At 32.8% G+C, this 58,644-nt stretch overlaps 3 protein-coding genes and 1 long non-coding RNA gene across 7 annotated transcripts; all 4 read right to left on the bottom strand.

Moving 5' to 3' along the window:
• Positions 1-11,073: 11,073 nt before the first annotated feature.
• Positions 11,074-16,678, bottom strand: LOC136270151 (uncharacterized). 2 transcript variants are annotated; one of them, XR_010707884.1, is made up of 4 exons: positions 16,007-16,678; positions 15,783-15,912; positions 15,457-15,518; positions 11,074-11,603 (listed from the first exon to the last, which is right to left on the bottom strand). It is a non-coding gene; the product is annotated as an uncharacterized lncRNA (long non-coding RNA). The 2 variants fall into 2 exon arrangements; XR_010707883.1 differs by having other exon boundaries at positions 15,783-16,678.
• A 12,042-nt stretch (positions 16,679-28,720) lies between these two features.
• LOC105338304 (doublesex- and mab-3-related transcription factor A2-like) lies at positions 28,721-30,816 on the bottom strand. Its single transcript, NM_001308905.1, is given in 2 exon segments — positions 28,721-29,745; positions 30,334-30,816. Coding segments are annotated over 2 exon segments (1,080 nt in total). The 5' UTR covers positions 30,710-30,816; the 3' UTR covers positions 28,721-29,041.
• A 14,312-nt stretch (positions 30,817-45,128) lies between these two features.
• On the bottom strand, positions 45,129-48,570 carry LOC136269937 (lipopolysaccharide-induced tumor necrosis factor-alpha factor homolog). The gene is made up of 3 exons (XM_066065842.1): positions 48,543-48,570; positions 46,976-47,246; positions 45,129-46,103 (listed from the first exon to the last, which is right to left on the bottom strand). Exons 1-3 carry the CDS (start codon positions 48,568-48,570, stop codon positions 45,965-45,967), a joined length of 438 nt encoding a protein of 145 aa, XP_065921914.1. The 3' UTR covers positions 45,129-45,964.
• Positions 48,183-51,090, bottom strand: LOC105324323 (small COPII coat GTPase SAR1). Of its 3 annotated transcripts, none has more exons than XM_011423389.4 (6): positions 51,071-51,090; positions 50,355-50,471; positions 49,893-49,958; positions 49,320-49,423; positions 49,042-49,170; positions 48,183-48,709 (listed from the first exon to the last, which is right to left on the bottom strand). In XM_011423389.4, the coding sequence occupies exons 2-6, from the start codon at positions 50,446-50,448 to the stop codon at positions 48,602-48,604; spliced, it is 501 nt and encodes a 166-aa protein (XP_011421691.3). In that variant the 5' UTR covers positions 50,449-50,471; positions 51,071-51,090; the 3' UTR covers positions 48,183-48,601. The 3 variants fall into 3 exon arrangements, with proteins under 3 accessions (XP_011421691.3, XP_011421690.3, XP_065922808.1); XM_011423388.4 differs by lacking the exon at positions 51,071-51,090 and adding an exon at positions 50,712-50,884; XM_066066736.1 differs by lacking the exon at positions 51,071-51,090 and adding an exon at positions 50,679-50,734.
• Positions 51,091-58,644: the final 7,554 nt, after the last annotated feature.

Here is a 58,644-nt window from a genome sequence, read left to right as displayed (position 1 = left end):
TTGAGATAGTTGCGTTGCACTTTTTAAGCTTTCCCCTATTTCATATTTCAGTCACTGTAGAAAGGTATCTTGATACCTCTTGCTACTACGTCATTGGTAGACCTTGATGCTCTCATTTATTCTTTTGAACCATCCCACGTATGTCGGAATAAATTAAAATATTTTCCCACAGAATAATTACAAAAAATATCATTTCTGATGATTACGTAAACAGCGGTGAGTTGTAATATTTTCCGCTGCAGCTGAGCGGGCGGAAATCGCTTAATCTTCTCACCTTAGCCAGCCCGATGGCGCAAACTGCAACAATTGACGAGATCATTTTAATGGCTAGCTCTATTACACAAAACACGTGTTAGCTATTATATTCTGTCTAGTGTCACTTTATCTGCACCTCACAGAGACTGAAAAAACCTCAGAAATCCTGGTTTCCATAGTAATCGTTGGCTGAAACAGATATTGGTAAAATTAGAATTTGAACATTTTCCCACGGGAGGCTCGGTTAGTTTTGTTTCTCTTGGTCTCTTAAGATATTTTACAGTTCTTCTTACAAAACGTCAGTGTTATGTCAGAACTGGAGTCGTTTTTGTGGGCGAATTGATTACCTGGTAACGTCGCTGTGAAAAACGTTTCTATTATTGTAATCCATTATGCTAATATAATATTTTAGGTGTGCGGTTGCGAGGGAAATAAAAGGCAACAAAATCTGTTCAAATGCAAAATGCATTTTCCGTTAATGAGTTTTAGAAATTCTTAATCATGATATCATATAAATTTCTGTTGAAAAATGACACGATTTTGTCTTTCATGGCGCGACTCAAGCCGTTGCTCTCTAGTTTTAAAAAGGCTCAATAATTAACTCTAAAACTGTTGTGGTAACTCTGCAGAAGCAATAAAGATAAACCCAATTGACTTTTTGTCATTGGTGACAATAAATGGACTTTTCGACCTTCGTGGTCACTTTGAATATCCATCACATCTGCGGTGCTTGTATGGGGTTTCTAAACATGTCTAATTATGATGACGCAACTATGTCTGTTTCACAACGTCAGTGATTAGTTAGGGTTTTTAACGTGGTGAATAATATTCGTTACAGTAATCTTTCATTTTTAAGTAAACAAGGATATGTTTTGCAAAGTAACTTTCGACAGCATCAAACTTATAAATTCAAATATTCATTAGCTACCAATGTCTCACTTTGATTTTATTTAATTTTATTAAACAAACAGTATATCTTTCAATGTCTTTGTAATAAAAAAACCAAACATTGCTGGGCTGATATTACATTTTCATCATCATTATGAAACTGAAAGTTTTCTAACAATTAGAAATTCTTCTTTTTACAAACATCTTACAATATAGTTTGAATGGAATTTTTTTGGTAACTTATTATCAATACTAGAGTAAAAGTCATACAGATTTTTTTTCCTGATTGTATCAACTACTTCTGATCTGTTGAAAATTGCAAATTTAAAAAAAAAACATTTTGGAATAAATGTTTTTTAATACGTTTTGTCCTTCAAGGATCATAACTTAATGATTTAAAAATGATGATTTTGTCTAAAATTCTCTAGTAAGAAACAGTCTAGTACAGCATGATGATTTTTTATTTCTGTGGTGTGTGAATTCTAATAAGACAAACTGAAAATGAATGAGTATATGACTATACTTAAGTTTAACCTGTGAAACGTTCTGTGATGTGAAAATTGGAAACATAATGAACCTTCTATTCTATACCTTGCAAAATTTAATGCTTTTATCATTTTAAAAGCCCAATGTTCTCTAAATACATGTATATTGTAAAAATAGAGTGATTTTAGTCTTTTTAAAAGAATTTTTCGAATTTATCACCTACAATGTATTCATTGAAATCAAGACCGATCAATTTCAATTTCTGATATACTATTCGGGTAGACATGCCAACACTATAAATCTAATAGGTGTTATCATTTCGGGTATAGTATCCACAAACAGTAACCTTGACAAATAGACTACAAGGATTAAGTCTAGATAGAAGGCTTGGGTCTGATTTTCACCACGACATATTGACCTGTTTCTTTTCAAGCGTTTTTCACACCAATGTGACTTAATTGTCTACCAAGTATGTGGTACATACTATAGTATTACTCCAGTGAAATCCGATGTGCGACAAGGAGTGATTTGGCAAAAACGGTGTAAACGGAAGATACGCTGTTTGTTGTGGCCCATTTTCTGGAGAAGAAAGCAAACCGGGCCCAGATAAGGGAATCCTTTGTTGCAAATTACCTCCAATTTATGCAAATTTGTCAATCCAAATATTTGATATATCAATGGTCCTTTTTTTCGGCGTCATTAGAAGTTGCTTTGGATAAGCTTGTCTTATTGTGAATACAAGCAAATGCTAATTTATTGTTCTTTTATGCTTTTTATAAACGATTCTTCTTTCATATAGAATTTTAAAATGATATGATAGAAGAATACAGTGTGACGCACAATGTCTTATAAATGTCCCTTTCCCGTTTTCGCTTGACTGCCAGAAACTGCACCCCACTGATTTCTGATGTTACTTTTTATTTCATAATTGATTTTCATAAGCCAAAATACATTCATATTTTCGCCAAAATTAACACTCTTAGCGACCTTTCAATGAGGGTATTCATAACCGATTAAATAAATTTTTGCCTAATTTATTCAGAACATAACACCTTAAAAATGCATTTCAAAAGAACCTGCTACAGCAAATGAATTTTAAGCTAAATGTTCCCAAGAGGTGAAATAGCGAGCTCGTTTTCGCTTTTCAATGTTATATATTTTATTACTAATGATTTATGGGTAATTTATTCTCTCACTAACCTCCACTCTGACGTTCAATTGGTTCAATTGCCAATGACGGTGAGATTATATTTGAGCCTCCCATCCGTTAGACAACGGCAGCCAAAAACCTTGAAATGTTTTTGTTCAAAATATCATTTGTCCAACCACCTGTAAGTATTGTGACATTTGTCAACATATAATATGAGAAAATGAGGTGTGAATTGAATTTCAGTTGACTTCCTCTGACCCCATTCATGGCCAGGGATGCAATAAACTTTTAATTAATTTCAAATAATTCCTATAATAGATAGACCCAAGCCAAAAACCAAAATCACTGGTATCATTTTTATTAGCAGATGCACATTTAGTAAAAACTATAAACTGTTAAACTGGAAAAACTCTAGGAAGTAAAAGATATAATTTCAAATGTAGTAGATTCAGGTTGTTTCTTGAGTTCTTAGCTCAGGTTGCGCAAAAATTGTTTCAATGCGTTTTGAAAATTAAAACTTAGAAATTTTAACAAAGAACCGTCTTGTTACTATAGCACATATTTCAGCTTGCCTGTACATATGTGCCATTATGAAAGCAAGTTTTCTTTTTTTCTTTTGATAATGGGGTTTAATAACACTTCACTGGTATGGTTATACTTTCTAATTTTGTATAAAACATCAAAATAAAGAATTGATCAGTGTATACTTATCAAGTTACTTCGTGAAATGATTTCACTTTTTTTAAATTCTTTAGTATGAGTAACGCCTGCATTACGAAAAAAGTATTTATATCTTATCACAGTTTGTTAGAGAGAACCTTCTCATTAAAATGGTATCTTTCTTTCTATAATTATTCAAGATATGGGCATTTTGAATAGGACGCATGTGCACTATTATTTCGAGTATTTTAAATACTTTTCTTACCAACCAAGAAATAAATGTGATATTTCCTAACAAAGAATGTATATGAACTTGTTCTGTAGATTCAAATTCCAAAAAAGATATTTGATTTGCATTGGGGCCACATGGACCCTACTATATGGAACCAATCTTAAAAATGTAGCGTAGTATACTCTTTAAAAATGAAGACATTTTAAGCATTTACTTGGATTTGTCCAATTCTAATTTTAAAAAAATTCTCAGATACGCAAGACTTATCTTTAAAAATCTTTTCTGACATCAAAAGAAATTACCTTTCTACCTATTTGAAAAAAAAAACCCACACACCATGCCGTAGTGTTCATCTAAATTCACTCTACAAAGAGATATTCAAATGTATAGTAATATACATTTCTTTCTACAAAGTATTAAATATATCACACGGCATGCTAGAATAGTTTAGTGCACAAATGGTGATGAAAAAAAAAAGAATGTACTTTATTTCTATTTATAGTTTGACACAGCATTCAAACATTTTATTGACCATGTTCATATCTGGACGAGACGGCAGCTGGTGCCGTGTTCTCTACATCTCCGATACAACACTATGAAATCGTTTTTCTATTAGGAAATTGTTTTATTTGTATAATTGGGAGGATCATATGTAGATTTTAGTAAAATGGATTGTCAAATAAAGCTCATATTTCATTAATGTTTCGTTTAATTCGCAAATAAGCGACATTTAAAAGCAATTTTGTGCAAATAAAACGTATTTCAGATTTGAATTTGACACTATGACAGGTAATAAGTCAAATGGCTGTATAATTATGAAATGTAAAAGTTAAAGAAAATAAATTGATATTTTACTACAATGTAAACATCAAAGATTTGCCATGCAAAACCTTGTTTGGCAGTTTTGTTATATGAAGATTAGCTTCTTGCCAAAATATGTTGTGTCATTGGGAAAATATGATTTGGTGCAAATATTTTAAAGTTTTTAACATTTTCAATGGTAAAAAGTTAGATTATAAGATTGTAGAAACAGCTTTTCGCGTTACAAATTGCTTGATTAGCGTCAAGTATGACGTAAGAATATTATGGTAACATAATATCTTTAAAAAAAATCTGCATTTATTGAAAAATCGAAATGAAATTTAATTATATCTGCGATAAATCTCACCCTACTAACCAAATGGACTGAAGATCATCTGTCAGATATTGTTAATCATTATAAACCCAATATACCATCAAACATAGCAGATATAATGACTTACCTTATATGTTTATTTATAATAACGACATGCAGGTAGCTGTTACAGTAGAAGGAAAAAATTAAATTGATTGATGTTTTCAATTTATTCAAAAGACAACTAACGTGCTTGTATTATTCTACATATATTCTTACAGTGTACAGTCGTTAAAAAAACATTAAAATTAACCAAATTGTACATTGTGTATATGTCTACATTAGTTTCTGAATCATATTAAGAATAAATGTAGATATATATTGTTCTTGTTGTGCATCTTTTTCTAACCCATATTATTTCTGCTTAAAAGAAAGAAAAAAACCCATTGTACTTGCACAAAGAAAAAAATGAATCACTGCAAATCATAAGTACAAGCTAGTTGTTAGATGTTTTTATAGCCGATGATAATCTTAAATATAGAAACTGAAGATTTTTCATATACCAATACAAAGGCCAAGGGTTGCAACTTTAAATTTGACATTTTATATAGTATTTCATAACATGAGATTATATAAATAAATTAGAATAATAAAATGATATAAATCAGAAATTCGGCAAAAGTATCGAATCCCCATTCATATATTAATCATATATAGACATTTATTTTAGTATTGAATTTTCGATGAGAGCTCAGTGGGGGTTTAGCACCAGAATACGAGTATTGTGCCAAAATGTTATCAATTTGCATTGATTCGAATCAATCTCTCCCCTCTTGCTACATTACGTATATGGAAGGTTTATTTTTCTTCCTTTTTTCTTTAAGTTTTATTTTCTCTAGAATGTCACACGAAATAAAGAAAATTTTTAGGGGTGTCTGTCACAACACGTTAGGTTTCGATTTCACAAAATTCAAATGAAACAGAAGTTTCATCTGTATAATATATTTTTAAAAAGTAATAAACAAAAATGGTGTAGTGTTAAACCACACATTTTTATGCAAGTAAAAGAAAATATAAGAAAAGAAATTTATGAATGATACCATCATCCCGTATTCTTGATCAATATAAAATCCGAATCTGTTTAAATGGACTTGCTTAAACACACTTACTTTGTTCAACAAAAGAGGGGGTAGCATCATATTTTGTATTAGAAAAAATTCGATATGGTATTATTAACACAAAACTTATTAAGAACCATGTCGATTTTTTATATAGATTCTACATCGAAATGCCTTGATACGATTCAAGGTCCAAGTTTTATATAAAAACGCACAGTCATGCTGAAACATATATATATATATATATATATATATATATATATATATATATATATACACACACGAGTATTTAAATATTTAGATATAGACTGAAAAAAAAACTTCTCGTAAAGTTCATCATAAAAACATTAAATCCAAATTAACAACTTTCGCTCCTTTTACATATGTGTCGTTTTGTGTTTTCTACAACGGCAGGGGGCATGGAACAGGACCGTCTCTTCAATTGAAAGCCATTAAATGCTCCCGGAGACTGAAATTCGAAGACCGAAAGAATAAAGAAAAGTCATAGTCTTATCACTATTGGCTATTTAGTATTTCAATTTTCTCAATAGAAAGTAATAGGAGAACTGGATCAGTTTCATTTCAACTGGCATATCAATAGAAAATAATTTCAATATTTGACAATTTATTTACGATACGATCTTCAGAAGTAAACAAATTAAATGTAAATGACATCCTTCAGGTTTCACGGTAAACGCATGTGAAGGTTTTATTCTAGAGTTTATTATGCTACATTCTTATTCAAGAATCTAAATCAATGTTAAAGTACATTGAAAATGTCACTTTTGTTAGCTGATTATGAAATTGAATACTAAAAGTTTAAAATTTCAATTTACTGGATGGAGAAATCTTTTCAATACAAAAAGTAACTGAATTATGCAATTATAAAACACTTACAGAACGAAAGAAATATTAAAGACAAGCCTTAGCTTGACTGGGATAAGTCTTGTCAGCATCAAGGGGTATTCTTTGTGGGAGAACATCTTCAAATCTTCGAATGTGTGTTTTGAATTGAAGAGTCCCATAGTCACCAGGACCTTTACAACTAGAGGATCTCCTCACCTACTTAAATAAAGACTCAAATGTAGAGCAACATTTAAAATTAGACAATTGTTGCATGAGATGCATAATAAAACTAATGTCTTAATAATCTATGAATATTATTTGTAGAACGACTTAACAAAACGCTCAATAATATCGTCCAGTTGATAAATTGCAATGTTCTGCTGAAAGAACATGTACTCAGAGAGGAAAGGAAGGTTGCCTTTAGTTACATTATGTAGCATTTAACAAATTGCAACATGTTTTTGTAAACAAATATCTTTGAAAAATCATTTTGAAATCATCAATTTTTTTTCTTCCAATTTTTGATATAGAGAATGATTCACGAGACTACTATTTTCAGAAGATTTTCATGATGCTTCATAAACACAAAAAGAGTAAAGGCTCGTAGATCCAAAGAATGTTAAATCCAAAGCAAGACGTCCAGATTTATCCAAATAAATATATACCCAAAATAAAACATATGAGCTAGAATCATTCTGAAAAATGATTTTAAAATACACTGTACTTCAGTGACTTCAAATGATATGAAGACACGATTTCACAACATTTGTATTCTTTTCAGACAAAAAAAATATTCTAGATCTAAATATTTTCTACACTCAGATACACAATAAAATTCATTTCCAAAATCTTATCAATAAATAAAAAAATGTAGATAATATGATTCATTGTTCAAAAGTACGCATCAGATCAGAGAGCAATGAGTTGGATAATTTCAATTTTCATGAATTATACGCATACTTAGTAGCCTTTTTTCACTGTTAATAGGGTTTTCCAACATAAAGATTATTCTGGGTAAATACACAAAACGCTTATTTTAAACTGTTCATAGAGATGTTTCTCCGTAGGAAAAAATCCATACTTGCGAATTTTTACTTTTTGCAACCCGATTGTAATTATTTTAAATCAAATAATTAGAAGTGTGGTACATGTTTCTATCTCAATAAAGCAATTGGCGGGAAATGTATTATTTGTTTTGCAGTATTCTCTTTGCTGTGCCAAAGCTCCGAATGGAATCATTTCTGTTGAGTTTATTGAGTGGGAGCGGACCAATAGAAAGTTACACACTTTTATATTCCTCATTGTTACTTGGGATCAGATACTGTAATTATCACCTGTAGGATAAAAATACGTTGCAGGAAAAACACCTAGGCTTACAAATGCAAAATGCACAGGAAATAAGGATCAGATTATCTCGATGTGTGTCATTTTCAGATCATAAATGTTTGCGATAGAAATTGAAAATCACATTTGCAAGATGTAATTTCAAGCCTTTTGATACTTAGCGTTGTATTAATGATACATTGCTAACGTTTTATTGGGAAAAAATAATTATTAACTAGAACCAATTGAATTAAGAACCGTGTTTACGTACACGCAATAATATGTTTGTTTCGTCATGTAATCTATATCCCTTTGCTTATGCAATTAAAAGCAATATATGTTTTGTCGGTTTCTACATGGGTTACTTTTAGAGGTATCATTTCTCTAAATATAATCATGGATTTAAAGTCAATTTTCTTGCAGTAAAATTTGCAAAAAAGGTTTCTCTTTGAAGTGTGATTGCCATAGCACTTTTTCCCATTGCAAATAAAATCTTAATTATATTGAAGAGAAGATACAAGGTGAATTCGATCAATTATGAAAAAAGACATACGATGTAATTAATCAAAACTACATCATATCACACTCATGGACTGTGTTGACTTAAAGCAATGATGAGAAATCAGTAGAGTTTAACTTAATTTTCTAGAGATGTAGCATTGCGGTTTCCTTGATAATGCATTTTTTTTAATACAACGACTACTTTTTAAAGAAAATTGGACCCACCCGTCAGCAAATTGCTCATCAATCGGTGGATTGAAAGTATAACGAGAGCGTAATATACTAAACGTTAAAGGCCTTTCAGATTACTTAATTTTTAAAAATTTAGCAAAATACGAGCCAGAAATTCAGTCTGTTGCGCTCATTGTCTTCTTGAAGATGTTATCACATCCTAATTGTTCAGAGAAGGCGCCATTTTGCATCGCTTTTAAATGACGTAAATAACGGACGACAACAAGGATAACCATCTTGAACACTTTCATACAAATGCTGATAGTCATTTACAAAAGGTATTCAAAAGTAATCATTTTTCAAGCTAACAGACGTCATTATTCAATATGATTTTAATATTTATCATTTTCCTCTTCAAGATAAGTATCTTCGTGATTAAGCAATTACTACCTATTGAAAGCCAACATGTACCGCGCAAAAATCCGCTACAATGCCAATTATTGTCAACACCACGTATGAAAACTGACATCTATTTTGTGAAGTGTATTTGATAATTTAATCTGTTGCAATTACAGCACATGTTTTAATCCCCCTTTAGAAACTGAATGATACCCGAGAGACAAGTGAAAGTAAGTTATTTTATGGTTTAATGAACTATTCTAGCGCGTTGAATTGACACTCAAGACTTGTTCAAGTCTGTACAAAGACAGGACTTGTTATCTTTCTATCTATCTACTATCGCCCACTTCCTTTAAAAGATAAAAAAGAAGGTGACCATTTGCAAATGAATCGAAAATAATAAACAAGATTTTAATTTCACATAAAAACTTAAATTTTACAATTTATTCATAATTTGGTATCATTTGATGAAATATCAAGATATATGACAAGTCTTATGACGTTTAATTTCGCGTCTAAACACTTATGATATACGCCTGACCAAGCGTCCCTTTTACACCGATGCAGCCTCGACTTCGATTGATCTTGTTCCCACTTGCTTGCTTCCAAAAGCTGCGGGGATTTGCGTGATGAATAGACAAGCGTTATACACTTGTCTCGTTTGTATACAATACGATTATTGTTGTTTTGTTGACTTTGAAGTGATGATAGCCATTCTCACCATATTTCATTTTTTATGACAGTTTTGTTTACCGGAATCTCATGTTACTTACATACAATCCTTGTTTAAAATTTAATCACCTTTCATTAAAATTTAATACAAATTAGGCAGAATTTATGATAAGAAAAGACTTAAATATTTAAGTATTCGAAAATGACTTTTATAATGAAACGGAACTCGGCCTTTGACCTCAAGTAAAACGCAGTCATGGCATAGCTAGATATTATTTCATCTTTATCTCAGTTTTTCACGAAATGAATTGAAAAGGTAAAGATGTAATTATTATAATAGGCTCATTATGATATTGAACTGAAACATTTTAGTACTTATGAGTGAAAGAGAATCAGCAACTGAAAGTCTTGAAATGCCATCATCACGTAAATGCATTGTACGCGCAACAATAGAAAGCTGAAATGCTATAGACTTTGCATTGAATATCAAATACAGGCCTTATATTGAGTATTGTAAGAGTTTTCCATTTGAATGAACATGCATTTGGTTGTAATGGGGGGTTAAATTTGATACGTTAATCGAAAATTAATAATGCAGTTATAATTGAACAATTTTAAGAAATACGTTGGTCCTCATTTTAGGATATCAAAAACATTCTTTTTATTTCAGTTTCATTCAATATTTTTGTTGGCAGTCACGGAGGTGATAGTAATCAAGTTGCCACACTATTTAGTTGCCAGATGTACAATTGAAAAATTCATATTAAATTAAACATGCAATGTGTCAGAGATGAATCTTAATTACACCATGTAGGATGGTGGTTCTAACTTCTTAAAAATAAAACTAGGAAATGCCGAATTCAAATGATATTCAAATGCATGTTGCTTTTTGTTCATGTAGAATTAAATATTGATTTGCTGGTACATCATACGCAGTTCACCTTTTATTCATAAAATAGATTCAAATCCGAACGACCCTTTTTTAATTATAACAACATATTCTTGTTTAAATTCCAAAGCCATATACTATTTGTTCCCTTTTCTAAACTATTAGACAATTGAAAATTGAAAAAAATTCTCCACCCTACAAAACCACACTTAATAAGTAATCAGAAACTTAAAAACAAACATTTAAAAAGTATTTTAAACTTTGAAACATGATTTATGATTAATCATCTATACATGTATTAAATTGATATTTGTTGCACTGTACAACAAGTTCTAGTTTCCGTAGCAAAAAAGTAACCCCAATGTATAATAAGACTATGAGGTGACCTTTTATTAATCACAAAAAATAAATGCCCGTGTGTTGAACATCTCTACTGATTACAAATCACCGTTCTTCTTGCAGGGGAAATTAAAGAAAGTAAATGTTATGAGAATGGAATGATGGATTTCACAACCTTGAAAACGCTCATTGTCAAAGATGTAATGTTTACCGCGAACAAAAGAAGCTGATGTTATCAACATGACAATCACATTCCTATTAACATCTGATTGTCAGAACAGTTGTAAAATTTAATTTAGTTCGAGATTTATAACGCAAATTGAATATCGGAGGCGGAAAATATTAACCCCTGATTCAATCATGTGTCCAAAATTGTACAATATTTCAAAAGGAGATCTATGAGTCGACATGGTTAATTCAGCGCGCCGGACATTGTCAATGAAGGACTGAACTTGGAAGAAACTGTACAATCTTTTGGTCCCTTCAACGTAATCATCTGTCAAAAGGCACAAGGTAATCTTCAAAGAGCCCTCTTTTGTCCGGTTCTATCATAAATTACCCTGAAATTGAAAATAATGTTCGATATTATCAAAATATCATTCATTTTAATTTTGACTGAAATTATCTTTTGATATTTAATAAAAAAAGATTATTTACCAATTTTTGCTCGACAACACTCAGGTGGGTTCAGACAAGATGCCGAATATTTAAACGAAGCATACATTAGTGCTTCGTTAGAATGATCAAATTGAAAAGAAAATGAGAAATGTATTTACTTTCTTTATTGATAAATTGTTTAGCCCTGTCCTTGGTGTTATTTGTGATTCTACCCATGACGAAGTCAAACATCTTAAATAAACGGTATAAATTGCACGTAATGTAACGATTAATCGACACATTATGCTAAATAAGTGACTTAAAAGCATTCAAAGTGTTTAATGTTGAAAATATACGATATACAGTCCGTGATAAAGTAAGCCAGATTTTTATCTGAAGAGAGGTTAGAAAGCCATTCATCTGAAGTAATAAGTTTCTCGTTTGTGCCAAAGGAAAACGAAAAGAAGTAAAAAATGAAATTAAAAAACTTGCATTATTGTGTTCTTTAGGGTACCATTAAAAATTGCAACAAAAATTCATTTGCATTGGATATAAGCAAATCAATTCAGCGGTAATACATTTTGGAATAAATTTTAATGGGCGTTATAATGACATAACAGCCTGCATTCTAAATATGTAAATATTTGTCGTGAATGACTTTAAAATATTTACATCTCGCACTTATCAGATTTTGAAGATACAATAAAAGATCTGCTTAGGGTACATAGCATGGACTCGAACTTTTATGATAAAATAGTTCTATAAAAATATGAAACGACAAAGTAGATATCAGATAGCATACTTCAGTTTACTGACATTCAAACTTTTGATCACATACAACAACTATATATATATGCTGTAAACTAATAAATTCGATATCTTTTTTTTATCTCAATGCAATTTCGTTTATAGTGTAATGCACCATAATTTTTTAGATACCAGACCAGTAAAAAATGAATTAAACCCTAAACACTCTATCCATCATTTCAGCCCTCTTCATTCAGAAGTGAAACTGTATAGGTTTGCTGCAAAGCATTCAACTAAAATACCCACGCTCAGAGAAAGAACAACCATTTTCTTTTCTTTATAATATGAGTGTTTGATACGGTATAAATCAGCAATTTCTCCAAAAGATACAAAATGCAACAGGTACAAGTAGTTAATATTCAGAAAGTTAAAAATATATCTATGAAAAAAGTTGCAACGTCATCGTGAATTTGACTGCTGACGAACGCCAAAGGATATCTACTCCTTTTATGCAAAATTTTGCAATTATGTAACGGATAACAATAAAGCACCACTTAACTTGTATTTAAGTTTCAATTAAATTGTAAGTACAAGATTTTTCATAGTTATCAAACATAGAAAGCACATTTACACATTTATTAAGTTTCACCCCTCTCTTGAAAGTAATTTTAGATGTGAACTTTAAAGGCACCTTGTGCGTATTTAAACTTTCTTTTTAACTACAGGCCATTTTAGTGTCAAGTTAGAAAATTACATGTTATTACAAACCTACAAATTATCCTGTCAAGTTTTTATTCATCCTATAGATACAATGTACTCCTGTTAATCGAATACTATACTGTAATGACAAGGCTAATGCGTCATTAAATTTCTTTTAAAGCAGAAAAATATGATTTGAAACAATGTCAAAATATGTTTCCATTTAACTGCCAAGGCAAGAACAAAATTGATATCTTCGATGTAGGCCATTTCTTATTCGGTCTATTTTTTCGTATGCAAGAGATATTATCATATCTTTGTCAGAAATTCAATCCTAATTTTATAATTAAGATTACCGTTTAGTTTCCCATTTCTCTTCTTATTCTAACGCCCTTTCGAAGGACAAAAATGTTGAAACTTTTGTTTTAACGTTTTATCTGACGGACAGGGGCGTCTACAACAAAAACCACGGGGGATCTGAAATGTACCCAAGCCTAAACACAGTTCAGTCTGAGTCACTTTTGAACAATGAAATGTGTCACTTTCGAGATAGTATCCAGAAATTTAAATATCGCATTTAACCCCTTGCATTGCTATTGTTTCTAAATGTTTGTAAGGTATTCTCTATTGCAGGAATGGTTAGTGCGTGACTCTTGGTCGTGCGGTAAAGAACTCCAACTAAGCATAAATATAATTTCACTGATGTCATTTTCAGGCCTTGATTTCATCTTTATTTTTTGTTCAAATACTTTTTGAACTTGGTTTTTCTTAATTAAACCTCTTCTCCCTTAAAATAATCTATCATTCTCAATTTTTAGATAGCGACTCTATGTTTAAATTTAGACTTAATTTTCAGTGTAACATTTTATTTCATGTTTACTATAAAACCATTGTTTTGATTCAATATGTGAATTCTATTAAAACCAGTAATATAACAGGTACAATCATGGTTTCCTTTCCTTTTTACAGGATGTCGCACTTTTAGCGTCATATATCACTTTATCATCAGTAATAATAGAACACACCTACAACTGTTGGAAATATTATTGAAGTTCATTTTTAGACAAAAAATCAAAGAGTACATGGAGGCGGATCATAAAGGAATAATTCACAATACTATATCTTCCTCCAATTTTATAGAAGAGAAATTCTGAAGTGATAATTATTTTTGACTTAAAGGAAAATTAGATTTGCAGGTATCATTTTGGGTTGATAGCGCTCTGTATTATTACTTTATTATCAGAATGGTTCACAATATAATATAATTAATGAGCCTATCCCGATATAACTTAATTTTGTGGGCATTGTTTTGCGCTAGACATTCGTTTTCTATCTATGTGGTCCCAAGATTTATCTAGCGTTTTGATAATAGTCTAGTGGGAAAGTAAAGAAGCTCAGAAAGTTGTTGATAATTTTCATAATTCATCTGATTCTTGGGATAGATACCAGCTTCTGCGATAACCCACGAAGCGTCGAAAAGGTAATTTATAAAAGATTGTAAACGAAATCTTGGTTTCATGATCTTAAATGTTGGCTTCAAAGCCGGGACTTACATATACCGTCGACACTTTTGCTTTCGTCCCCGATCGTCTGTTTTGATTAAATCTGATGAAATGCGTAAATATTGTAACAATTTGTATCTTATCGTCCTAATGGGCGATGTTTCGAATATAAATTGTGCGAATCGTAGCGATTTCCGCGATAAACGTTGTATGCTCTGCTGGTCTTAGGGACTGATAATACATCATCCCAACAATATACACTGATAAGTTGACGATTAAAGTTCACAAACTTCGGATCAAAAGACCAAGGTAGCTGTTTATCTGATAAAACCAAACTTTGAATACGTTTAATTTTAAATATTTTAAATACATAATTTAACTACTCTGAAGTTAAACTCAGATCTTCACCCTTCCAATATAACTTCCATTGTTCATTCTTATGATATTTAGATACTACTAGGCGTGTATCTAAATTGGCATTTTATCAACTGCAACATTAAATATGAAACGTATAGTCACCTTTTACCTTTTGAATTTAAAAGGAACATGAAAAATCAGCGATAACTATTTACCCTATCTTAAACGCCTTCATAAACAAACTACTCGAGAGTATTACGAGAAGACAACAAATAGGCAACTGTCTCCTAGACTTTATTTTATATCGAATTACACCTGTTTAAAATTACATTAATTGCAAAGCCCTTCCCAATAACAGGTCGTCGAGACGACGTCTTCATATTCTCTGAACTGACTGGTTTAAAAATGATGTAGGGCATTAGAAATGTTTTATTATGTGATTTTTTTTCCTAATCTTTGCTTGTTTCTGGGGAACCGGCGCCTAAAAAATATATATAGTTTAATTACTCACCTGCAGAACCGGAAAAAAAACTTGTGCATACGTGCATATATACTGGAGTTCATATTTTGTTTCTGTACAAAAAAAAGGATTTGCAAATTTATGTGAAATTGTATATTTGAGTTTATAATTTCAATCCCCAAACAGATGTTCAAAGTTAACAAAAAATAATAATATATTCTGTCAGAATATCCTTTTTCTTTATTCCTTCTTAAAACTTTAAGTTTAACATTCATAAAAGTTTAAACACTGTGGTCAAAGTTGGTGTTCTTGAATTTTCACGACTGAGGAGAACATTGAACAGGGGTTTAAGATTTTTTGTGTTAAAATTTACAGACCTGAAAAAAAATGTTGAAATTCTTAAGGTTGTTGTCAGATGAACGTATCCTCGGTTGAACGCTTCACTTTCTTGGTGGATCTCTGTCATTTCTTTGAGCTATATAATCCTGCAATTCATCTTCCCTTACCCTTGAAAGGAAAAGTTAAATCTCATTGACGATAGAAATGAATTGTTTTAAAGGCTTTCATGAAATTGTATTAAGTATAACAGTCTCACAATAACCTTCCAGAGTTGAAAAACCGCATTGAGTTTCCGACTCATTGTATTACTTTGTAAAATAAATTCTCGAGTAATAGAGACATGGCGAAAGAACGGCAGATCATCACCATTGACATGAACTGATAAAATAAAAGACTATCAACTCAAGGGAAAGGGCTTAAAACAACTTGTCAAGAAAAGTCAATTACTTGGTTTATGTAGTGCAACGTATCTAGTGAACATTTAATTTAAAATTTTTATCTAAAACACCCAACTGAAAACTTGCAACAATGCAAAACACTTTTGATCACCGTCTGCCATCTTCTTTTGTAATTCACGTTGTGGTGAAATCAAAACCCCTTCGGAACAATGTGATGAGTGTTCAGCATTTTGCAACATTAGTTGCCGTGAATTGATGTTACCTTGAAGCTAACAAACTGGTGAAACCTTATATTATCTAAATTGAGGTAAAAGATAACTCGCCGCTAAGTGGTCATTTAGTGTCACATTCATAATAATCAGTCAGGAAAATTTATCGATATTTTGAGACGTCTTCATCTGTCCCCACCAATTTGGTCAAAAATTGGAGAGCAGATGAAAACTGTAATTCGCAGACGACCAAAAAGCTCAATGTTTTTATCTTTGGTCCATCACAATAGAAGAATGACTTCCCTGCTACAATTAGAGATGTGGCGACGCCAGATCTCCCCAATGTTAGAATAGCAATGTTTGCAAAGCGTAGATTTTATCTCATCCGCACTCATTGTATTTCAGTTTTATTTTTTTGTCGACATTACAACGCAATTAAAGTGTTATTGATAAGTTTAAATTTAATCTTTCTATATTTCTATCCATGAGGGGAAGTAACTAATTTTCCGGTTATCATTTTCAATTTTTAATGGTTCTGAATTCTGAAGCCTTTTGGCAAGATGTCATATTTTCGTAATTTGCTAGACTGGGTGTGATTTTGAGAAAATATGATACTACCCTTGTTATTGTCGAAAATGATTTAACTTAACATTCACAACAATAAGCTGAGAAAGCCAACATTTAATTGCAATCCATGTGCGTAAATGTGCAAAAACCATTTAACATCATATATACTTGTAGGTATGGCCTTTGAACTAACCTTATGAAATCTCCATTAGAATTTTTAATGTGAAGAAGATTATCATTAATTGTAGAAGGTATTGGTTACATCCTCTCGTCGTTAATCATACTATCTTGAAGATTGCTTTTTTTGAAATACTGGTATTTTTAAATCACGGCATTGGAATTGAATGAAAATTCTTATTGTTATCTATGAATACGTGCAAAATATAATAGAAGTGATAATAAATTGATTTTAAGGTAATTTAATTATCAGTTTTCATAATCTGAAGGTTATTAAACACTATTAACTCGGAATATTATGTTCAAATTTTAAACTGAATTGAGAAAAATCACAATAAATTTTAGCAGATACATAAGAATGCGGGGAGTTTTGAATAAACTTTTTTTCTAATTGAAGAGTTTGACATCAGATCATATTTTGGAATTAATCCCCTTCCTTAACAAAGGGTTCACACAAACAAAAAATAGTTCTTATTTAGTAAAGTGAAAGGGAATTATCCGAGTTATACATGGCTAAGCTGTAAACATTAATATGACAATTATTTTGGACTGACTGAAATGAATTGAAATGGAATCATTTATAAAGACTATTTTTATGTATTTCCTAGGATTCTTATTTTTAACAGTTATAGAGAAAAGTTTTAGAGAAGATAGAAATGTATATAAGTGTATAATTTTTATTACAAGTTCTTCAACAAATGCTTTGAGCTTGCAGTTTGTACAAATGGATTTTTAAAATTCTAGCATTTAACAAGTTGACTAATTCTAAAATAAAAATTTTCGAAAATGTTTCCAGATATAATCATAGATAGATTTTTTGTTACCCATTTGCAGTCTCTTCCATTTAACATTTCTCGAAACTTTGATAAGAGGTGTAGAAAGTTAACAGAATATTCATGACTTTTACATTCGTTTTTCCAAATGTTTCTCACATCAAATTCAGCACTTGTTTCTGAATAAAAAAATATATATATCAAATTCTACAATCAGACTTTTTAGTTTTTCTAGCTAATAAGCATTTTTATTTGGTCAATGAAGGAAAAACAATCTGACATTTGGTTAATGGGGCCATTCTGATGAAAATGGGTTGTTTTGGGAAAAAATGTCCAATTAATCTATTAAGAAATGTTCTTACTTATTGATAATATTTTAAGAACTTAATGTACAATCCTCAAACACCTCCAGTTTTATCATTTTCTTAATTTGAAAACTTTCGATTTTAGACTATCATTAAAAATCTTCCAATAATTTGTTTCATTTAGTGTTCTGAAAAATTAAACTATTACTATTTTTTGTAGTATAATTGACAATATATTTCTCCCTTCAATTCCTTCTATTATGAGTGAACATTTTTTTTTTTAAATATTCATTAAAATAAAGTGAACAGTTTGTGATAAGCTTTGTTCTTGTAATGTGCTATTGGTGTTATAAATGGACATAAGTAATTTACGCAAACATGTTTGAAAGTGTTGAATGCTTAACAGAATGGAAGGTAAATGTAAAGAATTAGAAAAAAAAAACATTTCCTAAATGTTTCGGACAAAGTGAACTGTGAAAGCGATTTAAGCTAAAAGTTAAAAGTTCAGAATATACAGTTGCTTTTGATGTTAAATAGACTGCGATAAAGTAAGTGAAAAGTAATATGAATTTTATGTAGGATTATTACTCTAGATTTACAGATTAAAACACTGGTCTGTTAATTTAGAAAAACTTTCTTAAGTCATGATATTTTCAAAAGGCTATTAAATATAGGATAATTATTAATGTACCACCTGCAAACTTTTTAAAATGTAATGTTTTTAAGCAATCACACATGATAAGAATAAGTTGATGAAGTAAAAGTTAATTTTTTTTGGTCTCTAAGCCTTTGAATTATAAACCTGAACTTTATTATTGATATGCTTATTTACTGTGGATAATAAAGCAGGTGGGTCAGTGTACAACCTGCATTCAAATATTTGGTAATAAAAAGATTAAACCAAAGAAATTATGCCGTGTAACTTTATCACATATATTCATTATATTATTTCACCATCTATTGTTGTTTCTCTTTGCTTAAAATAAAATTAATAAACAGAAACAAATATCATATGTGTACTAATGTAATATCTTTTAATATTTTTAATACTATGAATAAAGATGAAGAATACTCCTTTGCATCAGGCGTCGAACCATGATCGAAATGATTTTTTTGTTCGATGAAACCTTTTTAAGAGCAGGGTCAATTTATGGTCATACGCGTTGAAAGCAAAGATCCTTTTCCATATAAAAGAAAATGACCTGAACGGCAATTAAATCATACGAACTTCACAATCTGCAGATGCTTCGATTTTGACTCCGGCGCGTGACATTGGCATTGAAATAGAAATAATTCTCTTCATTGGCTCACCCACGATTTTCAAATCAAAAACATGATAAAGAGACGGCAAGTTCATTTTTTGTAAAATCCGCATTGTGGTTCAGCAGAGGCAGACTGTCTACTGCACTGGAATTGTTGGCTTGATCTGAAAAAAGAAAGCGAAACAGTATTCATCGGGCATAAAATACAACGCATTGTCCAGTTCTCAAAACAAGATCTGATAGCTTTAATTCTATTTTCCGTGTTCATCGATGGCAATGAAGAGTGTTTTCTTCTAAATTCTTTCAGAAAACAAAACTGTGATTTACAAACCACACGTCGTGTGTCGGTCAGAAAAAAAGAAAACTCCATTTAAAACAACGATGAAAGATGATTTTTTTTTTTAGAGTTAATAGATCTACTTCGTTATTCAGACATTATCATAACGTTGCAGTATGGGCAATTTTTTTTCACCTATTAAAATATTGTCATTGATATTGACTGTAATTTATTTGTCGTTTCTGTGATTTTAGTTTATCTTTTGTAGTCTGTTTTTCAAACAGTAGCAGCTCTTGGTAAACGCGTTTATCACTTGTCTTCGTGAACGTGAGAAAGTGTCATGGAAATGAAAAACGTATCAAATTATAGCAGAAAGTATACACCCTCTTTACACAAAATGTAAATATCTGTACAAGTAAAAACATGCCCTCATATTTTCCCTTCGAAGTTACAACACAAAATAAACATTTCAAGGTGACACAACTGATTTTATAAAACATTTATTTTCCAGTAATTTGAACTTTATGAAAGGAAACTGAGCAGGCCATCAAACGACGAATTAAACATAAAGGAGTATTTATCCTGTAAGCTTTGTGTTTGCCTAATGATATATAAAATGCGAACCACACAGATTTTTAATGATGAAGACCAATTCTCAATAATTGCAAATTACAAAATGATTTCATTTGGAAACATTACAGTGGAAAACTTTTCTTTCTTAAAGCCAAGACGCCAAAATGAATGTGGTCTATATTATCTAAAATCTTAAAAAATGACACATTGCTGACAACTGAAACCAAGTATTTAAATAAACCTAGAATGACGGAGCAAAATGTTTTGTACACTATCACAAATACAAAGCACACCCTTTTTCATTTTAGTTTAGCCAATTTGGTCGCTCTGGGTAGTCTGCTTCGAATTGGTTCTTTGAAGTTTTATTAATTTGATGTTTCATTTTTTAAAATTTTACATGAGTTTTTAAGTCTGAAATTACGTATACATGTCATATTTTTCCCCCGAAACTAATTAGATTTTTGTTTGAATGCATCGTGAAATGGTGAAATAATAATTAATGCAAAATTGAAAAGCCTCCATACTAAATATCATCTATAACATATTTCTATTATGAGGTAAACAAAATTTACACTGTCAGTCAAAATTAGATTGAACATTGTTCATAGTGTCTTGGAAGTATCTGTATTTAACTAAATGTATTTTTTGAACACGAATATTTTGTAAGATCTTACCAAAACATGCTTGGGTGGCGCAGGAACTTGCATGCCTAGCATGGCACTAGTTTTGGCTTTATTGAACACATACTTTTGCTATTTTAGCATGTGAAGTCTTTTTAAATATATATTCGCATTTGTATAATTTTTTTTAAAACTTAATCTTGTAAATTTGTAGATGCATAACAATTTGCATTAAGCCAAGCCAAATAAATGTTGTGTTATTTTGTTTAGCTTGTAATTTACATATTAATAAATGGAATTAACATATTACCCCCAACAAATTCTTTTCTTAATCGTCATATGTTTTCTAGCAAAAAAAAGCTGCGAATTGCCAGGATCTTCAGCTTACTGAATAAAGTTTGTGGACAGCCAACTATTACCTTTATGTACAACATACAAAAGTTTTTAAACACGGTCTATGAGGGATTAACGCATTCATAAAGATCGAAGAGTCTGACAGAAAACAAATCTAATGTCGGGCCGACTGAAGAACGAAATAATTAGACGGACGGTCAAAGAAAATCAGTGCATCTGTAAGATATGTGGACTGTGGTATATGTTAATACGTGTGAAAAGGATAAGATACATGAACATGTATGCTTTTAGATGATTGTTACACTATTAGAACAATCCTCTGATCAAATGTATCAACTTATGTGGTATGTTTGTGGAAGTTGTATGAACATTAACCAAAATACGCTCTATTCTTTGAAAAAAAAAGTTCACGTAAAACACACTCCATGTATAGTTCTATGGAATCCCGATATATAGTCATGCCAAACATGATTGAACAAACCATTAATATTGTCCAACTTATATTTATATCCTCGATGGACAAGCTTGTAAACTGAAAAAGATTAAATCCATAGCAAAAGTCAAAACTTTACAGCTGCGAGACAATTTAATTTAAAAAATATCATAATACGCGCATAATTTCATAATGTAGTATTGACCTAAAGCATGTCTTTTGATATTTTGAATTTGTTCACCAGAATTGTCAGTGCCATTTTAGAAATCACAATAATCAAAGTTTGAGTCTCTCATCAATAGCCCATGAAATCTTATCCCAAGCATTTTTAACAAGACCAAATATCATTGTCAAACTTTTATTTTGGCGATTATGTTTCATTTTATCAGTATAAATAATCAAAATTCTACTGTTCTTTATAGTCAGTTTGCAATTTGATGAGCGAAGAAGATGAAGGGCAAATGAGTAGTAAAGGGGCAATTTTCATTTTTATGTTGGAATAACTGCCTCTGTCTAATTGTCTTGAAACATCGTTACACCTTTAAAGTTATTTTGATGCGAATCAACATTATAACGAGAACTATACCGACAACATCACAGTTTATCAACCGGGGTGATCTTGTCTTGTCATGAGGACTACTGCAATGTTATTTTTCCCTATCTAGCGGACACTGTAGCTGATTTCCAACTTTCTTAAAAATCAAAACTAAACTGTTAACACAATAAAGCTCTTAATACATACATTTCTTTTCAAATTTTTTTTCATATTTGTTGACTTGTAAGTTAATGTTATTATTTTGACATAAACGTTTAAGGTAAATGGAGAGAGATAATCGTTTTTTGAGAGTCAAAACATTGCGCTCAATTTAACATATGTATCTCATACCATCAAACGAAGGCAAATTCTCTCTGGGGACACGATTCGTTAATTTTTCAAATTTTGGAATTACAAATGTTACGCCTAGGCTAGAGAAATTTACAATTATGTCTTTAAATATTTAATCTCCAGCCTCCATTTAAACATTAAATCAAAATGAGAGTGAGAAAGGCTTTTGTTAAACTACGGATATGTGTTTGAACATACATAGAACTCTTCAACTTTCTTCGTGATTGATGATTTCTACAGACTGCTTACTTGCTGATACTCAATTTTGACTTTTTCTTGTATATTCATGGTTTTTTTCCCTAAACAAACGTTTTATCAAGATACAACTTCTGAAAAAATTCTTTTATTGAAATTTACTTCCTTCCCTCGTAAAAAAAATAGAGAAAAATTATGTATCAGAAAATGGAAAGTAAAGCATAAACTTTTTTAAGTGACAGAAAATCCTTATTTCTTTGAAGTTTTAAGTGTTCTCATTAAACCCGAAGTTTACTTTAAAACTCAACACTTAATCATTTCCACCTGTCTTGCGAGTATCGTACATCGCTCATTAGATTATCACAGTATATGTCTTCGTGTAGACCTTTCATTTAAAGATGCCTTTCAGATAATGAGTATAAACTAGTATGAACTGTCTGTTTAAACATGTTACTATTTCATTACTTCACCAGGAATGTATTGTCTCATGAACGTGTCAAAGAAAAGGCGACGCTTTACAAAGAGATGGGCAGATAAAAAGTTAACTCGCGCCGAGTCAATTATGACTCCACGACTTTCATGATTGTCATCATTCAACACAGAACGCTTCACAAAGCGCAGATAAGAACATGATCTTGGTCCGATAAATGTTTTGATAAATTTAAACAAAAGCTTAAATTTTTTTGAATTGGCATTCTTTAAGAAACAAAAATGAAAACACGATTGACCACGCGACTTGAAGTGGCAATGGGAGTGATTCACGCTTAAAAGATTGAAAATGTTGAATAAGAAACATTCTATGTTTGTCAGATTGCAGGGGTCCAAGGTAATCGGTACAGCTCTTTCTTCCAGTTAAAAAAATCTTTAAAGTCAATTATAATTCAAGAATAGCTCTAATAGACGGGAATTTTTTTTTGACATTTGAAGAATAAATGTAATATTACTTACCGATGCGAAAAGATGGCACGAAGGTGACTGTTGCAATTTTATACGAAAGTTTTTAGTTTCAACTCTTACGTACCCAATGAAGCAGTTTTTTCCCTTTCAAAACAATTGTACAATGTGTAAATAAAAGTGTTTCGATGTGACGCAGATGAACCTTGAAGATAATTAGCTGAAAGGAATTGCTTACTTTATTAATGCTCTCTGAAATGGAAACACATTCAACCTGCACAAGTATCATGCAAGATTATTTAATGAAAAAATTAATCAAATAGTGAAAACCGGTTTTATTCAAATGTAAATGGGACAGTTTTATTAACCAGATATATGTTATTATAGAGTCAGTCGCTCTTTAGACTAGGATTTTGACGTCCCGGTCATCTAAGTTAATCTATTTGCATAAGGTTTGGTTATTTCTATTTTTAAATAAATCAAGTAATTTGCATTGGATCAGTGTCTCTCCTAAGTAAATGGACTAAGTTTGCACTAAACATTTTGAAAAGGTGTTTCGAATTAGCAGGAAGAATTACCAAAGTTTTAAAGTTTTAAGAATAATTTCCCCGTCAGGTTCTTGAACTGGCGCCGGGAAATATTTAACCAGGCTTCCATAGATGTCTTTAGTTGTTCATCTGTTGCCTTTCTGTATAGAGACATATTTGTCGAACACTTTAAACCCGCTGTAGCGCTCATTTGTGGTAATCTACTTGAAACATTAGAATGCTGTCAACAAAATATAACAGATTTAATCGAAAGGAAAGATATGGTGATAAATTTCCTTGTACCACACGTTTATGCTTTGTTTTTCTTTGGGATGGGTAAAGAAACACTATCTCATTGTAAATACCGATTATGTCTGCACTTTTCCCACTTTTGATTTCTCGATGATCCAGTTTTTTTCTTTCGCTGAAACAATTATGCAATCTCAAAAACGTCAAGATGACAGTCACATATGATCAATATTGGGATTTAGTTCGTAGCGACAGAAAACTGTGAAAAGTTAAAGAAAGAACTTTAAATATAAATATATGTATGTGATTTATAATTAATGAAATTGATATGAGAGAGAGAGAGAGAGAGAGAGAGAGAGAGAGAGAGAGAGAGAGAGGATTTCTAATTTGGTAACTTTTATCTATCACAATAGCAATAGAATGATATTTGATATAAAGTCTACAATATTTATTTAAGTAAATCAAACAAGATACATAATTGATTTTCTGTTTTCCAAGTAAATATCTGTCGAAAGTGCCTGGTCATCTTTTGATCATGATGAGCCTAGCCCAAGACGTCATACCAAGAAGAAAATAGACTCAACTGAAACAGAGGAAATCAGAAAAGTTCAGTGAAACAAAAATGAATACTTTTTTATGGTAAAGCTGGAGCTTCATCATGGCAAAAACTGCTGAGATTCGCCCATTCTTTAACCAAGTATGTTTACAGAAGATTTATTTTATTACTATATGCATTAATATAATAGTCTGAGAGCTGTCCAGTGTTATGTTTAAAATATACCGAGTACATGTTAACATATATATAGTGTTCAATAAAACAACTTTAATATTAGGCTTTTTGTATAATAACTGTAATTTGCAGATGACTCCTTGCATTTGCATCTACGGTAAACCTTTTTCATAAAGAAAGAAAATGGGTATCCGTAAAACATGTTATTAAAACAAGATGGGGGAACAAGATAGCGCAAATGCACATTTGGTTTTATCGTTAAAAACAATTTCAAATTAATTTTTTTCCAACGAAATATACTAGATGATGTTATATTACAAGTTTACAAAAGCACAATTTCTAACTATATTCAATTTTGAATATTTTAACAAACAATCAGAAAAAAAAAATAAAGTTTTGGTGGTATCGAACCCACAACCTAAAAACCATAGCTCTATAATGTTACCTAATGTCTGGTGCTCTAACCACTGAGCCATTTCAGTCACAACAAATTTATCTGTGAAATGCTAAATGCAACTTCAACCACGAATTTACGGACTTGTAGTATTTCTCTAAAACGTTAAATTGTTGGGATATGAAATGACATTTTTATAGTATAGTGGGTCATCTCTCCACGTTTTTGTTGACTGAAATCGGTTTGATTTCCTGTAAACCTTATAAAGACTATGACAAAAATATGGATCCCAGACCCACTATATAAAATAAAAGGCATTGAAGTTCTAAAAATGACACTATTAGGAGATTTTGACACGCATACGCCAGTTTGAATCAACCTATTCTAAATATTAAACACATTTAAAGGTTATAAATCGATGATATGGTAAATATACATTGTTTTCAATAATCTATAAAGAGATTTGTTCATATTTTAATTTTATAGTATCTTATCTATCCCCATATGGGCAGTTTACACGCCTTATCTTCTTTGTTTTAAACATAACATTGTTTCCGCTCACATTCTCATAACCATTGTCTCTTGTGGAGGTTGTGCCCTTAGTACTCAAATGCATTTGACCATAAAATAATTTGTTCAAACGAGTTCAAAATAAATCATATTTTTCGACTCAATGATTTGATATACGACTGTAGCGTCAGCGCGCAGCGTTTAAGAAGCATTTTTGAAACTTTTTTTTTATATCGAAAGAGGTGTTCTACAGAAAAGGAAAGAGCATTGTCCAGTTAAATAAAAAAAATAATCTGACCATGGTTCAAATAAAATCGTAGAAAGGTGATGGCGGCTACCCCCACTACCCGTGGTCAGAGAACGCTCCCTGTGGCTTTGCACTAGCGTTGACAAACGTTTCAACACCTGGATTGTAGTTCGCTTTTATGGAACCCTTCACAAACGAAACAGAAACACATCTTACCGTGGTTTTAAATAAAACAGTGATTTTATAAGATTAGTATCCGCTATTCTTCCCAGTAATTCGCTGGAATGTCCTACGGCGGCCAGGGCCGTAGAGTTCACCTTATCCAAATTCATTTTCTGGCTGGTTAAACTAAACTTCTCTAAATGTATCTGAGGTCACTATTAAGTGTCGTCGGGTATTCTATTATATGAACAGAATTAAAGACTGGTGACAACCAGGGAATACATTCAAAAGATACAGATACGCGGATGGGAGGCATTGCAACTTCCGCTGACCAGATCGCTAGTTGATCTCCTGTTGAGCGCACATGGGTCATCAGGTTTTACCCCGTATATTTACACGATAGGCTGAACTATAAAAAAATAAAATAAATATGGAATTTGAATTGAAGTCAATATCTCTAGGCGAACAAAGAAAAAAAAGTGCTATTTTAGATTTATTTTTTTTCAAGCACTTGAAAAATAACAAAATAAAAATAATTTTACACACCTTGAACATTTATTTACCTCATCAATTGTTTTTTGAAACAGTTAGATATATCTTTATACCACAAATTAATACCACAAGTTAAAATTACTTCAGCTGCTCAGAATGCTAGACCGAACCTGTTAAAAATTCAGTTTTTGTACATAAACGCAAACATACACTGCTACTTGAATTATTAAATTCTTACATTCGAAATTTTTATCACTTTTAATTTCCAACTGTAAAAAGTACTTATGTACAAACATGGTATGCCTAAAACTTGTCCTTTTTTGGCAATAAACTTTTTATCTATCTACCTCAATCAGTTCCTTAGCAGTTAAGGCAGTTTAGACTAAAAAAATCAGTTAGATGCGATCAAAGATAAGGTCATGATATCACTTTCATTTGATAGTTACTAAGAAAAAACTCAGTATCTTTTTCAACATTCGATAAATTTTATCAATACCTTCTGTTGCACAATGTCTAGAATGGTCAGTTAAACACGAACTTGAATTTACATTAAGATTATATTTCAGTCTGATAAACCTCTCCAGAACAGAAGTGCCGAGATTTTAAATCTGTCGATCATTATCGTATGAAAGTCGTCAAAGACTAGCAACATATTTCATATAAGGAATCACGAGGTAGACCAATTGTCAATAACGCTAACAATGGAAAAAGACACAGTATTGAGGCGTTTAGAGGTCTGGGCGTGACTGTTTTATTATTAGTGCTCGCCTTGTGTACATTACACAGTGCTGGGATGAACGTTGACACTGGAATATTATGCAATTAATTATACCCTTTCTGTTGTTATACAAACTGCGCAAACTGTGAAAATCTTTTCTGAAATAAATGTGAAAAATGAATATAGTGAATGTTCATTTTGTCTCCCTATCTACTAGGCTATGATTACAAAACCAAGCAAAACGGTGACATCTTTGACACTTAAAAAGAAACAATTTTACTAGCCTTTTACATATTTTCTTTTTTGTAAATAAAGAATAATTATATTTAATGTTATGTTTGTATCTTTTGCTTGGAACAGCAGGACACACAACGTTAAAACCCCATAAGAATGATGTGAACCGTCAAATCGGAGCGTAAACAGGTCCTGTGGTATAATTTAATAGTATTTTTATTAACATAGTTCCCCTTTAATAGAAAAAAAAAGCTTGAGACATTTCAAACCACATCAAAATTCTTTATTAATACGAATATTTGCAAAGTCATTTTCAAGGTGTTTCACAATGAATATAGGCTCGTATAGTATAAACTATCATATCTAGATTAAAATACCCTAAATTATTTTGCAACATCTAATACTTGTATAAATACTTTTACTGTCTGTGTTATATAAGATAAACCTTCAGATACAATCAGAACAAAGGTGAGGAGAACTAGGGAGCTGGATATCTCACACCATTTCTTTCCCATGTATCATCTTATTCATAGAGGCGGTTGGTATAATGTTTCTTTATAAACTGTCATATATCATTACCAGATTAAAATGTAGTTAAAGAAGAGCGATGAAAAAAGAATGCCATTCATAGATTTTGCAACTGTAAACTTGTATCTAGTCATTTATGTGCAATGTCATTTTGCTCTTCTGCTTTGAGAATTGGAAGTTTGACGTAAGTGATATATCTTTAAAAAAAAGAACGACGTACATTTGAATAAAAATAATAATAAAAGAAACTACAATCTTCTTTTTTTGTTCTTTTCATTTATTGACATATAAGTTCAGTGAAATAACCATGACAATATACACAAGGTGATGAAAATAATTTAACAATATCGTAATACTATTTACAATTTAATCTATGCTAATATAAATGTGTAGTTCTAAGCACTGACATTTACGACTATTGTTCAGTCCAGACGTCTCTACATAGAGCGACTTGCAACAAATGCCACGACCAAAAGCACAGATACAATATGAAACAATCTCGGTGTTTCCTACATCAAAGTGTAATGTTATTCAAATAATTAAATGCGATCACCACAGCATGAAGATAGTTTATGTCATCTCATTATTCAGCGATGCAGCTTGACTTCTCCGAGTTGGATGAGGGAAATGGTTTCGTGGTGCAGCAAGGACACATGGCATAATGAAAAGGTTTGGCGCCATTTGAAGATGAATTTAAACCACTGTAATTTGAGTAAGCAGCACCCAGGGTTAGCCCCGGTAAAACAGGAGGGTAGGGCATGGCAAGCAGTCCTCTTCCACCCATACTTCCCCATGCATACCTCATCGAATTTAATGTATGTGCGTTAGCAAGTGTGGAGATTGGAGAAAATGCTGATCTAAGGGACGAATTTGTCATGGTAGACACTAGGCCAGGATGTGGCATGAATGAACTAGATGAGGTAGATGTCGCCGATGATTGGTCTGTGCCGTGGTTACTTAAGACTTGTTCTATCGTCTGCACAACATCACCATTGCAGCCTTGCAGAATAAGCTGAAGAACACTTCTTTTCATGTGTGGGAAAATCCTTTGAAGCATTTCTATGGGATTCTTTTTAGAGTTACCTGCCAGAAGACCTTCCTCAAAGGGGGACTTTGGGAATGGTTCCGGTTTGTCATCGCTTGGTGAGGGCGGATCTGCAAGTTTTGGAGATGTCGGAGGCGATGTTGAATCGGCTGGTGAATGCGTCCTCTCGTTCATATCTTCTGATGAACACCGCGAAACCGGAGAATCGGTTCTGGAAGAGTCTAGCTTTTGTCGTTTTGTAGCTGAAAGTGAAGCATAGTGAATCATGAATAAATGACGAAAATATATGAAATTTTATTGCCATTTTTTTAATAGAGTTTCTTGTCATTTACAGATTTTCAAAAGAGATAAATATTATGCATAAAGCAGTGATTTGCTACTTCTTAAATTTCGTATTTATAAAATATACTGTTAAGAAAACAAGACTGATTTGAACCTTTTATTAAGAAATAATAAATAATTATTAGACCATCCTTGATTTAAACTCCTAAATTTTCAGTATTATTAATGTCTTAATAGTTAAATTAAAATTGTATGTTTCAAATAAAGAAATTATATGTTATTTTAAAAACAATTGTTTTTAATTGTGAAATTAAAAATTAGCTTATATTTTTTCATAAAGTCTTATTTTGTAATCAAAACAAAATCTGGGGGTTTATTCTCTTAATTATAACATCATATTATAAAGTTTGTTTAACAAAAAGAAAGAAAAAAGAAAAAAATCTCAAAATTATCAACAGGTATTATTAAAAAGAAAATCATTTTAAATTTATAATGATTAAAAGAATGTTTGTGTAGCCTGAAAAGAAAAAAAGTTAAACAAATCCTACCTGGTCCATCCTCTCTGTCACTCCCGCTTGTATCAACCGCTTTCTTGGCATCAGGAAACATGGTGATAGTTTCAGGATTCAGCTGGAGGAGACCATTAGGTCCATAGAGCATCCCCAATTCTCTGGCTTCGTTCTCCTCCTGGGCTTGCTGTCTTCTGAGCGCCACCTGAGCCGCCATCACGCGTTGCCTTTCTGCTATCAGGGTGCATTTTGCGCATACACAGTCCCTCCATCTACAGTACCGTTTGTGACCTTTCAAGGCGGACACCACTCCATGGTTTCTGCATCTTGCACATTTTGGGGTGCGTGGGTATCTATCGGATGCTCGCATGAAAACGGAGCCATGGGAATCACCTTTTTCTTCGTCCGAACTCATTTTGCAAGTTTCTTTGGGGTTTTTTCTTTGAGAGACTTCCTTACGTTAAAAAAAACCCTGTGTGTTTGCCGATTTCGTTGGTTGTTGTAAAACCCCCTTCTTGTGTTTTTTCCTTTAAGGACTGTAAGTGATATTGATCCCTCGCTGACACGAGTCTTCTGAGGGTTGTCGTCTGCTCCCGGTTCTATTTGAAAAGTTCTGATTATGTACCGGAAAGTACCCGCCCATTAGGAGCGATTAGATTTTTTTTATCTAGTGAAAAATCACTATTAACTGTTTGTCGCCTTGTGATTGGTTTAAATGTTGTCAGAAGTCCGACTCCTGTATTTACTTCATTAAATGATTGAAGGGTGTGCGAAAGACGTTTATTTTGTTGTAAATGAAATTTCACACACGACGCTGAAATCCGATTCAAAAAATTTAAACTTCACTTAGGCGACATATTCTGCCACCATTGGTTAATACAGATATTTAAGTAAGAAAACAAGATATATAATTCAATTTTGATCTAAAATTGTTTCTGTTCAAGTTAAAACCGCAAATAATTTTTTTTTTTTGTAGCACAGATAAGTATAGGAATGTTCATTCCGTTGATTAGAAGACAACGAGAGACAACGAATTTTTCATAAAACATAAATAAAGTGCCGTTATGATTTTTTAATTTGAGAGCAAAATTATTCTAGATAATTCCTTTTCTTTGAAATTGTTCTATAGAAGTTCATTTCTTTTAGCAAACCTCGAAATGTTATTGAATTAGAAAACACCTCTGATTTTGTTTTTTTTAAAAATGGAATTCTACGCAGAAAAACATCTTTTAAAAAAAATATACCCTTTTTGCTAAAAGTATCCGTGAAATTAAAAAAAATAAATATTATGTATGTACAATGCAAGTAAAAAATACATACATAATTTTTAATGTATAAGTCTGTGTTAGAAACGTACAATCTTACAAAAAGTAACTTTAAAAAAAGACAAAAAGCTAACAAATTTTATTCTGAGATAAAATAACTCAATTTTATCTATGTTTAGAAATTATTTACAAATAATGCGTACGGAGAACTGAAATAATTAATTTCCTTTAAGACTGCATATTGCTCTTAGTTTATTTCCTATTTAAAAAGCCCCTTTAAACTATTAATAACATTTGAGTCTCGATGCTTATATCAACGAACGACTCTTCTTACTGGTGTAGCATCAACGACAATGACAATCGTATCATGACATACTATCTGTCCTTAAAATTGCGTTTGGCTGTCGATTGTCTATGTGTGCCTTTTACACGCACAGAGTACTAATAGTCATATTGAACGAAAAATAAAAATGTATTGTTTTATTGGTAATCATTTTAACATGTGAGAGACAATTAATTCCACTTAGTCGAAAGACCAAACTAATAATTAATGGTTAAGCTTACCCTTTGACGTCCACAATAAGCATGTCAGTTCTATTCAATGATTCCGACTTATATCTCAATCCTAAAAAATGCGTAATATAAAATCGAAAATAAACACAGTATCATGAACAAGCGACGACAAAATATCATAAGGCGACAAATATTCGTATTTTGATTTTTGTAGACAAAAATGAGTTCACCTCTAAAACTTTCTATTTATTCCTAAATTCATACGTTAGTAAAATTCCAATAATTATATTTATAGAAAAAAGGGAAAATGTTTGTATGAGAAGATTTAAAAATTAAACAGTAAACTGTGAACAAGGCGTGATGTACTTCTAAGATCTGATTTTTAGAATATTACCTAATTAATACGCAAACATTACAGTGATACAGATAAATGATCAATATTTGAATAGCCAATTAATATCTACATCAAAGTGTTCAAACCATTGGAATCGATAATAATGGCTCCACCAAAAGCTACATCTGTTTAGTTGTGATAGACCGCATCGCATTATTAGTTCTGTTTTTTGTGGCAGTCCGCAAAGCTTACATTTCTCTTAAGACACTCTGTGATTATTTCTAGAAGTCATCCCACTTGATGGGGTAGCTGTCAGAAGGAATATGTCTCTCGTTTGTCAAAGATAAAGACCTGGAATGACCACCTAGTGATCTGTGTACTGCTGGCAGTGTTACAGACGGAACACAAGAAAAATCAAATCGTAAAAAAGCCCCAGAACAAAACGAAAAATATTAACCCCGAAACCAGTCCAATTTTGTTGATTAATATGGCAGAAATAAAAAGCGAAGAGGAAGCATGTCTCCTCTATATTATTTTTGCTCCAGGCAGGGGACAAATTACAAAGTATCCGATAGCTGGCCGTCTGCCTGTATAACTCCTTGTATATAAGATATGCAAAAATCCTTATAAAACGACCCAAAATAGGTATTGAGACTCAAACATTAGCAATTTAAAATTACGCGAGTTATTGATAAAACTCAAGATAGTTTTCAGAATTGGTGTGCTATCCATATATAAGATATGTGAATAATGTTGAACGAATATATCTATTAGCTGTCTCTGTTTAATAGAACACGTTTTGGACGTTATCGTGGGTTAATCTTAGATTGGAGCTGAGTGATACGAATGAATGACTACCAGCAAAAAGATGTTGCAGGGTGCAGCCTTGGAAAGAGAGCGCCTTGCAGTGATGGTGAACAATTACAAAATAGTTTGCATTAAATCAGGTAGTGATAAAAAAACTTATAGATGCTACATTAAAAAAGCAACCGTCAATCAATTATGCCATGATAATGAGGTTCCAGGCTGTGACGCAGGAAGGACACATTTCATTATGAGTAACTATCGGCCGCAGTCTGTAGCCGCTGTGTTTCACCCGATCCGACACCCTGATAAACCACAACCTTTTTGATTCTCTGTCGTTTGCAACATTTCTTAACTATACAGCCAAGCAAAACCTATTGATAACCTAGATAGTTTCTATATTCTCTTTTGGGATGAAGGTCCTCGAACAGATTTTCCGAGTGAATGAAATGACGTCATAAAGGCAACACCTGAATATATAAAAATCAATTAGAAATACAAAATACGCCATAAATTGCTTGTGGACAAAGTCATCTTACAAGGGGTCCTTTTTCAGAAATTACGTATTAACATGGTTATTTTGTTATGGTTGTACACCCAAAAGTAATAAATTTTCGCTTTAAATGGTCGTATTTTTTGCAATGAAATATGCGTTTCCTGTCTTCAGTTTGCGAAGGTATTTGGTTTCTTCAATAAAAAATTCTCAAGGCAAAGGGGATCATCTCCTTTTTCAGATATAAACGAATTAAACAAGTATAAAAACGCAAACGACAGGAAAATCATTTTCATTTTTGTTTAGATTTGATAACATCTGCAAGTGTTTCTATTCTGCTTTTCTCCCACCATTATCCACAAAAGGAAAGCAGGTAACCGGAGGAGGGGAATTTAATCTTCAAACCATACCCATTTATCATGAATTCTGAGTATACGAGAAGTGATACCTACCTAGTGGGTGAATATGACAAAAGATATGTGTCAAATATATGAAACTGTTACAATTTTTAGCGCAACCGTCTTAAAGATAGAAAAGGGGCCCCGATTTATTTTAAATAAAGAGATATTTTTTAACTTCGGTGAAATGAATATATATGATACTATAATTTGTAGGAAATTAACTGTGGTTATCCAGAGTGGATTCAGGCTCAGAATGATAACTAGTATAAATATGGTAACTATATTTTATATGATAAAATACCTAACTGAGGTTCAAACGTTGCCTTACGTGATTAATTATGTTACCGTATCATTGTCTGCGTTTCAAAACCAAAGACCTACTGATGCCATAATCACGATACTTTGAAAATGGATAAGAATTGTGAAGTTAAAAAAAATCTAAAAATCTATAGTTACCGTTTTGGCTTTAAAGGTCATTAATTCGAACTTCTTCTTTCAATCTTGTCTGTGTACACATTATACACAATTCTGTTTGTCTACTGTGTCTTCTAGACATTGAAGTTTTGAATGTTTGACTTTTGAGAGCATAGCAAATTAAAAAACCTTATAGTGTTTGCAAAAACGATATTGTTAAACCCTCTTGTCAGGCTAAGTTTTGATGATGAATTATTTCATCTAACAACAATTTGATAAATGGTCGTTCGGTATTTTAAAAATACTTCAGACTTATTTCTTTTCGTTGCATATTTAATACGTTTATAAGAAGGTATATCCGCAGAAGTGTTTTAGAGGATAATGTTTCAAGATTTTTGAACACTCATCCATCAAGGTCTAACTGTTATAGTCCAAAAATGCTAATCAAGTGTACATTGCTTCGGTACCAAGAAGAACTGTTATTCCACGTCCAGGAACGGTAATCATTAAATATTTGAACACCAACAAATCTTATATCTCCTGTTTTGTAGCTACATTCGCCCGCACCGTCCGTTCATTCATTCATCCATCCATCTATTAAGTTTACGAAAGTTTTATTAAAAAATAAGTTAATAGAATTTAAATTAAATTAGAAAGCATCTACTTTGTACCTGTATTTGTAATATTGAACAAAAGACCATTAAATTTTATGTAAGCTGAGAGTGAGTACAAACTACATGTATAGTATTCAAGTCAAATGGTCAGCACATTTGAAATGCAACAGTCACTATCGATTTTTTATAAGATTCAAAAGGTAACAAAAAGATTATTTATAGTAACTTAGCCAACCACGATAAATATCGAACGAAGTTTGTTCTTTCCATTGGTAAAATAAACAGCATGTTTATTGTGTCCCAAAATACATGTGACAAAATATCCTGACATGGATCACAGATTCATTAAGGTGCCTCACTACACCTTGAAAAAGTTTCTCAAATCAGCAGAAAAACTCTTGATTATGATAGATAGCAAGATGGATAGGAAGTATATGTGTCAAATAGGCAAAAATGTGCAATTTTAGATAAAAAATGATATTTTCAAAAATTTCATTTAGTAAACATGAACAAAACCTCCAGGCGAATTCGAACTCATGACCTGCGGTTCACAAGCCTGATACTTTAACCATAGAGCTATTACGAAATACATCTGAATCGATTGATACAAACAGTTAACAAAACATTAAAATCGCCATCTTGTGACGTAGTGTCTTAAAAAGTATAAGTCTCGGTGTAGTGAAGTACCTTAAGTTTTCTAAAAACTGATTGGGTATAATGGAAAACGTGATGCATGTAGTACAGTGCAATATACTCAAAATGTTGGAAAATAACGTTTGAAATGTTGGGTAGTATTTTAATGATCGAAATGATATGCGATGGGTTTTTTTACGGCCATGGAAATCTTTTTATTGGACCCTGATTGTAAAGCCCTTTATCATGCACAAAATGTTGGACAATCACTAGAGTGGTCACTCTGTATTGTAATAAACGACCACTGATTCTGATAAAGAACGTCAATGCCCATTCAACAATATAATATAAATAGGCTTTTCATGCAGTCCTTACCAAAATCAAAAATTCGGACATGGAACTCTCCTTGCAGATGGAGGACTTATTTCCGTATTCTTTGGTAAGGGACGATCTCTACATTTATTTCTTTCTCCGGTCTTTTTGACAGATTTCAATAAGGTTCGGCACAGGGCTAATTCATGCAGAAGTCCCCCATGTGAATCTGACAAACCGACAAAATAAGGAGCATTTGTAAACAGTAATTACAGACAAATCTCTCTCTTAATTGTTCTCAAATCGTTTGTTTCTCCATAGCAATGACGGTCTGCAACATATTGAAAACGATTTCTTTGGTAGAAAACTTCACTATTTGAACATTACATTTTCTACTTTGCGAATTTGACTGGAATAGATTTTGTTCTGTCTCCGATACAATACATTACGGGGCATTTTTCATTTACGATCTGTCACGCTTTTCACTCGAACATCTTCGCAAGAATAATTTTTTTTTTCATCTTAAACTTTATATCTTTTATTATATTCGGTGTTTGTCTGGGTGTTTCAAGTTGTGACAATATCAAAAAAGGATGATTGCCGAGGTGTCAGCTTTGGAAAACAATTTTGAAAATTTATGTCATAATATTAAATTTTTTTCCTCTCTAGAAAAAAGACCGCAATGAATTCAACAAAACATTGTACTAGAAATATATTAATGGCAACATCTAATAAAAGTCTCTTGCACCTTGTTGAAAGTAAAAATGTATATATTGGAAAGGAACAATAAATGATGTATATTTCAATTGAACAATGAATGGTATATATTTTAATAGAACAAAAATAGTGCACAATTGTCGTCATCTTCGTGGGAAATGTAATTTTTTTCAATTTAAAGTTGTGATCCATTAACAAAGAAAAGTCAAATTAAAAATATATTAACGCACCTGTGAGCTTTGGTTATTTGCATTTCTAGCCTGTTGCTTTTGTAGTTGATCATCTTCAGAACCACTGTTTAAATATATTTTATTAAATTAGAAATCTTGCCATAGAGAGCAAGAACGAAAGAATCGCAACATGAGTAAAATCGATATTTAACTTGAAACACCCCTTTTGTTGTGGGGTAAATGCAGAGAAAAAGTATCTCACCACAATCAATGCTGAATGATACTTTTACACAACCCTTGGCTTAAACGTGTTGTAGCATTCTAGTGTTGAAATAGAGCCTTTCACGTACTTCAGGTCTGTGCCAAGTATCTGTTATAACGGAGAGTGAGAGCGATTTGTTCTTCAAGTGCTGTCCTACCAAACCGTGAGTCTTCTACGCTTTCCAAAGCGACCCCTCTGCTTATGAACATTGAAAATTCGAGAGGACTCGAACATTTTATTAAAACTTGTTGAACGTAATTAATGTACTTTCAAGAGATGGCATCGTGTATGGGTTCTTTATAAATGTGATCGATTCATTATCTCTGTTTAACTTTTAATTGCTGCTTAAATTTGATAGACTTGAATTCAATATGGAAAGTTTGAGAAAAAAAATTGAAAACCTGTTACTTAATCCTACCTGGCATAGCGATCCCCCTCTGTGTTAACACTCTCCTCAGTTGTACATGTTTGTAGTACTATATACTAAATGTATTTTTGGGAGATGTACATGTATATTAATGTTTTAAACACAAATAATGCAGTTCATTTTTCAGGAAACTAACTTCACATAATTATACGCACTATAGAGTTTGACTATCATTCTTTGAACATACGCTTTGAAAGCTATAAAGATTTTTCCAAAGTTGCATTAAAATACTACGTATTTATGAACATCCAGGGCATATTACATGTATAATTGTTGATTGGTACAGTCAAACTCATGTCTAATAAGCGCAAGAAATGACATATATATTTATTTATAACTTTAATTGTGTCGCGAGTAAAAAAAAAGATGCAGTCTCAGCTTTCGGTTCTCAAGTTGATCTGAATGAGTAAACGACATTTTTCTTTATCGTACAGTCGACAAAGCATCTATAAGTTAATATAACATTACTCAATCTTACTAAGCAAACAGCCATATTGACTTTGAATACAGAAAATTATTAGACTTTGATTGACTTTCATATTATGAAATACACATTCGTCTCAGGTATTTGCATTATATTGTCAACGTTTTCATTTAGGGCACACTGTATGCATTTCGCTTGTAAATGACATTTTCTATTTCAACGAAATGGAAATCACAGCGCACAGAGTGATCGCGACAAGACGGAATCTTAGATGTCTTGTTGAGCCCTTCCCCCAACCTGGAAATTTCTGTCTTTTGGTGTTATATATGTAACCATGAAATCAACGAAAGGTACATAGTATGTAAAATATGTATGTATCTGATGGGTAAACGTTAACATAAACAATATCAATTGGGTTAGTACTTATTAAAGCCTTAATAAGTGATTTAAGAAAAAAAATAATTTCATTCCACATTTAAATTATAAGGATTATTTTTAGCATTGGCAATGATGTAAATGGAGGTCGGGTTTGTAAATGTCATTGTATACATGTAGCTACACAAAATGTCCCCAAGTTTCTGGTATCACAGTGTTATCGTATGTGGGTTACCCTCAGTGTTACACAACCAACCCCCCCCCCCCCCCTCCCCCGCCCCACTTGTTTCCTTATCCGCAAGCAGTGTATTAGCTATATTTAAGGTGTCACCCCAATCCATGCCCGTTTGAAGTCCCACTCACTGTCTTCATTCCAGGCTTAGCCCAACACGGTGCTGCTCCAATATTCATTATGCATTCATTATTTATTTCAATCTCAACACCATTGTACAATGGTACTCAGAGATTATATATAGTATTTGATATTTCTTACTAATAGACATCGCATGCGTGAGAGAGAGAGAGAGAGAGAGAGAGAGAGAGAGAGAGAGAGAGAGAGGGAGAGAGAGAGAGAGAGAGAGAGAGACATGTAGAAGATCAACTCCGACTCGTTAATACAAATGTGAAGTATAAAAGTTCTAACCTTAGGATCATGTTTTATTTATTTTTCTAATAAAAACACATAATTTCTTGAAAGAACAGTGTTTTGTACTAGACATTATAGATTTAAAACTAATAGCATTTTTTAAAATTTTGATATTTTTATTTGATAAACATTGAATGCGTTCTTGTTGCAACGAGATACAGCTTAGTATGTAATGGAATATTGCTTTGCTGCTGTCTGTCGGTCGGTCCGCCAACAGTTTCCGTTCATTTTCCTCGCAGAGGATGAACATATTGAAATGAAATTTGGTATACAGATTTATCATAATAATATCCAGGTTCGATATTGGGTACGATCGAGCAATTTTCGACAGAGTAATGGCGCTTGGACGTAGAAAAATTCAAGTTATTTGCAGTTTCCGCTGATTTTCTTCGCAGAGGATAAACATATTGAAATGAAATTTGATATGCAGGTTTATCATGATAATATCTGACTAGATCAAGTTTGATATTGGGTACGATCGAGCAATTTTCGACAGAGTTATGGCCCTTGGACGTCGAAAAATTCGAGATATTGGCAGTTTCCGCTTATTTTCTTCGCAGAGGGTGCACATATTTAAATGAAATTTGGTATACAGATTTTTCGAAATAATAACTAGGTCAAGTTTGATGTTGGGTATCATAGAGCAATTTTCGACAGAGTTGTGGCCCTTGGACTTAGAAAAATTTGCAGTTTACGTTCATTTTCTTTTAGATGTTTCTAAGGAAGGGGGATAAGTGTTTCACACATATCTCTTGTTAATTTATTATTATACCAAAGATTATATTCATCGAATAACAGAATGAAAAATAAAATTGTGCAATTAGAATTTATAGCGTTGTGCACTATTTTTTTCAGCATAATTCGGCTGTTCCAATGGCTCATCCGTTAATTGCGCATTATTCGTAGAATAAGGCAGACATTTTGCCTTAAGCATTGAATCCTTATATATTGAAAGATGTGGACTCATAACTGCAACGATGTACTATGCAAATAAATTTTCATAATGCGCTAGCGCGTTATTCAATTTGTACGCTTAAGAGCACAGAATCTTTCATGTCTTACATGTCATGCCCAGCGTCCACTTTCAATGGTTGGATGGTGATTACATGTTCGAAATCTACAAAAAGTAATTGCATCTTTTTTTTTTATAATGTATCAAAATAATGTGCAAATTTTATTCTTCCTAATAAATTCTATAATTTAGAACTTTTTGGGATGATTGAAGAATAGATTGCCAATTTAGCTTGAATTGGTCTATCAACGTAAGTTTATTTTTGCCTTTAAGAATACTCAACCTTACTCATTATTTTTAGCCCAATTTAGTGTTAGTAGCATGTCCTCCACTGAGTGTCCCTTTCTCAACTCTTACTTGTGTCAGAAGCCCAACCCAGCGCCTTTATCCCAACTCCGGGCCCTTACACCTACTCATTATCTTAAAGTTTGTTCAAATAATAGCCAGCGTTAAAATAGATCATTGGTTGGTTGTACAAGATCTGCGTTTTTTAAAGAAACGTTTAAAGAGCGACAACTTCATAAAAACTCAAGGTAAGGTGATTTGCTTATATTGATATGCTGATATTAAAAAAAAAATTACTTTTTAAATTCTTTTACCTTTAATTCAAAAACATTTTGACTTTGTTTTTCAATAATTTATCATAATTAAATTTATTTAAAAAACACAATTCTATTTGTATAGTAGCAATATGAATTTTTTTTTTCAAAGAACAACATAATTATATAGTTTTTAAATCTGTTTTGTATAATATAAAATTTGATTTGCAAACTGATAAATGATATACATGTGTATCAGATATGTTACTTACTGGGTAAATTGCAGTGCGATGTACGATCTGAATGCAACCGACAGACCAATAACCACTCACCTTTAAATCTTATGTCCGACAAGGAAATAGGACTTACCATATAGAAGTACTTCATTAAATAATCACTGCTATATAAGCTATAAGACTGCACCTGGACAGATTTATTATTTAAAAAACGCAAGCAAATGCGTTGTTTGATTTCGTTTAACCTTTACCCTTCGGAAGAGCTTTATACAGCTGATTGGGAGCTCACTCGATAGTCGATATAGAAGGAACAGCAACAGATCAACGGGTGTGTGTGTGTGTGTTTGTGTGTGTGTGTGTGTGTGTGGGGGGGGGGGGGGGGGGTGTTGAGCCCGCCTCCAAAGACCCACACCAAAAAAATCCTGCTTTTAAAGCGCAAATTATTACCTACCTTTACCCAGATTCGAGATAATTATGTTCAATTATCAATGTCGGTCACATGATAGTTTATTATATACCTGTAGTATTGGATACTGGATAAGACGATGATAGAATATAGCCTTACAATGTATTTAATTTAGATTATCCCAATATCGCGTCAAAAGTAGATGAAGATTGATCATGCCTTTGCAACTTAATGTAAACAAAGAGGAAGGTATAATGTAAACTTTGAATTAAAATGAGTTTTCATCTAATTTCCATAAAATTACCATTTACATGTAGCTTTTTGTCACCGTGGCCGGATAACAGATGTGTAATTGTCACTCAAGTATTTTGGGTCTCAGTAGCTTTATACTAACGGATTACATGTTCTTTAGAATATGTCATGTAAACAGTAGTTCATCGTCTAAGACCACGGTACGGAGTCCGGATAGCTTCTCCTACCCGTAGCTGCTCTTACATGTATGCAACCTTTACGTGCATATCTTCATCTACTTTTAATTCGATATTGAGATAATCTAATACATTGTAAGGCCAATTCCATCATCATATATTGGTCTGCAACGGTGACATTGGTTTTCAGTCAATATTAGTACAAATGCAACATATTTAACTTTTAAATCAAAATACGTGATTGGCTAAAATACATTGTCTACACGCATGAAGAGTTTTAATATCAATTGATAGCATTTGCTATTTTTTTCAAAACGTGCCCGAAGTCTTTCAGTTCACAATGAATACAGGTATTCAGCATGTCGAAGATTAAATTTTAAATCGTCCATCGATCGATATTCACTTCCCTGACTGTACATATTTGTCCATTACCATTGATCCAATTCGTACCTGGGATAAGTACATTTAAAGAGCAAAGACTAATGCTTTCAAAATAAGGTATTCTTGTGACGTATTGAACAGGCTTTTAAAATATATATATACATTATCGGTACCTGGAATTCCTCGCCGACGCCATTTTTGTTTGGACGAGATTGGTAAAATTGACATGGGATGTTTATCATCGGCACAAGCAAGTCCGACCGTTGTGACTATTGAAAACAGACAGCGAAGTAATGCGTCTTCACTTCCGCCAAAGCATGAACAGTCTCGAGTTCACGAGGATAGGTCATTGATAGAGCCAGAGGCATCTAAAAAACAGTTCAAGGGTAAGGCACAAATCGAAACCAAACCAGATGTATTTGTCTTGAAAAGTGAGGACACTGATTCATATAGTGGACGCTCCCGCTCTGAAGAGTCTATAGAGCTTTATAATGAGCAGGGAAAAACGGACAACCATGTGGTATATAATGTCACGGATGACGATGGAAGACGATCCCGCTCTGAAAAGTCTATAGAGCTTTATAACGGGCCAGAAACGAACGAAAATGTGATATATAATGTAGAGGAAGCAACGAACATTGCAAAGACTAGCCAATCAGAGCAAGAGTTGCCTAAAGAGGAACATAAAATGGACAAGGCGAACAACAAGGAAAGGGCCACGCCTCAGAATAGTGACGTAATACAGAGGCAGGAGGTGAACGATATTCCGGAATATCCTACAGTATTCCGGAATTCAAGGCATGGAAATAAAAGTGAGGATGCAGATTCCGGATTCGAAAATCCGGAAATAGCTTCCGTGTCCGCGTACAGTCCTGATGACAATAGTGATGACGACATGTTTTGATATTAGAGCTGCTTGTCAGTAGGGAAACATGACATTAATTTTAATTTTTTTTTTTTTTTTTTTTTTTTTAGATTTGTTAGGGTTTTGACATAATTATGCTCTCACCCATTCTAGTCCAAATAACCCCAACTGTTGAACTTGGCAAAAGTTTTGTTCCGAGTTTGTGTTAATGTACTAGACTAAGTATTGTTGATCGTTTTTTTGTTTTTGTTTATTAACTGAATATTCCTTTAACATATTCAGGCGTATTTGCTTTTTTTTTTTTTTTTACAATGTACTGAAATGATTTAAACAAAATGAAGACACAGAATGCACTATCTCCCATTAACACGTGTACATGTACGCCAATGATATTCCACACAATCATGTACATGATGACGGCAAATTACTTCCTGTTACGAGTAACGTTGAAATAGTTTAATTTGTTATCTTGTTCATAATAAACTCTAACCAAAACAGACTTGAAATTGCATTGTATACTACATACATGTTATCATAACATGTATGTAGTATGGGCGAATTACATTGTAAAGTAATGCATTACATTACCATTACTTCATGAATTTGGGCATTAAAGTACCATTACCATTACTTGATTTTCTTGAAGTAATGCATTACATTACCATTACATGAGTAAAGTAATGCAATACCATTACCATTACTTTGTTTTAAAAAGTAAAGCTAATAAAGAGTTTGTGTAAATATTTCAAATATAAAACACTCTTTAACATATCTACAGTTTCATGTTCAGTATCAGGTTCAAATTCAATGACTATACAAGAGTCATTCTTTATTTGCTCAATATATAATTATCTTGTGGCATTATGAACAACATATTACATAAGTAAAATGATATTTATAGACATTTGGCATGATACAATGTAGGATACGAAATAGAGACACAGAATTACATGCATAACAAAAAAAAAAACAATTTATGGAATAATGTTGCGGTTATCAAAAGCTAAATAGAGATATTTCCCCAGATTACACAAATCTTTATAATTTTGGACACTTAATTGTATAAATTCATAAACAGATGGTTTTTCCCAGTTATATTTCTTAAGATACGGTATTTTAATCATATTTCTTTCTTCTGAGGACACTTTAAGACAAAAGACTGCTGTTGCACTTTATGATCAAAGTTTTAAAGGGTTCATCTTTAACTGCATCCTGTTAGTTTGAAAATCTTCCCAGCTATACTAGATAAATGTTTTACAGGAGCAGTCGAAGCTTGGACTGAAAAGTACTGTTTTACGATCTTTATCTTAGGATATATTAAGTGCAATAATAGAAAAAATACATGAATCTTGTATTTTCTATCAGTCCAAACTAATGTACTTAATATACGAGAGAGAGAGAGAGAGAGAGATAGAGAGAGAGAGAGAGAAAGAGAGAGAGAGAGAGAGAGAGAGAGAGAGAGAGAATAAGTAAGTAAAAATATTTTCAAATGGGTTATAATACTGGATGTGATATTGATTTTCATCATGGATGGACAGTGCATTCATTTTGCTTTTAAAGGTGCATGTCTGTCTCCTATTCTATTGGGACATAGTGAAAGGATGGGGATTGGGGTGTTTAGCACTTCTTATAACAATAGATTGTTTTGATACTTAGATTATCCTGGGGGGGGGGGGGGGGGGCAAAATGTGTTGTTGACACATTTCTTATTGAAGTGCAGACTAATTAGAGTAAATTGTTTAAATGATTAAAACTCTTAATAACAACACTCTTGAAAATGTTATGAAATTGTGCTGTTATATTTAGTAATATTAACAATTAAAAAATGAATCTTTAAAAATCTTTTTAATAATACAATTAAAACATTTTTATCTCAATAATTATTTCTTTCTTCTTTAAAAATAAATTTAATAAAATTCAATTTCAACTATTCATTTATTCATCACATTTTTTAAAGTTAACATGCATAAATAAGCATAGTAATGCAAAGTAATGCCATGTAATGCCAGCATTACACTAAATTTTGGAAAGTAATGAATTACATTACCATTACTTGTAATGCTAATTTTGTGGCATTACACATTACTTGCATTACTTTGAAAACATGTAATGCATTGCAATGCATTACCATAACATTTAGCATTACCCCAAGTCTGATGTTATGATACAAATTTGACGAAGCACAAGACAATTTACAACACGTTTCCGAAATTTATGTGCGTGGTATATGTTTTTTATGTATTCGTAAGGGTAAGATTTTGTAAATAAGAAACATAACAAGTTTGTTTCATTAGTAATAACACCTAATCTTTTATTGACATCGTATATAATTATGCTGCAATCTTATATTAGATACTATTATCTAAACTATATATGATGCACGTTTTACACGATTAACACACGCCTTATCAGTAGTACAATTTTAACGAAAAGTCGCGACCAACAAGCAATTCAAAAATGAGTAAGTAAAATCATGCAAGATCATAGTACCACAACTTGGCATCAATAGCGATTCAAAAACATTTTTCACATACATTTTACAAAATATTGAAAATTAAAGAATCTTGTTTAAGCTCTCGAAAATGTGATGTTTACAATTCATTGATAGTTTTTTGTAAAAAAAAGTTTTTAATGAACTTTTTTTACTGTGCAGAAGTTTTGCTCGCTCTGCATCTTATTTCCGGACTTGTCATAAATAACCAAAATAATCAATGACACCAAAGTCTCACTTCAGATTAGCTTAAAAATGTTATTGTCTATGTTCAATAGCCACCACCTTTAAAGAATGTAATATTATAAATGATTGCAATTCCATTAAGAAATCATACGTAAGCGTACCATTTTCATTTTCCACGTACACTTGAAAATTTTAAACATTAATACAGTAGCATGTACCAGGTTTTATTTATATCAACATTACTCAAATAAAATAAAATATTGAACACTTTTTCAATTTATATTAAGCATTTGAGATTGTTCCAGCGTCGTTCCTGCTTTGTTTACTGCTTTATGTATTTTCCGACCACCTTATGACATTTTGGACAGGTGTGAACGCAGTCCTTGCAGCCTTCCAGGTAAAAAGGTATCAAACAACATCCCAGCCGGCACCTGTCATAAACCAGTACAATATTACAGTATCTATATTATAGATAAAACCCACTTACACAGTAACCAAACAATACAAAACAGTGATACAGCTGTTGCGGGCTGGCCGACAGGCTTCGAAACACCTCCAGAATTGATAAATAAAAACATCAAAAGTAACGTTTTCACAATTTATATTACACGAAATTTGAAAACAAATTCATGGGCTGAAAGTCGTCGTCAGGGCACTGGTACACCAAACTTCACAGGTCACTCCATTCCTGTACACAAACACTACTCAGTATTCGATATTCGGGACCTCAGAAGCCGTGTCTGTATTATAAAATTAGACAATTGAACTACAGAAACTGATAATATCAGGAAGAACGTGCATGTGATTTTACCCGGTCCAAAGAGAGCCAAAAACCTAAACTCAGGTGGATATATACAGGTATCGAGGGGTACCAGAAAGGGTAATAGAATGATAGGTCCAGTACAGGATAACTAAAAATAGAAGACAAATTAAAACAGTATCGTAAATGTAACAACAGCAAACAGCTACTTTAACTGAAACGGGTGAAACATTGCAGCATCAAACAGAGGAACAGTCACAGACACCACAGGGGCCTAGCCCGTTTTGACATTAATTTCAATGGAACCATAAATAAAGACTTTCCTTATTTATGGTTACATTGAAATTAGGGCTTGACCCCTGTGACAGAAACCAAAACGGTACAGTATTGATATTAAAGTAACAGATAAATACAGTTGGTGTAAAAAAAATCAAAAAGGAAGTAAGAAAAGGTAGAGTATTAAAGAACAATTCATATATTTCATTAATCAGAGAACCAAATAAATTTTTATTTTCATTAAAAGACAATCTATTTAAGTCTCTTTTAATAATCTTTGGTTCATCAATCATTTACCCGAAAACCAGAAGAATTCTACAGATAATCCAAGTCATACTGCCTGTCACAAACGATATTTTGGTGATGATCGGATCGTGACAGTTAGGACAGGCCATGGAGATAGGAGTGTCCCTGAAAACCGGCCCAGGGTCCGACTGTAAGTGTATAACCGTTGATCGGTTAAAAACTGCAACGATTGACCAACTTTGTATTATAAATATTTCATCACCACCAGCATAGAAATTATTAAAAAAACAAGCTTTCTCGTGATATTCAAACGTAATTCTTTCTTCAATGGAAAATTATTTATATTTTATTTTTGTCTTTATTCCAAAAGGACACGGTTGATAGCATCATCTCTTTTGTTTTGAAATATTTTATAATAAGTTATTTACTCAACACGTTTGATTAAAATTCTATGTAATTACACTAACCGCCTGTCCCGATTTTTTAAAGCCTTAATTGTGAGTAGTATGCTAAAATCGCTGTTGACACAATTTTATCCATGGGTTCATTTCACAAAATAACTTCACATGCCTTTTTTCACAGGCCAAAACAAAAATAATTTAAAATTCTAATAAAACTGGACAGCTAATTACAGTTACAACATTTTTCAGTGTTAAATCATTCCGTTCTGCAGTGTAAGAACTCTAGCTTTCAATATAGTTTCTGTTGAAAGATTTTTTGGATTACCTGTTGTTATCCCGGTTAGTTAAATCATTTTTTAATGTTAAATAAGACTGGCTGACTACAATTTATTTTGTTCGAGCAAAGCTTAAGAAAATGTGGTAACAAAGAAACGACACAACAAGATGACAATGATAAATCAAAATTGAGAAATCATTCATTCTTGAAAGTGAATAATATTCGCTTCTTTAACATGTACTTAATTCTCATCTGTTAATCTTCATATTGATATAAAATAAAGTAGAATAACCAAAATGCAATGTGATAAACATTTGGATCGGAGTTTTTGCAATGACCGGTTCAAAATACAAAATTGAATCGAATTCTAAGGTGAAAGGCATCGATCGCTCTAATTGTCAAAGCAAGAGTCTTGTAAATGACTTATAATTCTTGTAAGTGATCACAAGAAGTTATTTATAAATATATTGTATTGTGTATATATTCAATTAAATAACAAAAATGTGTAACTAAAGAACATAACCATAGATGTTATATTGATTCAAATAAATTGATTGACAGAAGTATAAGGAGACGGGAATGACTTTTACCGCCTTGGTTGCAGTAAGGTTTTATTATTCAAATCAACAGTACATATATATTGAAATAGGCAACATTAACCACACGAGGCTAACGTTATCATTCATATTTTGTCGCAAAGTCGACATAAAGTAGTACACGCATATAATGTATATAAACAACTATGACGAAATAAAGAATATTTCATTTAACAAATGTATGTACCGCCAGGCTTAACTGATAATTAAATGCATTTATTTCTGCATTATTTTTTATTTCTGCATTATTTTTTTATGATCGATGAAATAAATGGTTTAGTGTTAATCGTTTTATTATTTTCTCAATGAAAAACTCTGTTAACATTTCATATCAATCTTGCTACTAATCACTCGCACAAAGAAGTCTTTCATCCAGTTAGTAGCAGTTTTAAAATTGTTCATCCTATAGCTGAGCAGCGAGCCACCGGAAGGCGTCTCCATAACCCTGACGGTAGAGCATGCTGGTCATAAATAGCTGGCATTGTCGACCCTGCTGATTGTTTTCACCGTACTAAAAAATCAAATTAAATAGATATTGTAAAGTATTATATATAATGAATAGGTAAGGATTCCTAAAGTCTCGGTAAGATACTCTTGCATAGTAAGATACCTCATAATGCTGTACGTACCAACACTGTAGACTAATCATGCCACTGGTATATGTAGGAGCCAATAGATAATTATTACATTTCATTGCTCTTTTTATTGCATATAACTAACATTATGGAAAAAAACAAGCTTCTAGATAAAAAAAAAACTTATTAATTAATAAAGGTTGATACCAAAGGAATAGAAACTGTCTCATGGACATGTATTAGACTACATGTAATTAAATGTTCTTACTTTCTGAACATCTTCTTGTATTTCGAGATTTTCTAATAACTCTACCCTGCCATGACATCCTGGTTTATCCGTTTTATTCCCCAATATAACTACGGGAACGTCTATTGGCAAATCACTCTCTAATATACCCTGGAATTAAATAATAGAAATTGTTAATTAAATATGGCCTTGAATATAATATTAACATCATTCTTATCATATAATCATTATATTCTTCTTAAGCAAAATGGATGTCGTGCCAACACGAGGACACCAATGCAAGAATAGATGTACAACACCTTTAGTTGTGTTTTCGCTTCCGATATTCTGATTTTGTCGGACGCATCAACAATAAACACTACTGCGTTCATGGCAGGCATGTAGTCCTTCCAAAGCCTTCTGGCTGCAATTTGATTGAATCCCAGATTACATATAAATGACGACCTTATTGAAAACACAAGCAATAAGTAAAATATGAGGAATTTTTAGAGATTTTTATATAGAATACTTACTTAATACATGTACTTAACATATTAAAAGTATATTGATATGGAAAAAACGGTCATACTGTGAGTTTTGAATTTACTGGGGTGTAAATACAAAGTTTACAAGTCGTAAATTTTGTGTTTACATCCACGCAGTAAATAAACAATTTACAATATGCCAGATGGTAATATGTATATGGTTTTATTTAAAATATGTTAATATAACTTTCATTATGATCAAGATAAAACAATTATCGTGTGTGCATGAATTCTTAATTTGATTTATTTTTGGGTAGCTAAATATATACGTCTACTAGATTCATTTACTAAATACTGTATAATGTGTATACACTTACAAAATACGTAAAAAGCACCTGTTATACATACCCATTTCATGACCCCCTAAATCATACGCTGTAAACGTGATCCCGCCAAGTGTCATCTCCTCTGAAACTGAATCAAAATTAATAGATTGGTTACAAACGTATGATTGTTGTTTATACGATCTTGTTTTGATCCGACCTCTCTTACATGTAGTTACATGTATCACTGCAATCTAACCGAAAAGATAAACAACTAAATACACAATAAAAGAAAAAAAACCTCAATTTATTCTACAAACTTTCTAAGAAGACTTGAAAATACCCCCCCCCCCCCCCCCCCCATTAAAAAAAATACCACGAGAAAAAACCCACACGTGCACGTGCTAAAAGAAATGTACTTGGCTAAAGATATCGTTTGGTTTTTTTTTTTCATAATTTCTTTAGATTCTATTTTTTTCTCTATATTGACAATTCTATATTGATTTATAAGAAGATGCGATTAAATGAATTATTTATATGTACATACCAGGTCGGGCGGTCGGTGAGTGTTGAACCAGTTTCCCATGTTTAAGAAGAGACAGCATAGTTGATTTTCCAGCGCTGTCCAACCCTACTATCATTAGTTTGGCCCGCTTGTAAAATCCTGTTAAAAATTATATTTACGTAATAAATACTAGTTTGAATATCTAAGTAAATTTCATATTCATGTATCCTCACACAGCTGTCTCTTTTCTCCTATCTGCGAAAACGTGGTAAAAGTGAAAAACTTAACGTAAGAAAACACAATTTTCCATTTTTAAGAGTGAAGGTATTACAAAAGTATTTTATTTCAATAAATACTTGAAATTACTTCAAGCTGACTTATTTTCAAAACAAATCTCACCAAAATAAAAGAGAATATCCCATATCCAGTTGAGAAACATTATGATTTTTAGTTAGTAGAATGATCAATAAACAAAATATATTTTCTAGCTGTATTTATAGTCGGAGTTTAAAATGCCACGCAAATAACGACCTCGTAAACGGATTTTATTTTTGTCGGGCACACGGTGTCCAAATCCACGTGTTTTCTTTGCTAGAGTTATCGTTCCTTTGTTATTGTTGTGAAATACTGAACTTTTTTAATTGGTCAAAATTGTAAACAAGCCAACACGACTAATTCGTGTTTTATAAAAATAATGTCAACAATATCATATCTGATATTTGTAAAAGTAAAATAAGACGGATTAAAATTAAACTTACACGGATCGCCAGCTCTGATGTCATACATGTAAATATAAACCGTGTATACATAACGTGTACCAATGAAATTTTGGCGCGTTGAAAAGTACAAATTTTATTACGATATTTAAGATTCCATTGAAATTTTTATTTACTTATTGATAATACTGCAGTAAAGGTTGTGAGGAATAAATTGAATTTAAAGAAAAAATACATCATTTACATTTGTCGTCATACATGCAGCCACTGATAGTATAATCTGACTATCAAAGGTAAGATATGCTTATTGAATATTTATAGCAATACATTTTTGTTGACCAAATAATAATAATAATGAAAATGAATTATTGTAATTGTAAGTTACTGTTATACATGACAGCGGGTTTAATGTTTCGTAGGCCGTTTTCAATCGTTTGTTAGAAATTCAAATCAGCTTTTAGTAAAATCTGTGATTTTGTTCTTGAGCGGACGTTTATTTGTAAAAAATTGAAATGCATTACTTTTTAAAAACTCTTGTCTATACGAAAAGCATCTATCAGATAATTTGATGACCGAGAGGATGAAGTTTTCTATAATTTTTTTTTTATGAATTGTAAGCCACTGGGTGTTAAATTAAAAGTGATTTACGCAACATTTAATTAAACAATATATTTTTGAACGACTTTAATATTTGTGAAACATGATATGAAACATTAAAATTAATTTCTTTACTGCATATATATTCATCAACCAACGGAAAGAAAAAAAAGAATCAAACGTGTATCTTGATAACAATACTAGAATTTATCCTGATCCTTTGTTTAACAGGTGATAAGTATGTCTTGTGCAGTTGTGGTGCTGTGTACAGGGTGTGGTGTGGGTCCAATTGCACCACAAAGCCGCGGGGACAAAAAGCACGTCCGAGACTTTCAAATCTTTATTCAGAACCGACAGATAAACAGTACGCCGAACCCGATGTTCGAGCCCGACACAAATTACAATACATGCACTACACTACTCCCCTTTTTCTAAGGAAAATGTCACACAACAACAGTGTTCTGAAATGAAAATTAGTCATTTGTTCGAGGATAATCATTCATCAGCTAAAATAAACACAATTTAAATGTTCAAATAATAATGTCATTTTAAGACGCATATCTGGATGGAGGTTTAATCTTCCTTCCACGCCTAGTTGTCGTATTCGTGGTCGTACAGTCATCCTCCAAGTTAGTGTCTCGACACTCCTCTGCAGAATCGTCTTTTAAATTCATGTCCTCGCCAACATCAGGTAGTTTTGGTATGACCTTGACCTCAGTGTTTTTACTTTGGGTGTTTTCCTCACCGTGATTTTCAAGGTCCTTTAGTTGGATTACCTGCTCCCTCCTCTCATCAAACTCCATACAGTACTGAAGCTGTCTTCGAGCTTTCGAAATCCACCTAGGCACCGTTTCTAGAAGGCAGGGCTTGAGACGATCATGATGTAGTATTGTAGAGCCCTTCTTTGTAATGACTTCATATAATACTTGGCCAAGTTTTCTGGCAACAACTGCTGGACCCTTCCACAATGGCTGTAACTTTGGGCTCTTTCCAACCTTCTTAGCATCATCTTTAATGTATACTAGATCACTAGGATTGTACGACTTCTCATGTGTACGCAAGTCATATAAGCGTTTTTGACCTCTTGATGCACTTTTCAAGTTTTCCCGAGCTATATTCTCACACTTTTTCATAGACGATCGCAGTTTATCTATGAAGGGAATTTCATCTTCCTCTACTGGGGTTAAACCAAACATTACCTCTTGTGGAAGATGAACCTCACGACCCAACATTAGTCTGTTAGGTGTAAGGCCAGTGCTGGTGTGAGGAGTACTTCTGTATGCTCCAGCAAGCAGAGGGATATGTTCGTCCCAATTATCTTGATTCTGGCTGACAAAGCATCGCATCATTTGGAGAAGAGTCCTATTAAATCTCTCTACCAACCCATTTGAGGAGGGATGGTATGGAGTTGTTCTTGTCTTTGCCCAGCCCATTAACTCTGCTAGTCGTTTCATCAATTCACCATCAAAATTCCGCCCTTGGTCTGTGTGGAGTTCTAGGGGTACTCCAAAATGAGCGATAAAGTCCTTCACTAGAACACTGGCTATGGACTCTGCAGTTTGGTCAGGTAGTGGATAACACTCTGTCCATTTAGAGAACTGATCAACTAGTACAAGAATGTATTTATTTCCTTGTTTGGATATGGGGAATGGTCCTAATATATCCAGCTGTATTCTGTCCATTGGTGATCCTGCACAATACTGTTGCATCAAAGACTTGTTTACTTTGTTAGCCTTTTTGCTTAGTGCACACTTTTCACATGCACCTACAAAAGTTGTCACATAATCTGTCATGTTATACCAGTAGAAGGATTGTCGAAGGCGCTGTATAGTTCTTTTTATTCCAGGGTGCCCTGATAATGGTGAGCAGTGAGCAATTTCCATTACTTCGCCCTTCATTGCATCTGGCACTATAAAGAGTTTTCGGGTTTCTTCAGGAAATTCCCATCTGTAGAATAGGCAATTATTGCTCAACAACAAGTTTTCTCTCATCAGCCAAAAGTGCCTCAGACCTGGTGACTCTGCAAACATTTCCTCTCGATGTTTTGGAAAGTCTTGCTCTATCCACTTAAAAATCTTACATAGCTCTGGATCATCTCTTTGTTTCTGTCCCAATTCTTCATTGGTGTAAGCGTTGAGGGATATCTGGGGACTGACCTCCTCATCATCATCACCATCATCAGACTCATCCATCCTTGTTATTTGGCAAACAGTTTCTGTCTCTTCATCCTGCTTGGGGACACTGTGTCCTCCAGAGCAAGTATCTGGGTCAGAGACATCACAAGATGGGTTCCCATGATTTGTTTGGTTTTCCAAAAGTACTAAACTGCTATCACTCTTGACAGCGAGGGGTATGACATCATCTACATCAGAATGAAAGCGAGACCACTCCTGGTGAATTTTCATGCAGTGTTTACAACCACCACAAGGCAAGTCAGATACGCTTGATCCAACAGTGTAACAGTCACACTTTGATTGCTCTGAAGGGTATCTAGACAAGGCATCTGCGTTGCCATGGTTTATGCCTTTTCTGTGTTGAAAAACAATGTTGAATTGGCTCAGGTGTTCTAACCATCGCGCAAGCTGCCCTTGAGGAGTCTTAAAACGATACAGCCATGTAAGGGAGCCATGGTCAGTACGAACGATGAACTGTCTGCCCAAGAGATAGTGTTTGAACTTCTGAGTGAATGTGACAATAGCAAGAAGTTCCTTGCGTGTAACACAGTACTTTGATTGTGCTGGGCCAAGACGCTTACTAGCATAGCTAATTACCTTCTCTGAGTCACCCTGCAACTGTGAAAGTACTGCTCCAATTGAGTAGTTGGAGGCGTCTGTATCTAGAATGAATGTATTCTTAGACAGTGGGTAAGCCAAAACAGGTGGAGAAACAAGCTTCTCTTTTAGAACATCAAATGTTTTCTGTTGCTCAGCTCTCCATTTAAATGTCACACCCTTCTTTGTCAATTGGTACAGTGGTTCGGCAATCTCAGAGTACTTATCAATAAACCTGCGATAATAGTTGGTGAGTCCTAGAAAGGATTGTACATCCTTAACACTCTGAGGCTGAGGCCAATTTTGTACTACCCGAGTCAGTTCAGGGTTGGCCTCTATTCCATCTGCGCTGATCCGGTGCCCCAAAAACAATACACTTCGCTGAAAAAAATGGCATTTAGATGGCTTTAGCTTTAAGTTGCTCTCTCTAAATCTTTGAAGCACTTCCTTGAGGTGCATGATGTGCTCCTGCATGTTGCGGCTGGCAACTATAACATCATCTAAATAAATCAATACCATATTCCATTGCAGACCTTTAAGAACACACTCCATTGCTCTCTGAAATGTCCCCGGGGCTCCACACAGCCCAAAAGGCATGCGAGTGTACTCGAAGAGCCCGTAGCGGGTTATAAAAGCTGTTTTTCTCCTATCTGCTTGATCCACTTCAATTTGATGATATCCTTGCTGGAGGTCTATAGTTGAAAAAATGGTAGAGCCAGCAAGGGTGTCTAAACATTCTTCAATATTAGGGAGTGGATATGAGTCTTTCCTGGTGACATCATTCAATTTTCTATAATCGATGCACCATCTGACTCCGCCATCTTTCTTTCTGACCAGAACCACAGGTGATGCCCAGTCTGAAGTTGAAGGTACTACAACTCCACTGTCAAGAAGACTCTGCAAGTGTTGTTCTTCCTCTTCTTGAAATCCTAAGGGTGTTCGCCGCACTGGTTGGCGCACTGGTGACGCATCTCCTGTAACAATCTGATGGGAAATCTTGGAGAAGCACCCGACATCATTGGCATTTTTAGCGAAAACATCCTGATAGTTCAGTAACAATGTTTTTAGTTCCTTGGTCTCTGCCTCTGAACATCCCTTTGTTGTATTTTCCATTAATTTCTCCAAATGTAATGGTACATGTTCGACACTTCCTTGACCCTGTTGACTACCTTCCACATCACTAGGTGGCTCGTAAAAGTTGTTTTGCTCTGTCTCAGCCTCCACTAATTTACCTAAATGTGTACCTGCAGGCAACTTTAGTTCTTGGGGGGTTGGGTTAAAGGACAGGTGACACAATCATAAAAACATTGACCAACAAGTTAAATTGTGAGTGGGACACAATTTCTGCAAAATTTTCCTTATTACTCTCATCTGTTTCACAGCTATTGCTGAATTACTGAGCTGATGGGACGCGTGACCTCAATATGCATATCTGAAGCCTCTGAGATCGGAAACCTTCGGTGCGACGTAATAGCCGACACAGTGCCCATTCGCTGTATCTTTCACCCATAGGGATTTCTAACTTCCTTTTATCTAAAATCTGAAGTCATTAACTTTTGCTCATTGCTATTAAAAGGTTTAAGACCCTGTATATAAACAAAGTTATTCTAAGCCTAGAAACCCCATTTCTGTTTCCTCAGCAATTATGAATAGGAGTAAAAATTGTGACCTGTTCTACATATTAACTTTTAATTGATCTATGTGTTTCATGCTGGACAAAATATGTCAGATGTTGGATTTTTAAAAGATAAAAATCATCAAAAACATGGAATTATTGTTTCTAAAGAAAAGATTTTGTTTTGTCAACACATAGTAAGTGATACCGTATAGAGACTTTTCGTAACCAGGAATTTCACTGGGTCTTAAACCCTAAATAAACACTAATTAAGTTAATTGGACTTACTAAAGGATTTTTTGATTTAAGAAGTATTACCAGAAATCCTGGGTACCTTTAATGTTTGTAAATTTCTTTAGTTCCACAAAATCAGGGGTCTACCTTAATCTCAATACTTATAACCCAAACATCTTTTTATTTCATTTTTAGTATGGTATTTGATCATGTTTGTTTATTGAAATTTAATTAAAAGAACTACCAATTTTCATAATCAGTAAAGACTGAAGCAGTAGTTTTTGGGAGTTGATTTTATTCAACTCTTCTATGCACTTACTCGGGCAAACCGAAAGTGAAACAGTGTTTGAACCTAAGCACAAATCAATACCGCTGACAACAGTTCTTGAAAATAATCGATAAAATTCGATGCAATGTATTCCAAAGCATTGTTTTTCAAGAAAACCTATTTATTAATACCATGAAAATTGTAAGATTTTAAATGGTACAAACAGTTTAGATATTTTTTGAAGTCGTATGCATGCATTCATACGCTAGACTTCAATGTACTAGTCTTGTTCAACCAGACGCTCGGCTGTCTCCGTTAATATCCGACAAAACAGAGAGTCTCTCTTGCTTGTGACGTCGGAGATAAACGGAGATAGTCGAGCGTTTGGTTGAACAAAACTAGAGTTCAATCTTGCCTGGATCCATACAATTTCTCAGAAATAGTTCGATTACTGATACTACTTGCCATGCTAAATCACATATCGCTGATTTTAAAATAAATGATAATCGATAAAATCAACTCCCGTCAGCACTTCAGTACTTTGATTTAACATAGTATTCAGGTTTTAAAAACGTGTTAATCTCAGACTCCTTGGATTTTATCCAAATGTAATTTGACCTTTCTTTTAATAGTTTATGAATATCATTGTTGGTAGTACTTCTGAGTTGTGTATAATTTATTCTCTATTGATCAAACCTAAAAAAAAAAAAAAAACTACCCAAAACGAGCTGTTATGCACACTGATGACTTCTTATATATTGACATAAGATTCAGATGGACAATGAATTATTTTTTTACAGCAACACCAATTGATACAAATAGAACACAAAAAAGGATTTATATGCGATATAATAAAATTCTAACCCTTCGTGCTCCCAGTTGAGTTTTTTTTTAAGAAAAAACATATTTAGATTAATATCAACTTATTCAAATCAATGATTTGGATCTGCAAGATTGGATTAGTATGCATATTCAAACAATATATTTCAAACTGTACTGAATACTGACAATCTGAACAAGTGGTTGCTTGTCTGGCTGACAGGATGATAATCTGCTATAAATGATTATCAATCACAGAATCTTCAGATTCATTCTAATTTAATTACTTTTTTTCAATTTCGATTACCACTATCTTATGTACACAAAATTTCTCAAAAACTCCATTAACCAATAATACAACATGTAATCTTGTACATTCTATAATCTTACTACTTTGTTTCCAGGAGAGGGTTCATACACTACGCTATTCAATAAAATATGCTTTTAATAATTCACTTTAATCTGATAGTGCTTTATTTCGAAATCATTATTTGCAACACAAATACACTATCCTGTACGTGTAAATAAATCCTCGGCCATTGCTCTGTTTACTATGTAGCCGATAGCTGACTATGTCATCTTTGACGAATAACGGCACAGGGGTTTTTTATCTCATTAAAGATCGGCAAAACTCGGAGATCTGTTGCAGCTGGGATTTTCAGCACACTTAATTGAGTTGTGTGTTCTTATCTGATGCTAGTCAAATGGAAAAATTGTTATAAACTGATTTATATTTATGAAAGAAAATGTTTTTAGAAGAAAATGATTTTGTGTCACCTGTCCTTTAAGGATTCGAACAGGTATTCGATCATTCATTTTTACTAGTACGGATCCAGTGTGAGCACCATTTTTCAAAGATGCTGGATCAAGTACTCCCACTAGTTGTTGATCGGGTTTATCAACACATCCACTTAGTATTGTCTCACTCATTGGGGGCAGAGTGGTATCTTTTTCAATGCTAACTCTTGCTACATGCATTTTGTTTGGTGAATCCACATTTCCAATTACGAGTTCACCCCTAACCAACAAATCACCTTGTCTTGTCAAAACAACAGCATCAAGGGCCATCAACAAATCTATCCCGATCAACACCTCATCACGTATGGGTGCAATGCAGACCTTCCAATCAATGGATGACCTTCCCAGATCAACTCTTACTCCGACATCAGTAACTGCAGACATCTTATTGCCACCTTCTGCATTTAACAGTGTTGTTGTTTTGTTACCACCAGAATACTCTAAGCTTCTGTTTCTCACAAAGTCTTCTGATAAGACAGTTACTTCAGCTCCAGTATCAATCACTGCTAGAGTC

This window comes from Magallana gigas, chromosome 7 (genome assembly GCF_963853765.1).
Source record: "Magallana gigas chromosome 7, xbMagGiga1.1, whole genome shotgun sequence".
Taxonomy (NCBI): domain Eukaryota; kingdom Metazoa; phylum Mollusca; class Bivalvia; order Ostreida; family Ostreidae; genus Magallana; species Magallana gigas.
The sequence above is the reverse complement of the archived record's forward strand: the minus strand, read 5'-3'. Positions and strand labels throughout refer to the sequence as shown.

Bases quoted from the DNA above. Each gene is read 5' to 3' on its own strand.
- LOC136269937 (XM_066065842.1), bottom strand. From the start codon at position 48,570: ATGAAAGACTTCTTTGTGCGAGTGATTA. The intron at 47,247-48,542 runs GTAGCAAGATTG...TTTCCATTGAAG, and splicing joins CTTCTTTGTGCGAGTGATTA to AAAGAATTACGTTTGAATAT. The intron at 46,104-46,975 runs GTAAATGATTGA...TCTATAATATAG, and splicing joins AGAATTCTTCTGGTTTTCGG to ATACTGTAATATTGTACTGG.
- LOC105324323 (XM_011423388.4), bottom strand. From the start codon at position 50,751: ATGTTTCTCAACTGGATATGGGATATTCTCTTTTATTTTG. The intron at 49,424-49,892 runs GTATGTATAACA...ATCAAATTGCAG, and splicing joins TTTAGGGGGTCATGAAATGG to CCAGAAGGCTTTGGAAGGAC. The intron at 48,710-49,041 runs GTAAGAACATTT...TTGATTTTTTAG, and splicing joins TACAAGAAGATGTTCAGAAA to TACGGTGAAAACAATCAGCA.